Source organism: Scaptodrosophila lebanonensis, unplaced genomic scaffold (genome assembly GCF_003285725.1).
Source record: "Scaptodrosophila lebanonensis strain 11010-0011.00,11010-0021.00 unplaced genomic scaffold, SlebRS2 tig00001410-arrow-pilon, whole genome shotgun sequence".
NCBI classification, from domain to species: Eukaryota; Metazoa; Arthropoda; class Insecta; order Diptera; family Drosophilidae; genus Scaptodrosophila; species Scaptodrosophila lebanonensis.
Window position 1 is genome coordinate 45,867 of NW_022060738.1, and position 72,089 is coordinate 117,955.

The following is a 72,089-nucleotide window of genomic DNA, read 5'->3' on the forward strand; positions in this document are numbered from 1 at the left end:
TTGGCATTAGGGTTTTCATTAATAACTTTATGCAGCAACAACAAATATCAAATAGTTGGGGACATCACATACACACACTCACACATACAACAAGCAACAGTTCGTGTCTATGTGTGCGGTTCTCTACGTACGGTTGAAAAAGTAAAGAGAACATATGTACATACATACATACATATGTATGTATGCCTGTGTATGAATATAGCATGTATGTACATTCGTATTAATGTATAAGTTAACATGACCACTCAGCAACAAAGAAGTTGCCAAATCGACACAGCAGAGCTGGCGTGATAATAGTGCAAGATCAGCAATGTACGCGGATATTGCACACCGAAAACCGTCGTGGCAGAGTGCAACGCTCCGTGATGCAAGCAGCTGATATGAGACACCATGCACGAGGCGCGGTGTCAGCATGTTTGAGGTACAGGGCTAGCTTTAGTTATAAGAAATAATGTTCTTAGCAGTTAGTTGACTTTTGGATATTAAACCGTTCGGAATACACGAGCTCTTGTGTTTTATTAGTGCAACAGTGCACTGTGTTAATTGAATGATAACTCCTTAGTCGGTCGAGCATAATAATCACCAACGTCAGGAACTTCTTAATTGGCGCCCAACCTGAAAAAACCTAAGTCACTCAAATTGCGGCAGCATTAAACGTCACCATCGACGGCAGCGGCAAAAGAAAAAAAATTAAATAATAAATTAATTTGATAAAACTGTTACAACAACAGCAACTGAAGCAGCATACATCGTCAACACCGACGGCAGCATCAAAAAAAAGTTAAATAATAAAGTGTTTAAATAAAATTTGTTGTAACAACAATAACTGAAGCAGCATACAGCGTCAACACCGACGGCAGCGACAGACAAAATTGTTACAGCAACAACAAAGCACAACGTCACCATCGACGGCAGCAACGGAATAAAAGAAAAATTCCACCGGCAACAACAACAATAGCAACAGAAGCGGCAACGGCAACACCGACGGCGGCGGCAACACTAGAATTAAATCTAGATAAGAGCATGTAAGTAGATCGCTCATTGACAATTTACACTCAAAAAAATAAATACAAAAAATATTTCAAATTTTTTTTTTTTTTTTACAAAAAAATCAATTCAAATTTAAAGAGGAATATAATAAAATTTGTTACAAAGTTAAAATACCAATCTTTGTGTAGTGACAGAACTTATGTGTGATAGCGACATAGAAGATTTGCTGGACAAATTTAAAAAACTTGATAGTAAAGTCCGTGTAAAAAACCAAATCGAAAAAGCGTTAGGTATGGCTATGTCTTCAGAGCAGCTACAGACAGTAATAGAAGCGGCAGTCAACAATACACTTGCCGCTCAGAAAAGAAGTTTTGAGGCGCAGATACAAGATCTGAACCAACGTTTAGGCAGTGTCTGTGTTGGGACTCCAGAGGTAGAAAAGTACAAGGACGCGGAAATCCGTGCAATGATTAAGTGCAGTGAAACATTAGACATTGTGAAATCTTTGCCGGACTTCGAAGGAAAACATGAGACGTACGCGGCCCACACCGCTTATAAAACTTACGAAAAGTATGACGGTAGTTCAACGCACTACCAGGCTTTAGGTATTATGAGGAACAAGATCAAGGGACCAGCGGACATGGTGCTAGCATCATTTGACACGCCCCTGAATTTTAAGGCGATTATAAATCGTCTCGACTTTACGTATGCGGACAAACGCCCCATATATTTAATAGAGCAAGAAATGTCAACACTCCAACAGGGAAATTTGACACTCCTACAGTACTACGACGAAGTAGAAAAGAAACTCACCTTATTAACAAATAAAACGATCATGACTTACGACAACACCATAGCTGTCGCACTCAATGAAAAGTATAGGATGGACGCTTTACGAGTGATGAACACTTCAGGAACTAAGAAATCATTGAGCAACGTCCTGTTTTCGGCAGGACCAAAAGATCTTCCTTCCGCTTTGGCTCTGGCCCAAGAGGTTGAATCCAATCACGAACGCTACACGTTCGCCAGTAACTATGCTCGAAGCATAGAGGAAAGGGCCCAAAGGAATGAACATAGGCAACAAGCTAGAGACAGGGTGCCGGCAGGGGAAAACGGTAATAACGCATATTGGAAGAACCCCCACTTTAGTAAACGACAGGCACCTCCTAACGGACCTCCTCAGAGGCAGGAGCAACCTCAGCCAATGGAGGTAGACAATTCATCAAGATTTAGACAGGTCATGCAGTACCAAAACCAGGGTAATATTAACACTCAAGGACAGGCCGACAAAAGACCAAACAGTGGAACTGCAAGGTTTACGGGACCAAAGCACCAAAGAATGAATCATCTGACCCAAGATGACTCTCTGCCGGACACAGACACTTTCGAATACCAGACTGACGCAAACCAGGAGGCAGAGGACATTAATGATGACCTTGTAGTGTACGACCAAGTTAATTTTTTAGGCACAACTCCCTGCTACCGTTTATAGAAAGAACAATTGCAGGGAGAAATGTTAAACTTCTAATAGACACGGGGGCTTCAAAGAATTACATAAAACCATTACAAGAATTAAAGGGAGTCGTACCAGTAGACGAAGCTTTTCGGGTAAAATCAATTCACGGTTTTAATACAGTGAATCAGAAATGCGTATTGCATCTTTTTAACACAAACGCAACCTTTTTTGTACTACACAATCTTACAACATTTGACGGAATAATTGGACTGGACTTACTAAAACAAACAAGCGTAAAACTAGACTTTAAAAACGAAAGATTAATAACTGACGCAGAATCAGAAAAAATACAATTTCTTAAATGTGCAAGCGTCAATTTCACAAAAATTGAAAATATTGAAGTTCCCCAAAATATTACATTAGAATTCCGAGAAATGTTAAAAAACCGAACCGACGTATTTGCAGACCCTAATCAGGCTTTACCCTATAACACAAACATAGTCGGCACTATCCGAACTGAGAATGAGGACCCCATCTATTCTAAATTGTATCCATATCCCATGGGCGTGGCAGACTTTGTAAATTCCGAAATGCGTGACTTGCTCAAGGATGGCATAATCAGGCCATCAAGGTCACCATACAACAACCCCGTATGGGTCGTTGATAAAAAGGAACTGACGAACATGGGAATAGAAAGAAAAGATTAGTGATAGACTTTAGAAAGTTAAACTTAAAAACAATAGATGACAAATACCCTATACCAAATATAACTTCCATTTTGTCAAATTTAGGGAAAGCAAAATATTTCACCACGTTGGATCTGAAATCAGGCTTCCATCAAATCTTACTCGCGGAAAGGGATAGAGAGAAAACAGCTTTTTCAGTGGGAAACGGGAAATACGAATTTTGCAGGCTTCCTTTTGGCTTGAAGAATGCACCAAGCATTTTTCAGAGGGCCATCGACGATGTGCTTAGGGAACAGATCGGGAAATCATGCTATGTTTACGTTGATGACGTCATAATCTTCTCAGAAAACATGAACGATCATGTAAACCACATAGCATGGGTCCTGGACAAGTTGTACCAAGCCAACATGAGGGTTTCGCGAGAAAAATCCAATTTCTTTAAGGACAGTGTAGAATTCTTGGGTTTTGTGGTATCACGTGGTGGTATCACTACATGCCCTAATAAGGTGAAAGCTATCCGTAACTACGAGCAGCCAACCACGCTGTTCAATGTCAGATCCTTTCTTGGACTGGCAAGTTATTACAGATGCTTCATTAAGGACTTCGCATCAATAGCGAGACCTTTGAGTAACATCCTAAAGGGAGAAAATGGAAAAGTTAGCGCTGGCCAGTCAAAGAAAATACCAGTGGATTTCGATCAAAAACAATGTGAGGCATTCAGTAAGCTTAAAGAGGTTCTCGCATCGGAGAACGTAATGCTACTCTATCCCGATTATAAGAAGCCGTTTGACCTAACAACCGACGCTTCGTTCTTTGGTTTGGGGGCAGTCTTGTCTCAGGATGGAAAACCCATAACTATGATATCTAGGACTTTAAAGGATAGGGAGCTGAATTTCGCCACAAATGAAAGGGAGTTGTTGGCTATAGTATGGGCTCTGAAGAACCTCAGAAATTATTTGTACGGAGTGAAGAATCTAAATATTTTTACTGACCACCAGCCCCTGACATTCGCGGTCTCTGACCGCAACCCTAACGCAAAGATTAAGCGATGGAAAGCTTACATTGATGAGCATAATGCTCAAATATTTTACAAGCCAGGGAAAGAGAATTACGTTGCAGATGCACTGTCGAGACAGGGCAACCACGCTTTGGAAGAGGAAGCGCAGTCCGATATTGCAACGATACATAGGGAGTTGTCACTCACCTACACTGTTGAATCAACAGACAAACCAGTCAACTGCTTTCGGAATCAAATAGTGATAGAAGAAAGTGGATATGCCTCAGGTAAGACTGTTATTATGTTTGGTGAAAAAACTCGTCACCTCATACATTTCTCAAGTAGAGAAACGTTAATTCAGAGGGTATGTGACGCGGTCAAGAAGGACGTAGTTAACGCGATTTTCTGTGAACTACCAATACTGGCGTTCATTCAGCATAAACTGATAGAAACTTATCCCACGACGACATTCCGTTATGCAAAACACATGGTAACCGATATTTTGAATAAGGGCGAACAGAAAGAAATAGTTGTCACAGAGCACAATAGAGCTCATAGGGCCGCTCAGGAAAACGTGAAGCAGATTCTCCAGGATTATTTTTTTCCCAAGATGACCCAACTTGCAAACGAGGTGGTTGCAAATTGCAGAATTTGTCAAAGAGAGAAGTATGATCGGCACCCTCAGAAGCAAGTACTTGGAGAGACACCTATTCCGTTGCGTGTGGGCGAGATATTGCACGTTGACATATTTTCAACTGACAAGAAGTACTTCCTTACTTGTATAGACAAGCTTTCAAAGTTTTCGATTGTCCAACCTATCGCCTCCAGAACAATAATAGACATACAACCGGCGATCTTGCAGCTCATGAACTTCTACAAGTACACTAAAACAATATATTGCGATAATGAACTCCATGAACTCCCTCCATAAAATCAGAAACAATAAGATCACTTATAAATAATCGATTTAACGTTCAGGTTGTAAACGCACCACCGCTTCATAGCACTTCGAATGGACAGGTAGAGAGATTCCATAGTACTCTTGTTGAAATCGCAAGATGTCTGAGAGCTGGGAGAAATATTGCCGATACAACCGAACTAATACTTCAGGCAACTATAGAATACAACCGGACAATACATTCAGTTACCGACAAACGACCTATTGATGTGATTCATTCTTCTCCTCCGGAGCTTGACGCAGAAATAAGAGATAAGGTCCTTAAAGCACAGAATATACAGATGCAAAGGTTAAATGAAGTAAGACAAAATAGAAATTTCCAGGTGGGAGACACAGTCCTCGTAAGATCAAATAAGAGACTGGGAAATTAACTAACATCCTTGTACAACGAAGAAACGGTAGAAGCAGACTTGGGGACCACAGTCTTGATTAAAGGGAGGGTGGTTCATAAGGATAAAATAAGGTAACTATAATATGGGTTTCCTTTCTTACTTAGGATCGCGGACTACATACCAATCATGGACGGGGACACGACAATTTGGAAAGATTTCCAATATTTAAAACACTCGACTAATCTGACAATGTACGCGGAAATGATGGGCGAAACAGAGAAGTTGAGGAATCATTTTCCTCAATCACACATGAGACAGATACTAGACTCGGACATACGGCACACGAGAACACTCCTAGCTACAATAGACATTCACCATCGGCATGCCAGAAGCATTAATATGTTAGGCACTGTTTTAAAGGTAGTAGCTGGGACTCCATATTTTGACGACTTTGAAAAATTGAAACTGACGCAACAGGAGCTCATTGAATTTGCAAATAGGCAGGTAAATATTAATACAAAAACGCAACAACAGCTAAACAAGTTAACAGACACAGTAAACATGCTAATAAAGAATTCAAAGAATAGCCATATAAACACGGAACACTTATACGAAACTTTGCTCTCAAGAAATAGAATATTAATTTCGGAACTTGAAACTTTAATGTTATCTGTTACACTCACAAAGATTGGAATTATTAACCCAGCAATATTAGACACTAACGATTTAAATAACATAATCAATGAGCGTTCTACGAACATTACAATTACTTACTTGATGGAAGTGGCACAAATCAGAGTTATGCTAAGTAATGATTTTTTACATTTTCTAATTAAATATCCTAAGCCAAGTTTAATATGTAAGAAGATTCTCTTGTACCCTGTACAACACAATAACACCATCCTTAACATAGCTGACGAAAACATCATAGCTGATTGCGGGAATGAGATATTTCCAATCGGAAACTGCAGCGCTGCGCTCACAACAACTTTCTGTAGAAGATTGCCCTATGCTACGTGCGCTCAACAACTACACTCTGGCGGCACGGCCCATTGCACCACTCGACCCAGCCATCTCGGGCCATTCACGGTCATCGACGACGGCGTCATCATCATCAACGACGAAACAGCGGCTATCACGATTAGTGATAACGAAGTGCAAATTGTAACCGGCACGTTCCTCCTTACCTTCGACGAAGATGTCTTGTTGAATGGTTCTTTATACCGTAACCTCAAGAGTTATGTGAACAAGTCTCCTGGCCCAGCAGCGTCAACGCTGGTCAACATAACGGCCCACCAGGAGATATTAAGCCTACCATACCTGCAAAGGCTGAATCTCGAAAACGCGCATTACATCGGCGAAATCGAGAAGGAATTGATAAAGCAACCTATAATATCTGGATTGACTATGACTGTCCTTTTGGTTTGCTGCTACGCCTCTTTCAAATTTTACAAGAAGCGTCAGGCGTTTCGAAGTCAACAGAACATCCTGGCGGTCATTGATGGTTATAAGAAGTCCGAGGACGTCCTCCACTTAAGTGGGGGAGGAGTTAACACGACCACTCAGCAACAAAGAAGTTGCCAAATCGACACAGCAGAGCTGGCGTGATAATAGTGCAAGATCAGCAATGTACGCGGATATTGCACACCGAAAACCGTCGTGGCAGAGTGCAACGCTCCGTGATGCAAGCAGCGGATATGAGACACCATGCACGAGGCGCGGTGTCAGCATGTTTGAGGTACAGGGCTAGCTTTAGTTATAAGAAATAATGTTCTTAGCAGTTAGTTGACTTTTGGATATTAAACCGTTCGGAATACACGAGCTCTTGTGTTTTATTAGTGCAACAGTGCACTGTGTTAATTGAATGATAACTCCTTAGTCGGTCGAGCATAATAATCACCAACGTCAGGAACTTCTTAATTTATACATTGGGCAATCGAACACAGTTGTTTGATTGTAAAAAAAAATAATGCTCTAAAAACAACAACAACTGCAAGTCATTGGCTCGCTCTTCTTCTTTCGTTTTGACCATTTAATGTTAATTGCAAAGGCAAAACGCCAAAAGTTTACAGTTACCGTCGCTAGGCAACGACTGCGTAAGCGATAGTAAAGCAGAAACCGAATAACGGAGCTACGAATATTCGGCTTCGCATTGCGGGCAGATGTATGTATGTATGTATATGATTTGTTCTTATTGATCTCAATAAATAATTAGATTTTATTATTTAAATATTCTGCTTATTGCATTCCAACTTCGATATTTTGGTGTCTTCAACTATCGAAAGTTTTACTCTAGCAAATTGAGATGAGAATTGTCAGTGCTTTTTATACCCTGTACCCAAAGGGTACAAGGGTATATTAGTTTTGTGCGAGTGCACATGGAACACACAGAAGGAGGCTTGGTAGACCCCACAAAGTATATATATTCTTGATCAGCATGACAAGCCGAGTCGATATAGCCATGTCCGTCTGTCCGTCTGACCGTCTGTCTGTCTGTATGAACGCAAGGATCTCCGAAAGTATAAGAGCTAGAATAACCAAACTTGGTAAACAGATTCTCCTGAGACCGAGAAAGGACGAGTTTGTTCATTTTTTCTGATCCACTCCCCCACTCCCCCCCTATTACCGATTTTCTATAACTCCCGTAATTCTTGGAATTTTGAACTAAAATTTGGTAGTCATATTAGGTTAGTTATTATATAACCGTATACCAATTCTCATTATGATAGAATGATCGGAAAGAAAGTTATAGCCATATAACCAGGCCCAATGCACACATACATACATATGTACAAGTACACAAACACGCATAAGGCACGATTCTGATGTAAATGTAAATGTATGTATGCATGCATGGAATATTTTATATTTAATTTAGTTAATTAATTAAATTAATTTAGTTAATTATTTAAATTAAATTAATTAATTAATTTAAATACTTTTTTATGGGGTGGTACAGGGTATTTAAGAGTTGAGCCTGCTCGACTTTAGCATTCCTTTCTTGTTGATCGTGGCTCATCGCTGCACGGCATTGACACGTGTGCCGTGTTTCATATTCCGAGTTTGTGCGTGACCGTATTGACTCAACATGGTACGAAAAGACTGAAATGTGAATTTAAAATTAGGATATACCCTTATAATTATTCCCCTTTTTTGCACATAGTCTATCTTAAAACGTTGCGTTATCTCTATATATAAAACAGTTTGTCCTGACTAATTGGTGATCAACGCACAGTCCAAACGGTAAAAGATGAAATTTGGACTCAAGTATCCTTTCATAGTATCCATCATAGTGTAGGAGCACACTATGAAAGGCTTTTGGAAAATTCTAGCTCCAAAGGGGGGAAAACGAGCTTTAAAAAATATTAGTTATAGTGGTCATGTTCGTTTAACGAAATAGTTTGGCAAGAACAAAAATGTAACGGACTACTGAACAATTTTTTGTCAAGAACAGAAAATGTTCATTTAAATACCTTAAATGCCTTCCTACTGGTAACTTATAAGGTGAAAACATATGGGTAGGTTATGCACACACAAAATAAATACAATTAGAAACATTATATTGAGCCGGATTAAGACGGGCAATACCTGCTAGTAGTATTATATTCATCCTTTATTATAGCCTGCACCCAAAGGGTAAAAGGCTATACTAGTTTTGTGCGAATGTATGTAACACACAGAAGGAGGCGTGGGAGTTCCCACAAAGTGTATGTATTATTGATCAGGGTGACAAGCCGAGTCGATATAGCCATGTCTTTCCGTCCGTCTGTATGAGCGCAAGGATCTCAGAAGGTACAAGAGCTAGAATAACCAGCTACAGACAGGATTCTGATGTAAATGTATGCTATTGAAACTGTACATGAACATGTCTTTAATTTAATTAAATAATTTAATTAATATAATTATACTCTGTACATGAAATGTACAAGAGTATATTAGGTTTGCGGGAGCTGAAAAATGTAACAGGCAGAAGGAGGCGTGGCAGACCCCACAAAGTATATATATACTTGATCAGCATGACGAGACGAGTCGATCTAGCCCTGTCTGTCTGTCTGTCCGTCCGTATGAACACCTGGATCTCAGAGACTATAAGAGATAGAGACACCACATTTTGCACGAAGATGCGTTATGTGTGTATTCTATACGAGTTTGTTTTATTTTTTTGATTTCCCCCCCCCCACTTCCCCCCTATGGGGGTTTTCACGATTTTCCATTCGTATAATCGCCTATATCTCGGAGACTATAAGACCTAGGAACACCAAATTTTAGTCCCAGATGCCTTATGTGAATACGCAGAAAATGTATATTTTGGAATTTCCCTCCCTCCCCCCTCTCCCCCGCAAATGCGATTTTCTCTAACTTCCGTAATTCTTGGAATTTCGAACTAAAATTTACCCCCAGTTAGTAATTATGTGTCCGAATGCCAAGTTTCCCTATAACAGACCGATTTACCAAGAAGTTATAGCCATAAATATATTTGCTGCTGCAGCGCTGCTGCAGCGCTGCTCAAGCGCTGCCCGCGGCTGTTGTTGATGTTGCTGTTTGGTTGACTGCGAAAATGCTTACACAGACACGAATAGATGCGCATAGGCATACATACACTCACACAGACGCAATTGCTATGTAAATGTGCAATTATACACCCTTTACGTGAGTTCGAATACCGAGAGAGGTAAAATCGATCCAATTTTTTTTTTACTCGTTTATTTTTTTATTTTTTATGATTATTGTAAACATATGTACAGAGTATTTCAAAGTCGGGACACCCGACTTTAGCTTTTTTACTTGTTTTAAATTATTTACGTGAGTTCGAATACCGAGAGAGGTAAAATCGATCCAAATTTTTTTTTACTCGTTTTTTTTTTTATTTTTTATGATTATTGTAAACATATGTACAGAGTATTTCAAAGTCGGGACACTCGTCTTTAGCTTTTTTACTTGTTTTAAATTATTTACAAATTTTTTTTTAATTTTTTCGTTTTTGGTGGGAGGTACAGGGTAGTTAAGAGTTGAGCTTGCTCGACTGTAGCATTATTTTCTTGTTTTTACTTTATATTCCGCAATATACATGTATACTGCTTAAATGCGTTTTCCGAGTCTTTGTTGCTGCTCCAAATGTCAACAATTTCTACGTTCCCAAACACGAGTTTTCCAGAAATAATCGCTATATTTTCGAAAACGGGCAAAAACAGGCAAAAGAGACTTATCTGTGTACTGTTGTTAAGATGTTGACATTTTTAGCTGCTTGCGCAAAAGTATTACTCCACAGAACGCAATTACTTTTGTTTTACATTCCTGTTAAATAGACACACACAAAACACTGGATAACACGAACACACATACAATGATGTCACGATATGGCTTGAAAATGGATTCTACATACATACCTTGATCTTTATTTTCCAAACATATACTTTTATTTTTACTCAAATAGAACAATTTTGATGATAAGGGTAAGTAAGCAAAAAGTTTCCTCCAATTTGCAAACTCCAGGGCTGTCATCGATCAGCTAAGTTAATGAGCGGGTTGCAATAAAACTCAAAAAAGTGTTGTTCTAATTTGAGTGTCTATTTATCGAAATTTTACTTATATTCCAAAAATATTTTCATAAATTTTATGCCGCTGTGGGATTATGGTGCATTGTTCACCTGCTTCTTGACAAGTACTCTTTCCACAGCTGAGGCTATGATGCTTCCATTTGCTACGATACTCAACTTAATAGGACAGTTTGTGTGTATATTTTTCGGCTTGTATGTAGCTGCTTACCATTTCCTCCACTGCTTTCTTGTATTTTTGTTGAACATCAGTTTCAGCATTCGAACTAACTACATTGTAAACTTCACGCTCATTTTCATTCTTGCATACATTTGCTTCAACCTGTGTGAATTTGTAGCCTTCGCTGTTCAAGAGGACACTGAACTTTCGAATAAAATCGTAGCCAATAACAACATAAATGTTGCTTGACATCTGGAACGACAATAAAATTATGTTGTGTATGTAATTCATTTACGCTCACTATGGCTGAGAATTCGCCCAACGCTGCTGTAGTTACGTTGCCCAAACCATACAACTTAGCATAACAAGCGAATTTGTCGAGATAAATCCGTTCGCGCATTAGGTACACGTCGGCACCAGTATCCACTAAGTATGGTACCTGAACATTGTTTTTTCCCATTTGCTTGTTACGGCATTTTGAGATTTTGCTTAAATATTTCGCAGTTCTTGCACACATGCCCGGCGCCGTTGCACTTGAAATATTTGCTTTCCTCCTTACACTCTGCTCTCTTGTGTTGCGTGGATTCACAATTGGAACAATGCTTGCACTCGTTCTCTTTGCTCCCCTTTTCTCCTGCCTCACTATTTTCACGCTGATAACCGCTTTGTTTACATTTGGAAGAATGATTTTTGGTCAACTTTTGAATTAGTTCGTATGCCCTCAACAGCTCCTTATACGTGGCGGTTTATCAAAACAGCATACAAAGATTCGAAGTTAGAAACAGTTATAGTCTCCAGAAATAGTTTTGCTGTTCCCTTCATCTTATTACGTGCATTTACATACTTCTGTTTTGCAATCAATTCGTAAGCGTCTGCATTTTCTATAAAATTTGAACTCCACTGTCGGATCGGAATTGAAACACCATCGTAGTCTGGTACGACCTTTGAAAAACATTGAACTGAAATATTATAACCTCTGGTAGCTTCCTGTTGATTAAGTTTTTCTGCAAACAATTTAACCATATCGCCAACTTCGCTGCTATTGTACGTAGTTTTGTAATATTGTTTTTCGGCATTCTCCTTTTGACCATCCTGTGCACCCTGTGTTGTTGTAGTTTCACTGTTTTCAACAAAAACTACTTTTGACTTTTCTCTACGTTGGCTTGCACTTCGTTTGAGCCTCCATGTAAGATAGTACTACTGTTTATTGGAAAATGCAATTCGATCAAGAATAAAATGAATAGAGCAGTTTAGATAATAGTAAAAGATCAAAGCGACTAATAATTGTGTAAGTGAACAACGGTTATTAAAACTAGATGACGACTGATCGCTGAATTGGTACACGGCTGAAACGACTGACGGATAAAACGGCTGACTACTGTTCTTTGATACTACACGACTGCTGACGACTTTATTTAACGACTTGCTGCGGACGACTTGCTGCTGATGCCTCTTACTGACGACTGCCTTCACTCTGTCCTCCTGCTGTATAGGGACGCCATCCTGCTGTTATAGGTTCCTGGTTGCCACCTGTGAAGTCGACTTTGGCTGCGAAACTTCCCTTTGGTCGACTTGACTCATTCCATTTATCCAATGGAGGCAGCAACACAACACGATCCCCAGTACACCAACAAAACAACCGACGCGGTTAAATTAAAGGTTATTCTTTTTAAAGGACAAGCAAGTCCCTACTCGCGCGCCAATGAAAATTTATATATTTATAAAAGCGCTTGCTTTTTATAACTGCGAAATTTAATGCGAGAACGACAACGACGATGAAAAAGGGCGCGAGGCGACGTCCGCAAAACGGTTGCTCTCGCGCTCTCTTTTTGCTCTAAACTAAAAGCTAAATATTATTCTTAAACTATCCTAATCTAAAGCAGCATCTGCGCCAGGTGTTCATACGGACAGACAAACAGACCGGGTTAGATCGACTCGTCTTTTTATGCTTATCAAGAATATATATACTTTGTGGGGTCTGCCACGCCTCCTTCTGCCTGTTACATTTTCAGCTCCCGCAAACCGTATATTAGGTTTGTACATTTCATTTACAGAGTATAAAAATGTTACAAATAAATATAATTTTTAATAAGCAATATAAGTGGAATTCTTAAATTAAATCAAATGTGCTTCTTAAACATTTATGTTGTATTTTTTCAACAATTAATTGGCGTTTCCGCAAATGCTAATATTAATACAAATGCCATAATTGTTTTATGTTTATGTCAAATGTACTCGTCGACAGTCTGCTGTTGCTGACAGCTGAGTGCGTTACAGGATTTATATACTATAGAATAAGTCAGTCAAATGTAAGCGTTGACAGTCAGCTATGTATCACAGCTGCTTCGGAAGGGAAGTTCGAAAAAATGAAATCTTTCCAAGATCTGTAGCACCGACGTATTTTACGGGAGTTTTCAATAACAAACCGAAAGCCGAAACCACCGTTTTCTGTGGCACCCCTGTATAAAAGCTAGGGACACCAAATTTTATTCCAAGATGCCTTATGTGAATACGCTGAATACGCAGAAAATGTGTATTTTGGAATTCCCCCCCTCCTACGCAATCACTGATTTTTCATAACTCCTGTTTTTCTAAGAATTTTTCATTGAAAATCTAAAATTCGAGCCCGTACGCCAAATATTATAATGATAGGCCGATTTAACAGGAAGTTATAGTCCTATAGGTATATATGACCAATCAGTGCCCGCAGCTGTTGTTGTTGTTACTGCTTTGCACAGGCAATACGCAGACACAGACAAACACACACATACACGCATAATTATTCTACACATATGTATGTACAGATTATTTCAAAGTGGGGACATCCAACTTTAGCTTATCTACTTGTTTTTTTTTTACCCATATGTTTACGTTGTCATGTTTTTGTGTGTTCTTCGCTTTTTGACTTTTGAATAAAATGGATCAAAGGATATGTATTAAATTTTTCGCTAAAAATGGAATAAAGTGCTCCAAGGCACTTGAAATGTTAGCTGTGGCTTTCGGCGAGTCCACTTTGTCTCAAAAAAGTGTTTATAAGTGGTACAAGCGCCTTACAGATAGCCGAGAAGATGTTGATGGCGATGAGCGTCATGGAGCTGCAACCACTTCAACAAACAAAGAAAACATTAAAGTAGTGAAAATTTTGTTTTGGAAAATCGTCGAATCACTATTTGGGAAGTTTCAGAGGATGTTGGCATATCAATCGGCTCATGCCATGAAATTTTATCGACGGTTTTCGGTATGAAACGTGTGGCAGCTAAGTTTGTTCCCAAATTTTGAGCAAAAGCATCGTTGTTGTTCTTAATTTTGTTGCCAAAAATAACACCGTAATCAACCAATGTATTCATTAGATTTGGCTTCTTGCGACTTTTCCTATTCTCAAAACTCAAGAGACCAATAAAAGGAAAGAGTTTTGCCACAATTGATGAGATAAAGTCAGAATCAAAGAAGGAACTGATGGCCATTCCGAATAGCGAATTTTAAAATTTTACAACTGGTAAAAGTAAGCTTCTCAACTTACCTGACGTATTAATTACAAATATTTTGTTATTGACTGATAATTATGTGTGTATGTGTGTGTCTGTGTATGTCTCGTGTGCCTGTGCAAAGCAGTAACAGCAACAACAGCTGCGGGCACTGATTGGTCATATAAAAATATATGGCTATATAGTAAGTCCTGTTAAATAAAATAAAATTAAAAAAAAATTTTTTTACAAAATTTTAATTAATTAAATTAAAATATATATAAAATATTCTGCACATGCATGGGGTTAATGTACAATTTCAATAGAATAAATTTACATCATAATCCTGTCTCTGCGTGTATGTATGTAGCACAAAGTTGAACCAAAGCAGCAACAACAGCTGCGAGCAGAGCTGCGGGCAGAGTTGCAGACGGAGCAAGGGCAGCGATTTTATTTATGGCTATAACTTTCTTCAGAATTAACCAATCATGATGAAACTTGGCACGCGGACACATAAACACTAACTGGATGTATTTAGTTACCGAATGTTAGTTTGAAATACCAAAAAAAAAACGAATTGCGGGGGAGTGGGGGGTTTATCAGAAAAAAAATACGAACTCGTCATTTCTCCGACTTAGGAGAATGTAGTTACCAAATATTCTAGATTTTATACTTTCTGAGATCCTTGCGGACGGTCAGACGGACAGACGGACATGGCTATATCGACTCGGTGTGTCACCCTGATCAAGAATATATATACTTTTTGGGGTCTGCCACGCCTCCTTATGCCTGCACAAAACTAGAATACCCTTTCACACTTTGGGTACAAGGTATATATATATATTTAAAAAAAAATAACACAGTTTTATGATTTTCAAGTTCATTCAGTTTGCTCAAGCGCATCTTTGAATTCAAGTAATATAAATCCTTCTTAAATAAATTGTGTTGATGTTGAATTATAACGCCCCAAGTGCTAAGTCCCTTAGCACGTACTGAAATTCTTCGTGTATCACAAAAATTCAATTTTTAGCAATCAAATCATCGAAAATAATCGAGTTTTATGCGGTTAAAGAATAAAAGAGAATAAAAGCAATGATTTCCGCCACAAATTGACACCAAATAAAACATAAATTTCTCTACTAACAAAGTTAGCAGTCAAAGTTGGTTTTGCTGCAGGCAAAAACGACTTAGCGTGGATTTTTGAAAATCCCATCACGTCGCAATATAAAAGACACTGGTATTGTTGCTGGTGCTACTACCCTTGGTATTCATTTGTCGTTTTTGTCCTTTCCACCAGCAGACAACCAGCGCTGGCAGCAAAGAGGTGGATAAGAGAAGTTGCCGCCAGCAGCAATTTATGTGCCAGATGGAAACTCACTAAAGTGTATGATTTATCATCAATAGTCTTCGATTGCAATTTTAATTTATGACATCAAGAGCAAATTTGGCTTGGCTTGTTAATGGACACTATTGATACAGAATGGATGCGTTTTAAATACAGGAAGAACAATTCTGCTCGTACTTCAAATAATATTGAGTTCAGTGGATACCTATAACACAACGAGAAGGGATGCTAGAACTGATTGGGCTCAACTCTTAATACTCTGTACCCACACCCACAAAAACAACAAGTGCAGAAACTACAGTCGGGTGTCCCGACATTGTAATACTCTGTACATGCGTGTAGAATAATTATAAAAATTAAACAAACAAAAAAAAAAAATGGAAAAAAGTAAAGTAAAGTAAAAAAAAAAGTAAATTCATAATACGTATTACAGACAAGTAAAAAAGCTAAAGTCTTGTGTCCCGACTTTAAAATACTCTGCACGGAATACAGAATCCCGCAAACCTAATATACTCTTGTACATTTTATGTACAGAGTATAATAATAATAATACATTTTATAAAAGCTGGAATAACCAAAGTTGGTATCCAAACTCTCCCCCCCTTTTCCCTTTCTTCGCCCGCTACAGAATTTCGTCAATAGCGTCCACATTTCAAAAGCTTTATTAACCAAACTTTGCACTCATAATTTATACATAATAGTCTTCTTTTTATACTATGTACATAAAATGTACAAGAGTATATTAGGTTTGCGGGAGCTGAAAATGTATCAGGTAGAAGGAGGCGTGGCAGACCCCACAAAGTATATCTCGGAGACTATAAGACCTAGGAACACCAAATTTTAGTCCAAGATGCCTTATGTGAATACGCAGAAAATGTGTATTTTGAAATTTCCCTCTTTCCCCCTCTCCCATGCAAATCGCGATTTTCTCTAACTCCCGTAATTATGTGTCCGTATGCCAAGTTTCATCATGATAGACCGATTTAACAAGAAGTTATAGCCATAAATATATTTTCTGCTGCATACATACACTAACATAGAAGTAATTGCTTTGTATATGTGCAATTATACACCCTTTACGTGAGTACGAATACCAAAAGAAGTAAAGTCGATCCAAATTTTTTTTTTTTTAATTCTCTATTTTTTTTTAAATACTATAATTATTCCAAACATATGTACAGAGTATTTCAATGTCGGGGCACCCGACTTTAGCTTTTTTACTTGTTAATTTTAAATTTAATCTAAATCGGTTAATAGTTACCGCCGAGTTGCGTCTGCATACAAAATGGTATCAGCAGCAGCGGTGCTAGTAATCAGCGGCTCTATACCGATGGATCTAATAGCCACTGAGAGAAGACGACTATAGCTAAACTGTCAAAACGAAGAAGGATCCTTAAAGAAAACACAAGCAAGACAGGACATTACAATGAACCAGTGGAAAACAAGAGAGAACGCTACAGTCGAGCAAGCCCGACAGTAAAATAGCCTGTACCCTCCACAAAAAAGGAAAATTAAACAAAAACAAAATTAACTTATTAAAAATATTAATTAATTAATTAAGTAATTAAAGCAAATTAGAAGACATGTTTTTGTTCAGTTTTAACAGCATACATTTACATCACGTGCCTATTCGTGTTTATATGCGTGTATGTATGCAGCACAAAGTTGAACCAAAGCAGCAACAACAACAAGAGTTGCGGGCAGCGCTGTCAGCAGAGCTGCAGGAAGCGCATGAGCAGCGATTTTATTTATGGCTATAACTTTCTTCACAATTGACCTATCATGATGAAACTTGGCCCACGGCACACTAGCTGGATGTAACTACCAAAATAAATTTCAAAATTTTAAGAATTAAGGAATTTATAAACAAAAACGCGAATTGCGGGGGAGTGGAGGGTGTATCAGAATAAAACAAGTAAAAGAGCTAAAGTCGGGGGTCCCGACTTTGAAATACTCTGTACATATGTTTACAATAATTATAGAACATAAAAAAAATTAAGAAAATTAAAAAAAAAAAAATTGATCGATTTTACCTTTCTCGGTATTCGAACTCACGTAAAGGGGGTATAATTGCACTAATTGCATAGCAATTCCATCTATGTGAGTGTATGTATGTATATGCTCGTATATTCGTGTATGTGTAGACATGTGTGCAGTCAACCAAAGCACCAGCATCAACAACAGCCGCGGGCAGCGGTTGGGCAGCGCTTGAGCAGCGCTGGAGCAGCAAATATATTTATGGCTATAACTTCTTGTTGAATCGGTCTGTTATAGGGAAACTTGGCATTCGGACACATAATAACTAACTAGGGGTATTTGCAAAATTTAGTTTGAAATTCCAAGAATTACGGGAGTTACGATTTTCATGGGAGAGGGGAGAGGGAGGGAAATTCCAAAATACACTTTCTGCGTATTCACATAAGGCATCTGGGACTAAAATTTGGTGTTCCTAGGTCTTATAGTCTCCGACATATATGCGATTATACGAATGGAAAATCGGGAAAACCCCCATAGGGGGGAAGTAAGGGGGAAAATCAAAAAAATAAAACAAACTCGTATAGAATACACACATAACGCATCTTCGTGCAAAATGTGGTGTCTCTATCTCTTATAGTCTCTGAGATCCAGGTGTTCATACGGACGGACAGTCGGACAGATGGACAGACAGACAGGGCTAGATCGACTCGTCTCGTCATGCTGATCAAGAATATATATACTTTGTGGGGTCTGCCACGCCTCCTTCTGCCTGTTACATTTTTCAGCTCCCGCAAACCTAATATACAAGTACTTCTGTACATTTCATGTACAGAGTATAAAAACAAGTAAAAAAGCTAAAGTCGGGTGTCCCGACTTTGAAATACTCTGTACATATGATTACAATAATTATAGAAAATAAAAAAAATTAAGAAAATAAAAAAAAATTTGATCTATTTTACCTCTCTCGGTATTCGAACTCACGTAAAGGGTTTATAATTTCACATTTACATAGCAATTGCGTCTGTGTGAGTGTATGTATGCCTATGCGCATCTATTCGTGTCTGTGTAAGCATTTTCGCAGTCAACCAAACAGCAACATCAACAACAGCCGCAGGCAGCGCTTGAGCAGCGCTGCAGCAACAAATATATTTGGCTATAACTTCTCGTTAAATCGGTCTATCATAGTGAAACTATTAACTATTATACTTGCCCTTCTTTCGGATCTATTCCCGTTATGCAGCGATTTGAGTTCGCCAAGACTCAAAAAATGTGCCTCAATTGCTTGAATGTGGGTCATGTTGTTTCCAGTTGCAAAGCTTCCAAGTGTCGGGTGTGTTCAAAACCACACCACTCGTTGTTGCACAGATACTCTGTAGCTGTGCCAAACTCACCCGTTCTACAAGCGGTCGCACCTCCAGAAGCATATTTAGGTCACGTTTTAAGTGCCGACCAAGTTATTCTTGCCACAGTAATGGTGAATATTAGAGATAGATTCGGCCAATACCATCCTGCACGTGTGTTGCTTGACGGCGGCTCACAGTTGAATCTCATGACTGAGAACCTTGCGCAGCGCTTGCGACTAAAGCGTGAAGACACGGCAGTGAGTATTGCAATGGCAGGTGGGACCACAACTGATAGTAAGCACAAGGTGTGTGCTGCTACTCAATCTCGTTTGAATTCTCACAGCTTTGGCACTGATTTTTGGGTTCTTAAATCCATATCTACTTGTCAGCCTGGTAACTTTGTGCCCACATCGAATTGGAAAATACCCGCAAACCTTGAGTTGGCTGACCCAGAATTCTATAAGCCAGCCAAGGTCGATATTCTCCTAGGCGCTGAACTTTTTTACAAATTCTGTTCGAGCTAAACATGTGCCCTATGCCTTTCGTTACTTCTAAGAGAAAACGCAATTTCGGTAAATGCAATTATTCTTTGATGAATAATATGTTGGCAAGCACTGATTGGTCAGTCTTGGACTTATGCACACATTTGGATGATGCCACAAACTTATTTTACCAAACTTTGTACAGGATTTTTGATGTTTGTGTTCCGAGGCTGCCTTGAAGCCCTTCCCATGCCTCGCCAATTTAAAAAATTCAAAAAATCTGGATCCAATTTAGTCTTTTCTCAATATTCTATCGCTAGGTCCAAATTTAATTTAGTAAACACTGAATGCTATAAAAACTACCTAAATCGTTGCAGATTAAACTTTCGTGATGACCCCCGCCGTTTTTATGATTTCGTTAATTCAAAGCGCAAGACACACTTCTTATCACTTTCTATGTTTTTGAATAGCCGAAAAGCGGATTCTGCTGGTGACATTACCAACCTTTTCGCTACATTTTTTCAAAGCACTTATAGTTCCTCTACCTTTAATATATCAACTCCTTACCCATTCTGTATACCTCATTCTGTGAAGAATTCTTTTTCCACTGGTCCTGATCTAGTACCCAAGTACAAGCTACTGGCGGGAGAAATCTCTTCAGGCAACCTAATTCATCGTATAAGCTCCGTAGTTCCCTCTAGACCATCAAGAAATTTCCGGCCTCTACATCTTCTGCGCTGTACGTCAAATTTCGCCCTCTACTCTCCTTTTCGTGTTCTGTGTTCAAATTATAATGAACTCTACCATTTAATTTCTTTTATACAATCCCCTAGTAACCTAAACAGCAACATCCTTTTTTACTTAACTAATCATCATTAAATACACTTGCACTAATGCAATACTAATCACTCGCTGTGAGTCGGGGCACAGCGGCCTATTTTGGCGACTAAAATACCCATTAAGATTAGTAGTATGTAGTAATATTTTTAATATTAATTTCTGTTTTGGAAAATTCAAGCTCCAAAGGGGGGAAAACGGGCTCCAACGTTTGTATGAAAAATCTACAATTTTCATCTGATTAACTTCAAACTTAGTTTGTATACTCTCAGATTCCAAGAAAATCTGCATACTTGGTGTTTTGCAAATTTTTTGGGTACTGAAATATAGGAATTTTTCTGTAAAAAAAATGGGGCACAAAAGGAAACCGCATCAACAGCCCACAGCTCAAACGGCTAGACCTATGAAGTTGAAATTTGTTCTCAAGGATCCTATCATAGTGAAGTGTGTTTGAAAATTCTGCATTTCTGCACCGACCAACTTTAAATTTGATTTTTATAATCTATAAAAAGAATACAAAGAAAACTGCATACTCTGATTTTCGAAATTTGTGGTGGAGCTTGAATTATTGGGGTTTTTTTTCATTCATTATTTATTCACTATTTCAAATGAAAAGTTTGTGTTATAAATTTTTTCCCATCAATTTCAATTTTGGGGACTGTCATCTACGTAACTAAATCTACAACTTTGCGTTCAAGGATTTTCAAAATATGCATTTTACAAATGCAGGCAGAGCAAACAATACAAAATATCAAACAGTTGGGGACAACTGAGCATACACACACACTTACAAGCAGCTGTTCGTGTAGTTGCGTGTAAATGATTGAAGTAGCCAAAGCAAAATGTGAGACACTAATATGTACACATCTATGTTATTGTACACATCTATGTATAGTATGTATGTATGTTCATTCGTCTTGCACTGACAGAGCAAGAAATATGAATTAATTAAAAATTATTTAAAATTCTTAAAAGTATTTTTTCCTTTGTACTACATTTTGCATTAGGGCAACTAGGCAACTAGGCAACAACAAATTACAAAGAACGCAAATATCAAATAGTTGGGGACATCATATACACACACTCACACACAGAACAAGCAACAGCTCGTGTCTATGTATGAAAAAGTAAAGAGAAACATGCATGCATAGTTACATACATATGTATACATGTATGCCTGTGTACGTACATATATAGCATGCATGTACATTCGTATGTATGTAAGTATGTATACATTGGACAATCGAGAACTGTGGTTTCATTGTAATAAATAATGTTCTATGGTTTTAAGTTAAATTTTTAAAACGAAAAACAACAACAACTGCAAGTCATTGGCTCGCGCTTCTTCTTTCGTTTTGATCATATACGCCTGTTAATTTCAAAGGCAAATGCCTTGCGTAAGCGATAGTAATGCAGAAACCGAAAGCAGACCTACGCATATTCTGCTTCGAGTTGCGGGCAGAGGTACATATGTATGTTTGCATATGATTTGTTCTAATTTATCTCAATAAATTATAAGATGTTATTATTTAAATTTTCTATTAATTGCATTCAAACTTCGATGGAATTATTGATTGTATCGACGGATTCAACTATCGATAGTTTTGATGCTCTAGCACATAGAGCATCCGACACATGCCCATCTCTAGCATCTCAGCTGATCGCATATTTACAGCGACTTACCGTTTCAGTGTTAGCTAACAACGCTACAAATGTATTCTGAACAAATCTAAGAGTCATTTACCGTTAAGCCTTTTTTGTGAGTGTATTCATGCGATTTACAAAAGCCGAAATACACCTTTTACATTCACACCAATCATATTTGGAATTGAAGACACAAATTCGTGTTGAATTAAACAATTTAATACATACTTATATGCATATGTATGTATGTATCTATATAGGCGGATAACGCCTGCATGAAAAATTTAAATGTATGTACTTATCAGCGTTGCCGAACGCTCCAATTTTGGCGGGACGTCCCGATTTATAAATGAAAAATTAAATGTCCCGCGTCGGACTATACGGGGATAACTCGACCGTGCGTACAACGTGCTGAGAAAGCACACAGTTAAGTCAGGAATGGCAGTCCGCCCGGTGCGTAACGAAGATATGTACATATGTATGCATGTACGTATAACCATACATAGTACTTATTGTACTATATTTGCTATTTGGAAAATGAACTCTTAAAAAAACTTTAGAGAGTGTCGAAAGAAGAATATCATATAGTAAATGAACTTATAATTATAAGCACATTTTACTTAGCCCAGCAGAGACGGGCAAGACCTGCTAGCTATGTTATAAGTTTTCTTTTTCCTTTGTTATACAAAATGGCAGTATCATTTGCTATTAACTTTAAAGAAAGAAACGCGAACAGCGACTACGTGGCGCCACTCTGATGTAATGCGAAAGTCGTTCCGGAGTGGAAAATCGGCCAAAGAACGAGGGGGAGTTTTTAGTGGGTGCAAGCCCCACATACAACACTGCGACGGTAGTGCGAGATGCGTCAGGCATTTTCCCCTCCTCAACCCACAAAAAAAAAAACAAGATAGAACGCTACAGTCGAGCAAGCCCGACAGTAAAATAGCCTGTACTCTCCACAAAAAAAGAAAAATAAAAAAATAAAAAAATTAAAAAAAAAATTAAATTATTAAAAAAAATTAATGAATTAATTAATTAAATTAAATTAGAATATATGTTTATGTTTAGTTAGCATACATTTACATCACGTACCTATGCGTGTTTATATGCGTGTATGTATGCAGCACAAAGTTGAACCAAAGCAGCAACAACAACAACAGCTGCGGGCAGCGCTGCCGACAGAGGCAGCGCATGAGCAGCGATTTTACTTATGGCTATAACTTTCTTCAGAATTGACCTATCGTGATGAAATTTGGCACACGGACACATTAGTACTAACTGGATGTACCTACCAAAATTGATTTCAAAATTCCGAGAATTACGGAAGTTATAAGAAAAAACACGAATTGCGGGGGAGTGGGGGGGTGCATCGAAAAAAAAACTCAAACTCGTACTTTCTCGGTCTTAGGAGAATATGGAAACCAAGTTTGGTTATTCTAGCTCTTATACTTTCTGAGATCCTTGCGTTCATACGGACAGACGGACAGACAGACGGACAGACGGACGGACGGACAAGGCTATATCGACTCTGCTTCTCATCCTGATTAAGAATATATATACATTGTGGGGTCTGCCACGCCTCCTTCTGTGTGTTACATACATGCGCACAAAACTAGTATAGCCTTTCACCCTTTGGGTACAGGCTATAATAATTATTATTAATATTATTGTGGTGGTATGGGTGCGACCATACAAGGTAAAACACTGATTGCTATCCACTTGGGGATATCCAGTTTCGCGATCCTTGTCACTGTTCAAACCAAGTTGTCACACGGCCTCCACGAGGCGCCATCGGATAGCTACTCAACATCCGTTGATAGCGAACTAACTGTGTGTACAGCGATATCAAAACCGAGACCAGTAAGGTTTTGATTATGGTATACTGGACCGCGACCCGAAATTGATGAACACGAGCTGACATCTGCAGTATTCTGTTACCTCAGTACACAGGAGTGAAATCCTGTGGAAATGGCTTTCAGGTTAATGCTGCAGGTGCCTCCGTCCCACTAAAACCTAGCAAGCCTCCAAGTACGTTCGCTGTCTCGTCGCCATTAAGTTGGTGGTATAGGCGCAGTTGAGTATACTCCTGCCTAACACCCGCCCTGGCACTGAACACAGAATCCCATAAGGAACTGTGTCAACCCTAGCGTGGCCTCCCTGCATGCAAAGATAACCACGGGGGCATAAAAGGAAACTATACATTCGAACAGCGATAGCGGCCTGGAGTTGGGACCAAACTACAAAGAATGTCCAAAATAAATGATGCATTAGTCGAGAAGAGTGGAGACGTCGAAATGGAAGACGAGGCTAACGTCTTTCAGAAGAAGAGTAGAGTTCAGCGCTCTCCAATTGGCACTGATAAAGAACCTTTCCGGAGGCGGTTAAATGTGCGGCGATCGTCATCAAAGGATGAAAGCATAGGACAAACACAAAAAATAGCACGGAGCAACCCAACCGGCGCCACGCCTGACTCAAGGAGCCTTGACAAGGCCCAGAATGGAAACAAAGAGGAAGAACCCGAAAAGACGCCTAATGCCACGCCGGAAACGCCAATGAACTCCATAAATCAGCAATCGGCGAATAGCTCTCCAAGGATGGAACTTATTTATAATCTGAGGAAGCTTGAGGAGGAGTCTGTTGCTCAATGCAAGGCCATCCTGCGCAAAATGAAGCACGCCACTCTACGTCAGAAGAACATTAACATGGACGTGAAGGATGGTATCTCCGAACTTGCAGAACAACTTGATGTTATAGAACGATACCGCAAAGGCTGGAAATCTGCTGAGGAAGAGAGAAACGCGCAGCTCCAAAAGTCTATGTCTGAGGCAGCTACCGGAACCAACGTTGAAACCCCAGTGACGAGGATGAAGACTACAGCTGCAAGCCCTGCTGAGCAAACGACAGGTACGGGAAAAAAGAAGAAGGAAAATGGGCCCAATCGGTGGCAGACGGTAACGAGAAAGAAACCAAAAAACCTAGCGCCAGGGAAAAAGGTGGAAGAAACTCAAGATGGCACTGAAAAAAGACAGCAAGATAAGCGACAGCGTTTAAAGCGGAAAAGGCCAGAAGCGGTACTCATAAAACCAGTTGATGGATGTAGCTACGCAGAAGTCCTGAAAAACTTGCGAAGTCATACGGGGTTAATGGAAGGAACAAACGTTAAGTGCATCCGGAAAACGCGAAATGGCACACTTCTCCTAGAATTCGACGCGGGGGAAAAGATTCAGCCAGACCTTGTACAGCAGATCAAGAGCACGGTGCAAGAGACTGCATCAATAAGCGAGCTCACACCAGTGGTGACGCTGGAGATACGCGACCTTGACTCCCTCACAGATAATAAGGAAGTTGAAGAAGCGGTAAAAATATCTGTCGGCAGCACAACTGAAGAAGTGCGGGTAAGGCTTACGCCTGCAAACAGCAGAGAGCAAATCCGCGCCTTCGTGACCCTCTCCAATGAAAGTGCGAAAACACTGCTAAAGCTCGGCAAAATAAAAATCGGATGGACTCGAGCTAGAATACGCCTTTGGGAAAACGCAAGAAAATGCTTCCGGTGTTTTGGATCAGGTCATCTCCAGACGAACTGCAAAGGGCCAGACAGGAGGAATCTATGCATGAAGTGCGGCGAGCCAGGCCACAAAATAAAAGAGTGCGTAAACAACGTAAAATGCTGCGCATGCGTAGAAGCTGGACGTGAGCCTGTTAACCACTTAACGGGTTCCAGAAGATGCCCTGAACACGAACCGATGCGCTCATGAACGCCCTGCAAGCAAATATGCACAGGAGTGCAACTGCGTACTCGCTCATTGAGCAGATCGCACTCGAGAGAGAAGCAGATGCTGTCATAATCAGCGAGCAGTATATGCACACGTCCCGCACCAACTGGTTTGAAGACACAACGGGCACCGCAACAATATGGCTGCCTAAAAAAAGCGAATTCGTTGCCACAAATAGCGGGGCTGGTAATGGCTTCTCCTTTGTGCAAACTAAGGTTTGCACCTTGATAAGTTGCCTACCTCACGCCGAGTGACGCAATCGGGGAATTCGGAAATTGGTGGGCCTTTAATCATAGCAGGGGACTTCAATTCCAAAGCAGTAGAATGGGGTATGCCCACCACAAACTCGAGAGGCAGGCGCGTACTGGACATGGCCGCTAGACTGGGTCTTATTGTCGCAAACTCCGGCACCGCCACCACCTTCCGGAGGCCTGGCTGCGACGATACCACCCCAGACATCACACTGGTGTCTGAAAATTTATCGAGCAAACTCAGGGAATGGAAGGTGCTTGAGGAATTTACGGGCAGTGATCACCAATATATCACATTCCGCATCAAGGTGAATAGGCTCGCAAACCAGGGCGAACATAGAAATGGCACGCGCAAGTGGAATGCAGCCAAGCTCCGACCCGAAGCTTTACTAGCCAGCATCGACGAAGCGCCCGAAAGTTACCATATTGACAGTGATGCCGTGGGAACTGTACGTTACACCATGCAGCGAATTAGGCAGAGTTGCAATGCTTCGATGCCCAAAATTTCAAGGGGCCATGGAAAGAAAGCGGTGTACTGGTGGACAGAGGAAATAGCGGAGCTCAGACGGGAGTGCATACAAAAAATGAGAAAGCTAACTAGAGCAAGAAGGCGCGAACCTGCGCTGGTTGAAGCCGCAGAGTACAAACGTGCCAAAAAAACGATCGGGAGAGCCATTGCATCAAGCAAGAAGGAAAAATGGGAAGAACTTCGACTCCTTCTGAACAATGACCCTTGGGGCCTGGGCTACAAGATAGTAATGCAGAAGCTAGGAGCTAGGTCACCAATTCCAGACATGGATGGCGAAGTCGTGTCCAACATAGTTGACTCTCTCTTCCCCACTCACGCGGTACAATTAGCAGAACCATATATCACGGTTGAGGAGCCAATCCCTCTATTCTCAGAAGAAGAACTAAAAACTGCTGCGAAGAGCCTTAAGTGCAACAAGGCCCCAGGTCCTGATGGTATACCAACTGAGGCGCTGAAGTTGATCGCAAACGAGCGACCAAATTTACTTTTGGGCATGTATAACACCTGCTTAAAAGAAGGTACCTTCCCTAAACTGTGGAAAAAACAAAAACTGACTTTGATTAGCAAAGGCAAAGGGGATGTAACGCAACCGTCAGCATACAGGCCACTATGTATTCTTGACAGCGCTGGTAAGCTGCTGGAACGGTTACTCAAAGCACGTCTGAACATAGCAGTGGATAGCGCGGGAGGGCTATCTGACAGGCAACACGGTTTTAGAAAGGGAAGGTCAACTATCGGAGCAATAAGGGACGTAGTAGATAGCATAGAAGCTGCCCAACGCGGAAATCACTACTCAAAGCAGTTAGTTTTGCTGGCAACTTTTGATATTCGCAACGCTTTTAACAGCCTCCGATGGGTTGATATAATGAAGGCTCTAAGGAGAAAATTCGACGTACCCAGGTCTTTGTTGAGGATAGCCCAGAGTTACCTCAAGGACCGCGAGCTCATATATGACACGTGTGCCGGCCAATACACGAAACAGATCACATCGGGCGCAGCACAGGGATCTATTCTTGGCCCGGATCTCTGGAATATCAGCTATGACGACATTCTTCGTATCGAAATGCCAGACGAATCCTTCCTTATTGGCTACGCAGACGACCTTGCGGCTGTGATAGTAGCAAGGACTGTAGACGAAGCAAGAAGAAAGCTGAATCAAGTAATGATGAGGGCGCTATCGTGGCTGGAGGACCATGGTCTTAAACTTGCCGCTGAAAAAACGGAAGTGATCCTTCTAACGAAACGGCACATCCCTTTAGAGGTTGAACTGCAAACCTGTGAGACTTGCCTATTGGGCACAGCTACAACATGCTGCCACTAAAGCGGCAAAAGTGACCGGTATGCTAAGCAGACTGATGGCAAACGTGGGTGGCCCGACGCAATACAAGCGCAGATTATTGATGGCAACAACCAACTCAATTCTGCTCTATGGGTGAGAGATATGGGCAGACGCATTGAGAGCAAAGAGCAAAAGGAAAGCCTTTCTAGCGGTTCAACGGACGGCCGCACTAAGGGTAGCTTCCGCGTATCGCACCGTCTCGGAAGCAGCAGTCCTGGTAGTCAGTGGAGTGATACCCATCGACCTACTAGCACAGGAGCGGAAAAAGCTATGGGAAGCGAAAAGGGATAACAACACGAGGGAGAGCGAAACCGACCTAAGGCGCCGCACTCTCCAACAATGGCAACAAAACTGGAGCTCGGGCAATAGTGGCAGATGGACGGCGAAACTCCTCCCCGATATAACACGATGGATCGAGAGAGATTTTGGCGAGGTGAACTACTTCCTTACGCAACTGCTAACTGGACATGGGTATATCAGGAAATATCTGTCCCGCATGAACAAAGCTGACATGCCGACCTGTATCTATGGTGATGCAGAAACAGACGACGCAGAACATACGTTCTTCCATTGCGAAAGATGGCGGATAGAACGAACATCCGTAGAAATGGCAGTCGGACAGCTCACTATAGAGAACCTTGTGGAGAAAATGCTTCACAGCGAAGAGAACTGGAACGCAATAGCCAGGTTTGCCGAAAGCATCCTAAGAAGCAAGAAAATAGACCTTGATGCTGGTGTAATGAGAGTCACTCGAGAATCCAATGCCTAAGGGAACGACACTGTTCAAGGAACAGGACTGAGACAAGAGACATGGAGAACACAAAAAATTGGGTAGCCTGGACGCAGGTATATTGATGAGAGCGCATAGCGCATAAGGGACCCCACTTTGACGTAATGCGAATGCGTTTCCGAAGTGGAGACAGGTCCAAGATGAGGGCGGGTTTTAGTGGGTGGGAGTCCCACATACCTCTCTGCGACGGCAGATCGAGAGATGCATAAAGCATTTCTCCTCCTAAAACCACAAAAAAAAAAAAAAAAAAAAAATTATTATTATTATTATTAATATTATTGTGGTGGTATGGGTGCGACCATACAAGGTAAAACACTGATTGCTATCCACTTGGGGATATCCAGTTTCGCGATCCTTGTCACTGTTCAAACCAAGTTGTCACACGGCCTCCACGAGGCGCCACTGGATAGCTACTCAACATCCGTTGATAGCGAACTGACTGTGTGTACAGCGACATCAAAACCGAGACCAGTAAGGTTTTGATTATGGTATACTGGACCGCGACCCGAAATTGATGAACACGAGCTGACATCTGCAGTATTCTGTTACCTCAGTACACAGGAGTGAAATCCTGTGGAAATGGCTTTCAGGTTAATGCTGCAGGTGCCTCCGTCCCACTAAAACCTAGCAAGCCTCCAAGTACGTTCGCTGTCTCGTCGCCATTAAGTTGGTGGTATAGGCGCAGTTGAGTATACTCCTGCCTAACACCCGCCCTGGCACTGAACACAGAATCCCATAAGGAACTGTGTCAACCCTAGCGTGGCCTCCCTGCATGCAAAGATAACCACGGGGGCATAAAAGGAAACTATACATTCGAACAGCGATAGCGGCCTGGAGTTGGGACCAAACTACAAAGAATGTCCAAAATAAATGATGCATTAGTCGAGAAGAGTGGAGACGTCGAAATGGAAGACGAGGCTAACGTCTTTCAGAAGAAGAGTAGAGTTCAGCGCTCTCCAATTGACACTGATAGAGAACCTTTCCGGAGGCGGTTAAATGTGCGGCGATCGTCACCAAATGATGAAAGCATAGGACTAGCACAAAAAATAGCACGGAGCAACCCAACCGGCGCCACGCCTGACTCAAGGAGCCTTGACAAGGCCCAGAATGGAAACAAAGAGGAAGAACCCGAGAAGACGCCTAATGCCACGCCGGAAACGCCAATGAACTCCATAAATCAGCAATCGGCGAATAGCTCTCCAAGGATGGAACTTATTTATAAACTGAGGAAGCTGGAGGAGGAGTCTGTTGCTCAATGCAAGGCCATCCTGCGCAAAATGAAGCACGCCACTCTACGTCAGAAGAACATTAACATGGACGTGAAGGATGGTATCTCCGAACTTGCAGAACAACTTGATGTTATAGAGCGATACCGCAAAGGCTGGAAATCTGCTGAGGAAGAGAGAAACGCGCAGCTCCAAAAGTCTACGTCTGAGGCAGCTGCCGGAACCAACGTTGAAACCCCAGTGACGAGGATGAAGAGGACAGCTGCAAGCCCTGCTGAGCAAACGACAGGTACGGGCAAAAAGAAGAAGGAAAATGGGCCCAATCGGTGGCAGACGGTAACGAGAAAGAAACCAAAAAACCTAGCGCCAGGGAAAAAGGTGGAAGAAACTCAAGATGGCACTGAAAAAAGACAGCAAGATAAGCGACAGCGTTTAAAGCGGAAAAGGCCAGAAGCGGTACTCATCAAACCAGTTGATGGATGTAGCTACGCAGAAGTCCTGAAAAACTTGCGAAGTCATACGGGGTTAATGGAAGGAACAAACGTTAAGTGCATCCGGAAAACGCGAAATGGCGCACTTCTCCTAGAACTTCGACGCGGGGGAAAAGATTCAGCCAGACCTTGTACAGCAGATCAAGAGCACGGTGCAAGAGACTGCATCAATAAGCGAGCTCAAACCAGTGGTGACGCTGGAGATACGCGACCTTGACTCCCTCACAGATAATAAGGAAGTTGAAGAAGCGGTAAAAATATCTGTCGGCAGCACAACGGAAGAAGTGCGGGTAAGGCTTACGCCTGCAAACAGCAGAGAGCAAATCCGGGCCTTCGTGACCCTCTCCAATGAAAGTGCGGAAACACTGCTAAAGCTCGGCAAAATAAAAATCGGATGGACTCGAGCTAGAATACGCCTTTGGGAAAACGCAAGAAAATGCTTCCGGTGTTTTGGATCAGGTCATCTCCAGACGAACTGCAAAGGGCCAGACAGGAGGAATCTATGCATGAAGTGCGGCGAGCCAGGCCATAAAATAAAAGAGTGCGTAAACGACGTCAAATGCTGCGCATGCGTAGAAGCTGGACGTGAACCTGTTAACCACTTAACGGGTTCCAGAAGATGCCCTGAACACGAACCGATGCGCTCATGAACGTCCTGCAAGCAAATATGCACAGGAGTGCAACTGCGGACTCGCTCATTGAGCAGATCGCACTCGAGAGAGAAGCAGATGCTGTCATAATCAGCGAGCAGTATAGGCACACATCCCGCACCAATTGGTTTGAAGACACAACGGGCACCGCAACAATATGGCTGCCTAAAAAAAGCAAATTCGTTGCCACAAATAGCGGGGCTGGTAATGGCTTCTCCTTTGTGCAAACTAAGGTTTGCACCTTGATAAGTTGCTACCTCACGCCGAGTGACGCAATCGGGGAATTCGAAAAAAAGCTAGGAGATATCGAAGATAAAGCCCTAGAAATTGGTGGACCTTTAATCATAGCAGGGGACTTCAATTCTAAAGCAGTAGAATGGGGTATGCCCACCACAAACTCGAGAGGCAGGCGCGTACTGGACATGGCCGCTAGACTGGGTCTTATTGTCGCAAACTCCGGCACCGCCACCACCTTCCGGAGGCCTGGCTGCGACGATACCACCCCAGACATCACACTGGTGTCTGAAAATTTATCGAGCAAACTCAGGGAATGGAAGGTGCTTGAGGAATTTACGGGCAGTGATCACCAATATATCACATTCCGCATCAAGGTGAATAGGCTCGCAAACCAGGGCGAACATAGAAATGGCACGCGCAAGTGGAATGCAGCCAAGCTCCGACCCGAAGCTTTACTAGCCAGCATCGACGAAGCGCCCGAAAGTTACCATATTGACAGTGATGCCGTGGAAACTGTACGTTACACCATGCAGCGAATTAGGCAGAGTTGCAATGCTTCGATGCCCAAAATTTCAAGGGGCCATGGAAAGAAAGCGGTGTACTGGTGGACAGAGGAAATAGCGGAGCTCAGACGGGAGTGCATACAAAAAAGGAGAAAGCTAACTAGAGCAAGAAGGCGCGGACCTGCGCTGGTTGAAGCCGCAGAGTACAAACGTGCCAAAAAAACGATCGGGAGAGCCATTGCATCAAGCAAGAAGGAAAAATGGGAAGAACTTCGACTCCTTCTGAACAATGACCCTTGGGGCCTGGGCTACAAGATAGTAATGCAGAAGCTAGGAGCTAGGTCACCAATTCCAGACATGGATGGCGAAGTCGTGTCCAACATAGTTGACTCTCTCTTCCCCACTCACGCGGTACAATTAGCAGAACCATATATCACGGTTGAGGAGCCAATCCCTCTATTCTCAGAAGAAGAACTAAAAACTGCTGCGAAGAGCCTTAAGTGCAACAAGGCCCTAGGTCCTGATGGTATACCAACTGAGGCGCTGAAGTTGATCGCAAACGAGCGACCAAATTTACTTTTGGGCATGTATAACACCTGCTTAAAAGAAGGTATCTTCCCTAAACTGTGGAAAAAACAAAAACTGACTTTGATTAGCAAAGGCAAAGGGGATGTAACGCAACCGTCAGCATACAGGCCACTATGTATTCTTGACAGCGCTGGTAAGCTGCTGGAACGGTTACTCAAAGCACGTCTGAACATAGCAGTGGATAGCGCGGGAGGGCTATCTGACAGGCAACACGGTTTTAGAAAGGGAAGGTCAACTATCGGAGCAATAAGGGACGTAGTAGATAGCATAGAAGCTGCCCAACGCGGAAATCACTACTCAAAGCAGTTAGTTTTGCTGGCAACTTTTGATATTCGCAACGCTTTTAACAGCCTCCGATGGGTTGATATAATGAAGGCTCTAAGGAGAAAATTCGACGTACCCAGGTATTTGTTGAGGATAGCCCAGAGTTACCTCAAGGACCGCGAGCTCATATATGACACGTGTGCCGGCCAATACACGAAACAGATCACATCGGGCGCAGCACAGGGATCTATTCTTGGCCCGGATCTCTGGAATATCAGCTATGACGACATTCTTCGTATCGAAATGCCAGACGAATCCTTCCTTATTGGCTACGCAGACGACCTTGCGGCTGTGATAGTAGCAAGGACTGTAGACGAAGCAAGAAGAAAGCTGAATCAAGTAATGATGAGGGCGCTATCGTGGCTGGAGGACCATGGTCTTAAACTTGCCGCTGAAAAAACGGAAGTGATCCTTCTAACGAAACGGCACATCCCTTTAGAGGTTGAACTGCAAACCTGTGAGACTTGCCTATTGGGCACAGCTACAACATGCTGCCACTAAAGCGGCAAAAGTGACCGGTATGCTAAGCAGACTGATGGCAAACGTGGGTGGCCCGACGCAATACAAGCGCAGATTATTGATGGCAACAACCAACTCAATTCTGCTCTATGGGTGAGAGATATGGGCAGACGCATTGAGAGCAAAGAGCAAAAGGAAAGCCTTTCTAGCGGTTCAACGGACGGCCGCACTAAGGGTAGCTTCCGCGTATCGCACCGTCTCGGAAGCAGCAGTCCTGGTAGTCAGTGGAGTGATACCCATCGACCTACTAGCACAGGAGCGGAAAAAGCTATGGGAAGCGAAAAGGGATAACAACACGAGGGAGAGCGAAACCGACCTAAGGCGCCGCACTCTCCAACAATGGCAACAAAACTGGAGCTCGGGCAATAGTGGCAGATGGACGGCGAAACTCCTCCCCGATATAACACGATGGATCGAGAGAGATTTTGGCGAGGTGAACTACTACCTTACGCAACTGCTAACTGGACATGGGTATATCAGGAAATATCTGTCCCGCATGAACAAAGCTGACATGCCGACCTGTATCTATGGTGATGCAGAAACAGACGACGCAGAACATACGTTCTTCCATTGCGAAAGATGGCGGATAGAACGAACATCCGTAGAAATGGCAGTCGGACAGCTCACTATAGAGAACCTTGTGGAGAAAATGCTTCACAGCGAAGAGAACTGGAACGCAATAGCCAGGTTTGCCGAAAGCATCCTAAGAAGCAAGAAAATAGACCTTGATGCTGGTGTAATGAGAGTCACTCGAGAATCCAATGCCTAAGGGAACGACACTGTTCAAGGAACAGGACTGAGACAAGAGACATGGAGAACACAAAAAATTGGGTAGCCTGGACGCAGGTATATTGATGAGAGCGCATAGCGCATAAGGGACCCCACTTTGACGTAATGCGAATGCGTTTCCGAAGTGGAGACAGGTCCAAGATGAGGGCGGGTTTTAGTGGGTGGGAGTCCCACATACCTCTCTGCGACGGCAGATCGAGAGATGCATAAAGCATTTCCCCTCCTAAAACCACAAAAAAAAAAAAAAAAAAAAAAATTATTATTATTATTATTAATATTATTGTGGTGGTATGGGTGCGACCATACAAGGTAAAACACTGATTGCTATCCACTTGGGGATATCCAGTTTCGCGATCCTTGTCACTGTTCAAACCAAGTTGTCACACGGCCTCCACGAGGCGCCACTGGATAGCTACTCAACATCCGTTGATAGCGAACTAACTGTGTGTACAGCGATATCAAAACCGAGACCAGTAAGGTTTTGATAATGGTATACTGGACCGCGACCCGAAATTGATGAACACGAGCTGACATCTGCAGTATTCTGTTACCTCAGTACACAGGAGTGAAATTCTGTGGAAATGGCTTTCAGGTTAATGCTGCAGGAGACTCCGTCCCACTAAAACCTAGCAAGCCTCCAAATACGTTCGCTGTCTCGTCGCCATTAAGTTGGTGGTATAGGCGCAGTTGAGTATACTCCTGCCTAACACCCGCCCAGGCACTGAACACAGAATCCCATAAGGAACTGTGTCAACCCTAGCGTGGCCTCCCTGCATGCAAAGATAACCACGGGGGCATAAAAGGAAACTATACATTCGAACAGCGATAGCGGCCTGGAGTTGGGACCAAACTACAAAGAATGTCCAAAATAAATGATGCATTAGTCGAGAAGAGTGGAGACGTCGAAATGGAAGACGAGGCTAACGTCTTTCAGAAGAAGAGTAGAGTTCAGCGCTCTCCAATTGGCACTGATAGAGAACCTTTCCGGAGGCGGTTAAATGTGCGGCGATCGTCATCAAAGGATGAAAGCATAGGACAAACACAAAAAATAGCACGGAGCAACCCAACCGGCGCCACGCCTGACTCAAGGAGCCTTGACAAGGCCCAGAATGGAAACAAAGAGGAAGAACCCGAAAAGACGCCTAATGCCACGCCGGAAACGCCAATGAACTCCATAAATCAGCAATCGGCGAATAGCTCTCCAAGGATGGAACTTATTTATAATCTGAGGAAGCTTGAGGAGGAGTCTGTTGCTCAATGCAAGGCCATCCTGCGCAAAATGAAGCACGCCACTCTACGTCAGAAGAACATTAACATGGACGTGAAGGATGGTATCTCCGAACTTGCAGAACAACTTGATGTTATAGAGCGATACCGCAAAGGCTGGAAATCTGCTGAGGAAGAGAGAAACGCGCAGCTCCAAAAGTCTATGTCTGAGGCAGCTACCGGAACCAACGTTGAAACCCCAGTGACGAGGATGAAGAGGACAGCTGCAAGCCCTGCTGAGCAAACGACAGGTACGGGAAAAAAGAAGAAGGAAAATGGGCCCAATCGGTGGCAGACGGTAACGAGAAAGAAACCAAAAAACCTAGCGCCAGGGAAAAAGGTGGAAGAAACTCAAGATGGCACTGAAAAAAGACAGCAAGATAAGCGACAGCGTTTAAAGCGGAAAAGGCCAGAAGCGGTACTCATAAAACCAGTTGATGGATGTAGCTACGCAGAAGTCCTGAAAAACTTGCGAAGTCATACGGGGTTAATGGAAGAAACAAACGTTAAGTGCATCCGGAAAACGCGAAATGGCACACTTCTCCTAGAACTCGACGCGGGGGAAAAGATTCAGCCAGACCTTGTACAGCAGATCAAGAGCACGGTGCAAGAGACTGCATCAATAAGCGAGCTCACACCAGTGGTGACGCTGGAGATACGCGACCTTGACTCCCTCACAGATAATAAGGAAGTTGAAGAAGCGGTAAAAATATCTGTCGGCAGCACAACTGAAGAAGTGCGGGTAAGGCTTACGCCTGCAAACAGCAGAGAGCAAATCCGCGCCTTCGTGACCCTCTCCAATGAAAGTGCGAAAACACTGCTAAAGCTCGGCAAAATAAAAATCGGATGGACTCGAGCTAGAATACGCCTTTGGGAAAACGCAAGAAAATGCTTCCGGTGTTTTGGATCAGATCATCTCCAGACGAACTGCAAAGGGCCAGACAGGAGGAATCTATGCATGAAGTGCGGCGAGCCAGGCCACAAAATAAAAGAGTGCGTAAACAACGTAAAATGCTGCGCATGCGTAGAAGCTGGACGTGAGCCTGTTAACGACTTAACGGGTTCCAGAAGATACCCTGAACACGAACCGATGCGCTCATGAACGTTCTGCAAGCAAATATGCACAGGAGTGCAACTGCGAACTCGCTCATTGAGCAGAGGGGACTTCAATTCTAAAGCAGTATAATGGGGTATGCCCACCACAAACTCGAGAGGAAGGCGCGTACTGGACATGGCCGCTAGACTGGGTCTTATTGTCGCAAACTCCGGCACCGCCACCACCTTCCGGAGGCCTGGCTGCGACGATACCACCCCAGACATCACACTGGTGTCTGAAAATTTATCGAGCAAACTCAGGGAATGGAAGGTGCTTGAGGAATTTACGGGCAGTGATCACCAATATATCACATTCCGCATCAAGGTGAATAGGCTCGCAAACCAGGGCGAACATAGAAATGGCACGCGCAAGTGGAATGCAGCCAAGCTCCGACCCGAAGCTTTACTAGCCAGCATCGACGAAGCGCCCGAAAGTTACCATATTGACAGTGATGCCGTGGGAACTGTACGTTACACCATGCAGCGAATTAGGCAGAGTTGCAATGCTTCGATGCCCAAAATTTCAAGGGGCCATGGAAAGAAAGCGGTGTACTGGTGGACAGAGGAAATAGCGGAGCTCAGACGGGAGTGCATACAAAAAAGGAGAAAGCTAACTAGAGCAAGAAGGCGCGAACCTGCGCTGGTTGAAGCCGCAGAGTACAAACGTGCCAAAAAAACGATCGGGAGAGCCATTGCATCAAGCAAGAAGGAAAAATGGGAAGAACTTCGACTCCTTCTGAACAATGACCCTTGGGGCCTGGGCTACAAGATAGTAATGCAGAAGCTAGGAGCTAGGTCACCAATTCCAGACATGGATGGCGAAGTCGTGTCCAACATAGTTGACTCTCTCTTCCCCACTCACGCGGTACAATTAGCAGAACCATATATCACGGTTGAGGAGCCAATCCCTCTATTCTCAGAAGAAGAACTAAAAACTGCTGCGAAGAGCCTTAAGTGCAACAAGGCCCCAGGTCCTGATGGTATACCAACTGAGGCGCTGAAGTTGATCGCAAACGAGCGACCAAATTTACTTTTGGGCATGTATAACACCTGCTTAAAAGAAGGTACCTTCCCTAAACTGTGGAAAAAACAAAAACTGACTTTGATTAGCAAAGGCAAAGGGGATGTAACGCAACCGTCAGCATACAGGCCACTATGTATTCTTGACAGCGCTGGTAAGCTGCTGGAACGGTTACTCAAAGCACGTCTGAACATAGCAGTGGATAGCGCGGGAGGGCTATCTGACAGGCAACACGGTTTTAGAAAGGGAAGGTCAACTATCGGAGCAATAAGGGACGTAGTAGATAGCATAGAAGCTGCCCAACGCGGAAATCACTACTCAAAGCAGTTAGTTTTGCTGGCAACTTTTGATATTCGCAACGCTTTTAACAGCCTCCGATGGGTTGATATAATGAAGGCTCTAAGGAGAAAATTCGACGTACCCAGGTATTTGTTGAGGATAGCCCAGAGTTACCTCAAGGACCGCGAGCTCATATATGACACGTGTGCCAGCCAATACACGAAACAGATCACATCGGGCGCAGCACAGGGATCTATTCTTGGCCCGGATCTCTGGAATATCAGCTATGACGACATTCTTCGTATCGAAATGCCAGACGAATCCTTCCTTATTGGCTACGCAGACGACCTTGCGGCTGTGATAGTAGCAAGGACTGTAGACGAAGCAAGAAGAAAGCTGAATCAAGTAATGATGAGGGCGCTATCGTGGCTGGAGGACCATGGTCTTAAACTTGCCGCTGAAAAAACGGAAGTGATCCTTCTAACGAAACGGCACATCCCTTTAGAGGTTGAACTGCAAACCTGTGAGACTTGCCTATTGGGCACAGCTACAACATGCTGCCACTAAAGCGGCAAAAGTGACCGGTATGCTAAGCAGACTGATGGCAAACGTGGGTGGCCCGACGCAATACAAGCGCAGATTATTGATGGCAACAACCAACTCAATTCTGCTCTATGGGTGCGAGATATGGGCAGACGCATTGAGAGCAAAGAGCAAAAGGAAAGCCTTTCTAGCGGTTCAACGGACGGCCGCACTAAGGGTAGCTTCCGCGTATCGCACCGTCTCGGAAGCAGCAGTCCTGGTAGTCAGTGGAGTGATACCCATCGACCTACTAGCACAGGAGCGGAAAAAGCTATGGGAAGCGAAAAGGGATAACAACACGAGGGAGAGCGAAACCGACCTAAGGCGCCGCACTCTCCAACAATGGCAACAAAACTGGAGCTCGGGCAATAGTGGCAGATGGACGGCGAAACTCCTCCCCGATATAACACGATGGACCGAGAGAGATTTTGGCGAGGTGAACTACTACCTTACGCAACTGCTAACTGGACATGGGTATATCAGGAAATATCTGTACCGCATGAACAAAGCTGACATGCCGACCTGTATCTATGGTGATGCAGAAACAGACGACGCAGAACATACGTTCTTCCATTGCGAAAGATGCCGGATAGAACGAACATCCGTAGAAATGGCAGTCGGACAGCTCACTATAGAGAACCTTGTGGAGAAAATGCTTCACAGCGAAGAGAACTGGAACGCAATAGCCAGGTTTGCCGAAAGCATCCTAAGAAGCAAGAAAATAGACCTTGATGCTGGTGTAATGAGAGTCACTCGAGAATCCAATGCCTAAGGGAACGACACTGTTCAAGGAACAGGACTGAGACAAGAGACATGGAGAACACAAAAAATTGGGTAGCCTGGACGCAGGTATATTGATGAGAGCGTATAGCGCATAAGGGACCCCACTTTGACGTAATGCGAATGCGTCTCCGTAGTGGAGACAGGTCCAAGATGAGGGGGGTTTTAGTGGGTGGGAGTCCCACATACCTCTCTGCGACGGCAGATCGAGAGATGCATAAAGCATTTCCCCTCCTCAACCCACAAAAAAAAAAAAAAAAAAAAAAAAATTATTATTATTTTTTTTTTTTTGAGAACACAAAAAATTGGGTAGCCTGGACGCAGGTATATTGATGAGAGCGCATAGCGCATAAGGGACCCCACTTTGACGTAATGCGAATACGTTTCCGAAGTGGAGACAGGTCCAAGATGAGGGGGGGTTTTAGTGGGTGGGAGTCCCACATACCTCTCTGCGACGGCAGATCGAGAGATGCATAAAGCATTTCCCCTCCTCAACCCACAAAAAAAAAAAAAAAAATTATTATTATTATTATTAATATTATTGTGGTGGTATGGGTGCGACCATACAAGGTAAAACACTGATTGCTATCCACTTGGGGATATCCAGTTTCGCGATCCTTGTCACTGTTCAAACCAAGTTGTCACACGGCCTCCACGAGGCGCCATCGGATAGCTACTCAACATCCGTTGATAGCGAACTAACTGTGTGTACAGCGATATCAAAACCGAGACCAGTAAGGTTTTGATTATGGTATACTGGACCGCTACCCGAAATTGAGGAACACGAGCTGACATCTGCAGTATTCTGTTACCTCAGTACACAGGAGTGAAATCCTGTGGAACTGGCTCTCAGGCTAATGCTGCAGGTGCCTCCGTCCCACTAAAACCTAGCAAGCCTTCAAGTACGTTCGATGTCTCGTCGCCATTAAGTTGGTGGTATAGGCGCAGTTGAGTATACTCCTGCCTAACACCCACCCAGGCACTGAACACAGAATCCCATAAGGAACTGTGTCAACCCTAGCGTGGCCTCCCTGCATGCAAAGATAACCACGGGGGCATAAAAGGAAACTATACATTCGAACAGCGATAGCGGCCTGGAGTTGGGACCAAACTACAAAGAATGTCCAAAATAAATGATGCATTAGTCGAGAAGAGTGGAGACGTCGAAATGGGAGACGAGGCTAACGTCTTTCAGAAGAAGAGTAGAGTTCAGCGCTCTCCAATTGGCACTGATAGAGAACCTTTCCGGAGGCGGTTAAATGTGCGGCGATCGTCATCAAAGGATGAAAGCATAGGACAAGCACAAAAAATAGCACGGAGCAACCCAACCGGCGCCACGCCTGACTCAAGGAGCCTTGACAAGGCCCAGAATGGAAACAAAGAGGAAGAACCCGAAAAGACGCCTAATGCCACGCCGGAAACGCCAATGAACTCCATGAATCAGCAATCGGCGAATAGCTCTCCAAGGATGGAACTTATTTATAATCTGAGGAAGCTTGAGGAGGAGTCTGTTGCTCAATGCAAGGCCATCCTGCGCAAAATGAAGCACGCCACTCTACGTCAGAAGAACATTAACATGGACGTGAAGGATGGTATCTCCGAACTTGCAGAACAACTTGATGTTATAGAGCGATACCGCAAAGGCTGGAAATCTGCTGAGGAAGAGAGAAACGCGCAGCTCCAAAAGTCTACGTCTGAGGCAGCTGCCGGAACCAACGTTGAAACCCCAGTGACGAGGATGAAGAGGACAGCTGCAAGCCCTGCTGAGCAAACGACAGGTACGGGCAAAAAGAAGAAGGAAAATGGGCCCAATCGGTGGCAGACGGTAACGAGAAAGAAACCAAAAAACCTAGCGCCAGGGAAAAAGGTGGAAGAAACTCAAGATGGCACAGAAAAAAGACAGCAAGATAAGCGACAGCGTTTAAAGCGGAAAAGGCCAGAAGCGGTACTCATCAAACCAGTTGATGGATGTAGCTACGCAGAAGTCCTGAAAAACTTGCGAAGTCATACGGGGTTAATGGAAGAAACAAACGTTAAGTGCATCCGGAAAACGCGAAATGGCACACTTCTCCTAGAACTCGACGCGGGGGAAAAGATTCAGCCAGACCTTGTACAGCAGATCAAGAGCACGGTGCAAGAGACTGCATCAATAAGCGAGCTCACACCAGTGGTGACGCTGGAGATACGCGACCTTGACTCCCTCACAGATAATAAGGAAGTTGAAGAAGCGGTAAAAATATCTGTCGGCAGCACAACGGAAGAAGTGCGGGTAAGGCTTACGCCTGCAAACAGCAGAGAGCAAATCCGCGCCTTCGTGACCCTCTCCAATGAAAGTGCGAAAACACTGCTAAAGCTCGGCAAAATAAAAATCGGATGGACTCGAGCTAGAATACGCCTTTGGGAAAACGCAAGAAAATGCTTCCGGTGTTTTGGATCAGATCATCTCCAGACGAACTGCAAAGGGCCAGACAGGAGGAATCTATGCATGAAGTGCGGCGAGCCAGGCCACAAAATAAAAGAGTGCGTAAACAACGTAAAATGCTGCGCATGCGTAGAAGCTGGACGTGAGCCTGTTAACCACTTAACGGGTTCCAGAAGATGCCCTGAACACGAACCGATGCGCTCATGAACGTCCTGCAAGCAAATATGCACAGGAGTGCAACTGCGAACTCGCTCATTGAGCAGAGGGGACTTCAATTCTAAAGCAGTATAATGGGGTATGCCCACCACAAACTCGAGAGGCAGGCGCGTACTGGACATGGCCGCTAGACTGGGTCTTATTGTCGCAAACTCCGGCACCGCCACCACCTTCCGGAGGCCTGGCTGCGACGATACCACCCCAGACATCACACTGGTGTCTGAAAATTTATCGAGCAAACTCAGGGAATGGAAGGTGCTTGAGGAATTTACGGGCAGTGATCACCAATATATCACATTCCGCATCAAGGTGAATAGGCTCGCAAACCAGGGCGAACATAGAAATGGCACGCGCAAGTGGAATGCAGCCAAGCTCCGACCCGAAGCTTTACTAGCCAGCATCGACGAAGCGCCCGAAAGTTACCATATTGACAGTGATGCCGTGGGAACTGTACGTTACACCATGCAGCGAATTAGGCAGAGTTGCAATGCTTCGATGCCCAAAATTTCAAGGGGCCATGGAAAGAAAGCGGTGTACTGGTGGACAGAGGAAATAGCGGAGCTCAGACGGGAGTGCATACAAAAAAGGAGAAAGCTAACTAGAGCAAGAAGGCGCGAACCTGCGCTGGTTGAAGCCGCAGAGTACAAACGTGCCAAAAAAACGATCGGGAGAGCCATTGCATCAAGCAAGAAGGAAAAATGGGAAGAACTTCGACTCCTTCTGAACAATGACCCTTGGGGCCTGGGCTACAAGATAGTAATGCAGAAGCTAGGAGCTAGGTCACCAATTCCAGACATGGATGGCGAAGTCGTGTCCAACATAGTTGACTCTCTCTTCCCCACTCACGCGGTACAATTAGCAGAACCATATATCACGGTTGAGGAGCCAATCCCTCTATTCTCAGAAGAAGAACTAAAAACTGCTGCGAAGAGCCTTAAGTGCAACAAGGCCCCAGGTCCTGATGGTATACCAACTGAGGCGCTGAAGTTGATCGCAAACGAGCGACCAAATTTACTTTTGGGCATGTATAACACCTGCTTAAAAGAAGGTATCTTCCCTAAACTGTGGAAAAAACAAAAACTGACTTTGATTAGCAAAGGCAAAGGGGATGTAACGCAACCGTCAGCATACAGGCCACTATGTATTCTTGACAGCGCTGGTAAGCTGCTGGAACGGTTACTCAAAGCACGTCTGAACATAGCAGTGGATAGCGCGGAAGGGCTATCTGACAGGCAACACGGTTTTAGAAAGGGAAGGTCAACTATCGGAGCAATAAGGGACGTAGTAGATAGCATAGAAGCTGCCCAACGCGGAAATCACTACTCAAAGCAGTTAGTTTTGCTGGCAACTTTTGATATTCGCAACGCTTTTAACAGCCTCCGATGGGTTGATATAATGAAGGCTCTAAGGAGAAAATTCGACGTACCCAGGTATTTGTTGAGGATAGCCCAGAGTTACCTCAAGGACCGCGAGCTCATATATGACACGTGTGCCGGCCAATACACGAAACAGATCACATCGGGCGCAGCACAGGGATCTATTCTTGGCCCGGATCTCTGGAATATCAGCTATGACGACATTCTTCGTATCGAAATGCCAGACGAATCCTTCCTTATTGGCTACGCAGACGACCTTGCGGCTGTGATAGTAGCAAGGACTGTAGACGAAGCAAGAAGAAAGCTGAATCAAGTAATGATGAGGGCGCTATCGTGGCTGGAGGACCATGGTCTTAAACTTGCCGCTGAAAAAACGGAAGTGATCCTTCTAACGAAACGGCACATCCCTTTAGAGGTTGAACTGCAAACCTGTGAGACTTGCCTATTGGGCACAGCTACAACATGCTGCCACTAAAGCGGCAAAAGTGACCGGTATGCTAAGCAGACTGATGGCAAACGTGGGTGGCCCGACGCAATACAAGCGCAGATTATTGATGGCAACAACCAACTCAATTCTGCTCTATGGGTGCGAGATATGGGCAGACGCATTGAGAGCAAAGAGCAAAAGGAAAGCCTTTCTAGCGGTTCAACGGACGGCCGCACTAAGGGTAGCTTCCGCGTATCGCACCGTCTCGGAAGCAGCAGTCCTGGTAGTCAGTGGAGTGATACCCATCGACCTACTAGCACAGGAGCGGAAAAAGCTATGGGAAGCGAAAAGGGATAACAACACGAGGGAGAGCGAAACCGACCTAAGGCGCCGCACTCTCCAACAATGGCAACAAAACTGGAGCTCGGGCAATAGTGGCAGATGGACGGCGAAACTCCTCCCCGATATAACACGATGGACCGAGAGAGATTTTGGCGAGGTGAACTACTACCTTACGCAACTGCTAACTGGACATGGGTATATCAGGAAATATCTGTACCGCATGAACAAAGCTGACATGCCGACCTGTATCTATGGTGATGCAGAAACAGACGACGCAGAACATACGTTCTTCCATTGCGAAAGATGGCGGATAGAACGAACATCCGTAGAAATGGCAGTCGGACAGCTCACTATAGAGAACCTTGTGGAGAAAATGCTTCACAGCGAAGAGAACTGGAACGCAATAGCCAGGTTTGCCGAAAGCATCCTAAGAAGCAAGAAAATAGACCTTGATGCTGGTGTAATGAGAGTCACTCGAGAATCCAATGCCTAAGGGAACGACACTGTTCAAGGAACAGGACTGAGACAAGAGACATGGAGAACACAAAAAATTGGGTAGCCTGGACGCAGGTATATTGATGAGAGCGCATAGCGCATAAGGGACCCCACTTTGACGTAATGCGAATGCGTTTCCGTAGTGGAGACAGGTCCAAGATGAGGGGGGTTTTAGTGGGTGGGAGTCCCACATACCTCTCTGCGACGGCAGATCGAGAGATGCATAAAGCATTTCCCCTCCTCAACCCACAAAAAAAAAAAACAAAAAAAAAAAAATTATTATTATTTTTTTTTTTTTGAGAACACAAAAAATTGGGTAGCCTGGACGCAGGTATATTGATGAGAGCGCATAGCGCATAAGGGACCCCACTTTGACGTAATGCGAATACGTTTCCGAAGTGGAGACAGGTCCAAGATGAGGGGGGGTTTTAGTGGGTGGGAGTCCCACATACCTCTCTGCGACGGCAGATCGAGAGATGCATAAAGCATTTCCCCTCCTCAACCCACAAAAAAAAAAAAAAAAATTATTATTATTATTATTAATATTATTGTGGTGGTATGGGTGCGACCATACAAGGTAAAACACTGATTGCTATCCACTTGGGGATATCCAGTTTCGCGATCCTTGTCACTGTTCAAACCAAGTTGTCACACGGCCTCCACGAGGCGCCATCGGATAGCTACTCAACATCCGTTGATAGCGAACTAACTGTGTGTACAGCGATATCAAAACCGAGACCAGTAAGGTTTTGATTATGGTATACTGGACCGCTACCCGAAATTGAGGAACACGAGCTGACATCTGCAGTATTCTGTTACCTCAGTACACAGGAGTGAAATCCTGTGGAACTGGCTCTCAGGCTAATGCTGCAGGTGCCTCCGTCCCACTAAAACCTAGCAAGCCTTCAAGTACGTTCGATGTCTCGTCGCCATTAAGTTGGTGGTATAGGCGCAGTTGAGTATACTCCTGCCTAACACCCACCCAGGCACTGAACACAGAATCCCATAAGGAACTGTGTCAACCCTAGCGTGGCCTCCCTGCATGCAAAGATAACCACGGGGGCATAAAAGGAAACTATACATTCGAACAGCGATAGCGGCCTGGAGTTGGGACCAAACTACAAAGAATGTCCAAAATAAATGATGCATTAGTCGAGAAGAGTGGAGACGTCGAAATGGGAGACGAGGCTAACGTCTTTCAGAAGAAGAGTAGAGTTCAGCGCTCTCCAATTGGCACTGATAGAGAACCTTTCCGGAGGCGGTTAAATGTGCGGCGATCGTCATCAAAGGATGAAAGCATAGGACAAGCACAAAAAATAGCACGGAGCAACCCAACCGGCGCCACGCCTGACTCAAGGAGCCTTGACAAGGCCCAGAATGGAAACAAAGAGGAAGAACCCGAAAAGACGCCTAATGCCACGCCGGAAACGCCAATGAACTCCATGAATCAGCAATCGGCGAATAGCTCTCCAAGGATGGAACTTATTTATAATCTGAGGAAGCTTGAGGAGGAGTCTGTTGCTCAATGCAAGGCCATCCTGCGCAAAATGAAGCACGCCACTCTACGTCAGAAGAACATTAACATGGACGTGAAGGATGGTATCTCCGAACTTGCAGAACAACTTGATGTTATAGAGCGATACCGCAAAGGCTGGAAATCTGCTGAGGAAGAGAGAAACGCGCAGCTCCAAAAGTCTACGTCTGAGGCAGCTGCCGGAACCAACGTTGAAACCCCAGTGACGAGGATGAAGAGGACAGCTGCAAGCCCTGCTGAGCAAACGACAGGTACGGGCAAAAAGAAGAAGGAAAATGGGCCCAATCGGTGGCAGACGGTAACGAGAAAGAAACCAAAAAACCTAGCGCCAGGGAAAAAGGTGGAAGAAACTCAAGATGGCACTGAAAAAAGACAGCAAGATAAGCGACAGCGTTTAAAGCGGAAAAGGCCAGAAGCGGTACTCATCAAACCAGTTGATGGATGTAGCTACGCAGAAGTCCTGAAAAACTTGCGAAGTCATACGGGGTTAATGGAAGAAACAAACGTTAAGTGCATCCGGAAAACGCGAAATGGCACACTTCTCCTAGAACTCGACGCGGGGGAAAAGATTCAGCCAGACCTTGTACAGCAGATCAAGAGCACGGTGCAAGAGACTGCATCAATAAGCGAGCTCACACCAGTGGTGACGCTGGAGATACGCGACCTTGACTCCCTCACAGATAATAAGGAAGTTGAAGAAGCGGTAAAAATATCTGTCGGCAGCACAACTGAAGAAGTGCGGGTAAGGCTTACGCCTGCAAACAGCAGAGAGCAAATCCGGGCCTTCGTGACCCTCTCCAATGAAAGTGCGGAAACACTGCTAAAGCTCGGCAAAATAAAAATCGGATGGACTCGAGCTAGAATACGCCTTTGGGAAAACGCAAGAAAATGCTTCCGGTGTTTTGGATCAGATCATCTCCAGACGAACTGCAAAGGGCCAGACAGGAGGAATCTATGCATGAAGTGCGGCGAGCCAGGCCACAAAATAAAAGAGTGCGTAAACAACGTAAAATGCTGCGCATGCGTAGAAGCTGGACGTGAGCCTGTTAACCACTTAACGGGTTCCAGAAGATGCCCTGAACACGAACCGATGCGCTCATGAACGTCCTGCAAGCAAATATGCACAGGAGTGCAACTGCGAACTCGCTCATTGAGCAGAGGGGACTTCAATTCTAAAGCAGTATAATGGGGTATGCCCACCACAAACTCGAGAGGCAGGCGCGTACTGGACATGGCCGCTAGACTGGGTCTTATTGTCGCAAACTCCGGCACCGCCACCACCTTCCGGAGGCCTGGCTGCGACGATACCACCCCAGACATCACACTGGTGTCTGAAAATTTATCGAGCAAACTCAGGGAATGGAAGGTGCTTGAGGAATTTACGGGCAGTGATCACCAATATATCACATTCCGCATCAAGGTGAATAGGCTCGCAAACCAGGGCGAACATAGAAATGGCACGCGCAAGTGGAATGCAGCCAAGCTCCGACCCGAAGCTTTACTAGCCAGCATCGACGAAGCGCCCGAAAGTTACCATATTGACAGTGATGCCGTGGGAACTGTACGTTACACCATGCAGCGAATTAGGCAGAGTTGCAATGCTTCGATGCCCAAAATTTCAAGGGGCCATGGAAAGAAAGCGGTGTACTGGTGGACAGAGGAAATAGCGGAGCTCAGACGGGAGTGCATACAAAAAAGGAGAAAGCTAACTAGAGCAAGAAGGCGCGAACCTGCGCTGGTTGAAGCCGCAGAGTACAAACGTGCCAAAAAAACGATCGGGAGAGCCATTGCATCAAGCAAGAAGGAAAAATGGGAAGAACTTCGACTCCTTCTGAACAATGACCCTTGGGGCCTGGGCTACAAGATAGTAATGCAGAAGCTAGGAGCTAGGTCACCAATTCCAGACATGGATGGCGAAGTCGTGTCCAACATAGTTGACTCTCTCTTCCCCACTCACGCGGTACAATTAGCAGAACCATATATCACGGTTGAGGAGCCAATCCCTCTATTCTCAGAAGAAGAACTAAAAACTGCTGCGAAGAGCCTTAAGTGCAACAAGGCCCCAGGTCCTGATGGTATACCAACTGAGGCGCTGAAGTTGATCGCAAACGAGCGACCAAATTTACTTTTGGGCATGTATAACACCTGCTTAAAAGAAGGTATCTTCCCTAAACTGTGGAAAAAACAAAAACTGACTTTGATTAGCAAAGGCAAAGGGGATGTAACGCAACCGTCAGCATACAGGCCACTATGTATTCTTGACAGCGCTGGTAAGCTGCTGGAACGGTTACTCAAAGCACGTCTGAACATAGCAGTGGATAGCGCGGAAGGGCTATCTGACAGGCAACACGGTTTTAGAAAGGGAAGGTCAACTATCGGAGCAATAAGGGACGTAGTAGATAGCATAGAAGCTGCCCAACGCGGAAATCACTACTCAAAGCAGTTAGTTTTGCTGGCAACTTTTGATATTCGCAACGCTTTTAACAGCCTCCGATGGGTTGATATAATGAAGGCTCTAAGGAGAAAATTCGACGTACCCAGGTATTTGTTGAGGATAGCCCAGAGTTACCTCAAGGACCGCGAGCTCATATATGACACGTGTGCCGGCCAATACACGAAACAGATCACATCGGGCGCAGCACAGGGATCTATTCTTGGCCCGGATCTCTGGAATATCAGCTATGACGACATTCTTCGTATCGAAATGCCAGACGAATCCTTCCTTATTGGCTACGCAGACGACCTTGCGGCTGTGATAGTAGCAAGGACTGTAGACGAAGCAAGAAGAAAGCTGAATCAAGTAATGATGAGGGCGCTATCGTGGCTGGAGGACCATGGTCTTAAACTTGCCGCTGAAAAAACGGAAGTGATCCTTCTAACGAAACGGCACATCCCTTTAGAGGTTGAACTGCAAACCTGTGAGACTTGCCTATTGGGCACAGCTACAACATGCTGCCACTAAAGCGGCAAAAGTGACCGGTATGCTAAGCAGACTGATGGCAAACATGGGTGGCCCGACGCAATACAAGCGCAGATTATTGATGGCAACAACCAACTCAATTCTGCTCTATGGGTGCGAGATATGGGCAGACGCATTGAGAGCAAAGAGCAAAAGGAAAGCCTTTCTAGCGGTTCAACGGACGGCCGCACTAAGGGTAGCTTCCGCGTATCGCACCGTCTCGGAAGCAGCAGTCCTGGTAGTCAGTGGAGTGATACCCATCGACCTACTAGCACAGGAGCGGAAAAAGCTATGGGAAGCGAAAAGGGATAACAACACGAGGGAGAGCGAAACGGACCTAAGGCGCCGCACTCTCCAACAATGGCAACAAAACTGGAGCTCGGGCAATAGTGGCAGATGGACGGCGAAACTCCTCCCCGATATAACACGATGGACCGAGAGAGATTTTGGCGAGGTGAACTACTACCTTACGCAACTGCTAACTGGACATGGGTATATCAGGAAATATCTGTACCGCATGAACAAAGCTGACATGCCGACCTGTATCTATGGTGATGCAGAAACAGACGACGCAGAACATACGTTCTTCCATTGCGAAAGATGGCGGATAGAACGAACATCCGTAGAAATGGCAGTCGGACAGCTCACTATAGAGAACCTTGTGGAGAAAATGCTTCACAGCGAAGAGAACTGGAACGCAATAGCCAGGTTTGCCGAAAGCATCCTAAGAAGCAAGAAAATAGACCTTGATGCTGGTGTAATGAGAGTCACTCGAGAATCCAATGCCTAAGGGAACGACACTGTTCAAGGAACAGGACTGAGACAAGAGACATGGAGAACACAAAAAATTGGGTAGCCTGGACGCAGGTATATTGATGAGAGCGCATAGCGCATAAGGGACCCCACTTTGACGTAATGCGAATGCGTTTCCGAAGTGGAGACAGGTCCAAGATGAGGGGGGTTTTAGTGGGTTGGAGTCCCACATACCTCTCTGCGACGGCAGATCGAGAGATGCATAAAACACCCACAAAAAAAAAAAAAAAAAAATTATTATTATTATTAATATTATTGTGGTGGTATGGGTGCGACCATACAAGGTAAAACACTGATTGCTATCCACTTGGGGATATCCAGTTTCGCGATCCTTGTCACTGTTCAAACCAAGTTGTCACACGGCCTCCACGAGGCGCCACTGGATAGCTACTCAACATCCGTTGATAGCGAACTAACTGTGTGTACAGCGATATCAAAACCGAGACCAGTAAGGTTTTGATAATGGTATACTGGACCGCGACCCGAAATTGATGAACACGAGCTGACATCTGCAGTATTCTGTTACCTCAGTACACAGGAGTGAAATTCTGTGGAAATGGCTTTCAGGTTAATGCTGCAGGAGACTCCGTCCCACTAAAACCTAGCAAGCCTCCAAATACGTTCGCTGTCTCGTCGCCATTAAGTTGGTGGTATAGGCGCAGTTGAGTATACTCCTGCCTAACACCCGCCCAGGCACTGAACACAGAATCCCATAAGGAACTGTGTCAACCCTAGCGTGGCCTCCCTGCATGCAAAGATAACCACGGGGGCATAAAAGGAAACTATACATTCGAACAGCGATAGCGGCCTGGAGTTGGGACCAAACTACAAAGAATGTCCAAAATAAATGATGCATTAGTCGAGAAGAGTGGAGACGTCGAAATGGAAGACGAGGCTAACGTCTTTCAGAAGAAGAGTAGAGTTCAGCGCTCTCCAATTGGCACTGATAGAGAACCTTTCCGGAGGCGGTTAAATGTGCGGCGATCGTCATCAAAGGATGAAAGCATAGGACAAGCACAAAAAATAGCACGGAGCAACCCAACCGGCGCCACGCCTGACTCAAGGAGCCTTGACAAGGCCCAGAATGGAAACAAAGAGGAAGAACCCGAAAAGACGCCTAATGCCACGCCGGAAACGCCAATGAACTCCATAAATCAGCAATCGGCGAATAGCTCTCCAAGGATGGAACTTATTTACTTATTTATAATCTGAGGAAGCTTGAGGAGGAGTCTGTTGCTCAATGCAAGGCCATCCTGCGCAAAATGAAGCACGCCACTCTACGTCAGAAGAACATTAACATGGACGTGAAGGATGGTATCTCCGAACTTGCAGAACAACTTGATGTTATAGAGCGATACCGCAAAGGCTGGAAATCTGCTGAGGAAGAGAGAAACGCGCAGCTCCAAAAGTCTACGTCTGAGGCAGCTGCCGGAACCAACGTTGAAACCCCAGTGACGAGGATGAAGAGGACAGCTGCAAGCCCTGCTGAGCAAACGACAGGTACGGGAAAAAAGAAGAAGGAAAATGGGCCCAATCGGTGGCAGACGGTAACGAGAAAGAAACCAAAAAACCTAGCGCCAGGGAAAAAGGTGGAAGAAACTCAAGATGGCACTGAAAAAAGACAGCAAGATAAGCGACAGCGTTTAAAGCGGAAAAGGCCAGAAGCGGTACTCATAAAACCAGTTGATGGATGTAGCTACGCAGAAGTCCTGAAAAACTTGCGAAGTCATACGGGGTTAATGGAAGAAACAAACGTTAAGTGCATCCGGAAAACGCGAAATGGCACACTTCTCCTAGAACTCGACGCGGGGGAAAAGATTCAGCCAGACCTTGTACAGCAGATCAAGAGCACGGTGCAAGAGACTGCATCAATAAGCGAGCTCACACCAGTGGTGACGCTGGAGATACGCGACCTTGACTCCCTCACAGATAATAAGGAAGTTGAAGAAGCGGTAAAAATATCTGTCGGCAGCACAACTGAAGAAGTGCGGGTAAGGCTTACGCCTGCAAACAGCAGAGAGCAAATCCGCGCCTTCGTGACCCTCTCCAATGAAAGTGCGAAAACACTGCTAAAGCTCGGCAAAATAAAAATCGGATGGACTCGAGCTAGAATACGCCTTTGGGAAAACGCAAGAAAATGCTTCCGGTGTTTTGGATCAGATCATCTCCAGACGAACTGCAAAGGGCCAGACAGGAGGAATCTATGCATGAAGTGCGGCGAGCCAGGCCACAAAATAAAAGAGTGCGTAAACAACGTAAAATGCTGCGCATGCGTAGAAGCTGGACGTGAGCCTGTTAACCACTTAACGGGTTCCAGAAGATGCCCTGAACACGAAGCGATGCGCTCATGAACGTCCTGCAAGCAAATATGCACAGGAGTGCAACTGCGAACTCGCTCATTGAGCAGAGGGGACTTCAATTCTAAAGCAGTATAATGGGGTATGCCCACCACAAACTCGAGAGGCAGGCGCGTACTGGACATGGCCGCTAGACTGGGTCTTATTGTCGCAAACTCCGGCACCGCCACCACCTTCCGGAGGCCTGGCTGCGACGATACCACCCCAGACATCACACTGGTGTCTGAAAATTTATCGAGCAAACTCAGGGAATGGAAGGTGCTTGAGGAATTTACGGGCAGTGATCACCAATATATCACATTCCGCATCAAGGTGAATAGGCTCGCAAACCAGGGCGAACATAGAAATGGCACGCGCAAGTGGAATGCAGCCAAGCTCCGACCCGAAGCTTTACTAGCCAGCATCGACGAAGCGCCCGAAAGTTACCATATTGACAGTGATGCCGTGGGAACTGTACGTTACACCATGCAGCGAATTAGGCAGAGTTGCAATGCTTCGATGCCCAAAATTTCAAGGGGCCATGGAAAGAAAGCGGTGTACTGGTGGACAGAGGAAATAGCGGAGCTCAGACGGGAGTGCATACAAAAAAGGAGAAAGCTAACTAGAGCAAGAAGGCGCGAACCTGCGCTGGTTGAAGCCGCAGAGTACAAACGTGCCAAAAAACGATCGGGAGAGCCATTGCATCAAGCAAGAAGGAAAAATGGGAAGAACTTCGACTCCTTCTGAACAATGACCCTTGGGGCCTGGGCTACAAGATAGTAATGCAGAAGCTAGGAGCTAGGTCACCAATTCCAGACATGGATGGCGAAGTCGTGTCCAACATAGTTGACTCTCTCTTCCCCACTCACGCGGTACAATTAGCAGAACCATATATCACGGTTGAGGAGCCAATCCCTCTATTCTCAGAAGAAGAACTAAAAACTGCTGCGAAGAGCCTTAAGTGCAACAAGGCCCCAGGTCCTGATGGTATACCAACTGAGGCGCTGAAGTTGATCGCAAACGAGCGACCAAATTTACTTTTGGGCATGTATAACACCTGCTTAAAAGAAGGTACCTTCCCTAAACTGTGGAAAAAACAAAAACTGACTTTGATTAGCAAAGGCAAAGGGGATGTAACGCAACCGTCAGCATACAGGCCACTATGTATTCTTGACAGCGCTGGTAAGCTGCTGGAACGGTTACTCAAAGCACGTCTGAACATAGCAGTGGATAGCGCGGGAGGGCTATCTGACAGGCAACACGGTTTTAGAAAGGGAAGGTCAACTATCGGAGCAATAAGGGACGTAGTAGATAGCATAGAAGCTGCCCAACGCGGAAATCACTACTCAAAGCAGTTAGTTTTGCTGGCAACTTTTGATATTCGCAACGCTTTTAACAGCCTCCGATGGGTTGATATAATGAAGGCTCTAAGGAGAAAATTCGACGTACCCAGGTATTTGTTGAGGATAGCCCAGAGTTACCTCAAGGACCGCGAGCTCATATATGACACGTGTGCCGGCCAATACACGAAACAGATCACATCGGGCGCAGCACAGGGATCTATTCTTGGCCCGGATCTCTGGAATATCAGCTATGACGACATTCTTCGTATCGAAATGCCAGACGAATCCTTCCTTATTGGCTACGCAGACGACCTTGCGGCTGTGATAGTAGCAAGGACTGTAGACGAAGCAAGAAGAAAGCTGAATCAAGTAATGATGAGGGCGCTATCGTGGCTGGAGGACCATGGTCTTAAACTTGCCGCTGAAAAAACGGAAGTGATCCTTCTAACGAAACGGGATGCCTTTAGAGGTTGAACTGCAAACCTGTGAGACTTGCCTATTGGGCACAGCTACAACATGCTGCCACTAAAGCGGCAAAAGTGACCGGTATGCTAAGCAGACTGATGGCAAACATGGGTGGCCCGACGCAATACAAGCGCAGATTATTGATGGCAACAACCAACTCAATTCTGCTCTATGGGTGCGAGATATGGGCAGACGCATTGAGAGCAAAGAGCAAAAGGAAAGCCTTTCTAGCGGTTCAACGGACGGCCGCACTAAGGGTAGCTTCCGCGTATCGCACCGTCTCGGAAGCAGCAGTCCTGGTAGTCAGTGGAGTGATACCCATCGACCTACTAGCACAGGAGCGGAAAAAGCTATGGGAAGCGAAAAGGGATAACAACACGAGGGAGAGCGAAACCGACCTAAGGCGCCGCACTCTCCAACAATGGCAACAAAACTGGAGCTCGGGCAATAGTGGCAGATGGACGGCGAAACTCCTCCCCGATATAACACGATGGACCGAGAGAGATTTTGGCGAGGTGAACTACTACCTTACGCAACTGCTAACTGGACATGGGTATATCAGGAAATATCTGTACCGCATGAACAAAGCTGACATGCCGACCTGTATCTATGGTGATGCAGAAACAGACGACGCAGAACATACGTTCTTCCATTGCGAAAGATGGCGGATAGAACGAACATCCGTAGAAATGGCAGTCGGACAGCTCACTATAGAGAACCTTGTGGAGAAAATGCTTCACAGCGAAGAGAACTGGAACGCAATAGCCAGGTTTGCCGAAAGCATCCTAAGAAGCAAGAAAATAGACCTTGATGCTGGTGTAATGAGAGTCACTCGAGAATCCAATGCCTAAGGGAACGACACTGTTCAAGGAACAGGACTGAGACAAGAGACATGGAGAACACAAAAAATTGGGTAGCCTGGACGCAGGTATATTGATGAGAGCGCATAGCGCATAAGGGACCCCACTTTGACGTAATGCGAATGCGTTTCCGAAGTGGAGACAGGTCCAAGATGAGGGGGGTTTTAGTGGGTTGGAGTCCCACATACCTCTCTGCGACGGCAGATCGAGAGATGCATAAAACACCCACAAAAAAAAAAAAAAAAAAAATTATTATTATTATTAATATTATTGTGGTGGTATGGGTGCGACCATACAAGGTAAAACACTGATTGCTATCCACTTGGGGATATCCAGTTTCGCGATCCTTGTCACTGTTCAAACCAAGTTGTCACACGGCCTCCACGAGGCGCCATCGGATAGCTACTCAACATCCGTTGATAGCGAACTAACTGTGTGTACAGCGATATCAAAACCGATACCAGTAAGGTTTTGATTATGGTATACTGGACCGCTACCCGAAATTGACGAACACGAGCTGACATCTGCAGTATTCTGTTACCTCAGTACACAGGAGTGAAATCCTGTGGAACTGGCTCTCAGGCTAATGCTGCAGGTGCCTCCGTCCCACTAAAACCTAGCAAGCCTTCAAGTACGTTCGATGTCTCGTCGCCATTAAGTTGGTGGTATAGGCGCAGTTGAGTATACTCCTGCCTAACACCCACCCCGGCACTGAACACAGAATCCCATAAGGACCTGTGTCAACCCTAGCGTGGCCTCCCTGCATGCATAGATAACCACGGGGGCATAAAAGAGAACTATACTTTCGAACATCGATAGCAGGTAGAAGTTGGGACCAAATTGAAAAGATGACCACAAAAACCATTGATGCACCAGCCGAGAAGACGGGAGATATTGGGATGGAAGACGAGGCTAGCGTCTTCCAGAAAAAGAGCAAAATACTCCGATCGCCAATTAACACGAGCATTCAAGATGCAGCCAACACACCTTCGATTACACCCGTATTCGCTGTAGCAGGTGGGTCACAGCCTCAAAAATCGGTTGGATCCCCTAGCCTACAATTTATTTCCAAGATGAGAGGAAAGGAAGAAGAGGCTATTGCTAATATTAAAATAGTACTTCGTACAATAAAAGCGGCAATGCAAAAACAGAGGAACATTAATATAAATGTAAAAGATGGAGTGCAGGAAATAGATGAGCTACTGTGTATTGCTGATACGAGCAGATCCAGCTGGATGAAAGCAGAAAACGAAAGACAGAGCAAAGCACCCATCCACAGAGCCCCCAATAACGATGAAACTTTCAATACCAAAAGGCCAAATAATTTAGATTCTGAAAGCAATGCGACGCCGGTTTCAACTATCCATAAAAGGATTGCTACAAGTCCTGCGGTGCAAGACTCGAACAAGAAGCAAAGAAGTAAGGAACCGGAAGCCGAGTTTCAGACTGTATCCCGAAGAAGAGGAAAGCCGAAAAAGGAAAAAGAAGGCAAATTAACCCAAAAAAACGAAGCTGGTCCACACAAAGGAACAGATGCCAGAAGACGAACACGAACTCGTCCAGATGCAGTCTTGGTCAAGCCAGCCGAAGGCAAAACTTATGCGGAAGTGCTAAAAGACCTACGTAAAAATATCAAACCAGAGGAAGCTGAAATCGCCATCCGCTCAGTTAGCAAGACCAAAGCTGGAGACATGCTTCTAGAACTGGCAAAAGGAAGCAAAACCCAAAAACTGTGCGATACCATCCAAGGTATGTTGAAAGAGACAGCTGCTGTCAAGGCTCTTAAACCCGTAGCAAAAATAGAGATACGAGACCTAGATAGCCTCACTGAAGAAGGGGAAGTCGAGTCCGCCATCAGAAAGATAATTGACGATACTGACCAAGACATCTGGGTGCGCATGACTGGTGTGAACAGCTCAGAACAAAGACGCGTTTTTGTCACTCTATCGACGGAGAATGTAGCCAAAATCCTAAGGGAGCAGAGGATAAAAGTTGGGTGGACGCGATGCCGCGTTAAACCATGTATTGATATCCTCCGGTGCTTTAAATGCTTTGGTATTGGTCATTTTCAAAGGGATTGTGAAGGACCGGATCGTAAAGACCTATGCATGAAATGCGGAGAGAGTGGACACAAAGCTAGGGATTGCCCAAAACAGGCAAGATGCTGTTTGTGTGCGCATAAAAACTACAAGGAGCTGAACCATTTTCCTGGAGCGAGCAATTGCGCCGCAAGTTCGAAAAAGGATAAAACATGAAGATACTTCAAGCAAATATGCACAGAAGCCTAGTAACTGACGCGCTTTTATCCCAGATTGATGTCGAGCAAGAAGTTGATCTGGTCATAGTTAGCGAGCAGTACAAGAAGAAAGACGATGGCTTGTGGCTTGAGGACGACACCAAAACTGCGGCAATATGGGTGACAGGTACAAGAGATATTCGATACCAAAATGACACCCGGGGAAACGGTTTTGTCCACGCCCGTGTTGGAGAATATACAATATTCAGTTGTTACTTAACACCTACAGATCGGATAAACCTCTTTGATAGCAAGCTTGAAGCCATAGAAGTTGCCGCATCGCAAATACATGGAAAGCTTATCATAGCGGGGGACTTTAATTCGAAAGCAGAAGAGTGGGGAATGCCAGTTACAAATTCTAAAGGCCGAAGAGTTTTAGACATGACTGCCAGATTGGGCCTCGTAGTGGCAAACGTTGGCTCAGTCCCGACATTCAGACGTGACAGATGTGAGGGCACGATCCCGGACATAACTCTAGTGTCCGAAACGGCGGCGCATAAAATCGCTGACTGGAAAGTTTTAGACATATTCAACGGTAGTGACCACGAGTATATTACTTTCGTTCTGGAGGATAACATCGGTACCAAAGCTACTACACTACATATTCAACGGTAGTGACCACGAGTATATTACTTTCGTTCTGGAGGATAACATCGGTACCAAAGCTGTTGCACAACGAAGTCAGAAATGGAATGTCAACCGTGTGAACAAAACCATTCTGATAAGGGATATCGACAGGAGAGCAGTCAGAGCACAACACACTGGAAACGACGAAACAAAAGTAAACAGAACTATGTCAGCCATAAGGAAGGCTTTCAATGCTGCAAAAATGGGTAACAGGCATAGACAAGGACAAGAAGCGTACTGGTGGACAGACGAAATCAAAACGATGAGGGAAGCATGTATAAGACGCAGGCGACTTCTCACCAGAGCAAGACGACGAGCAAACTTTGAATTCGAAGACCAGCAATACAGAAAAGCCAAGAAAGAACTAAATACTGCGATTCGTAAGAGTAAGATCGAGAAATGGAAAGACCTCTGTAGCGATGTAAATATTGACCCCTGGGGCCTAGGATACAAAATCGTAATGAAGAAGCTGAGGAAACATAACGCGTTACCAAATCTAGACGAAGAACAAATGGACAATCTGCACACCCAATAAGACCCCGAGATGTTACGCGGCCGACAGAGGTCAACCCAGATGAACTATTTACAGAGAGTGAACTGGTAAAGGCTGCAAGAACCCTAAAAAATAGGAAAGCACCAGGTCCGGACAAGATTCCTGCGGAAGTTTTGAAAGAGATTGCTGCAAGCCGACCAAATGTACTGCTCGATATGTACAACGCGTGCATCCAAAGCGGAACATTTCCTGACTGTTGGAAAACACAGCGACTGGTCCTCATAAGCAAGGGTAAAGGGGACCCGGCAACCCCATCAGCTTATAGACCCCTATGTATGCTAAACACAGCAGGAAAACTGTTAGAAAAAATGATCAAGCCAAGGTTAGCAATCGCTATAGAAGATGCTGGTGGCCTCTCCCCCCGCCAATACGGATTCAGACTTGGAAGATCCACGATCGGCGCAATACAAGAAGTGGCGCACGCAGCTATGGTATGCCAACAAGGCAATCATTACTCGCGCCCACTGGTACTATTAGAAACTCTGGACATAAAGAACGCATTTAACAGCGTGAAATGGAGCAACATGATCGACTCTCTGGAAAATCGATTCCGTATTCCCGAGTATTTGATGAGGATGATTCGCAGCTATCTTGAAAACCGAAAGCTACTTTATCAAACGGAAAACGGTGAAAAATGCACCCAAATAACTGCGGGAGCCGCTCAGGGCTCAATACTAGGACCTGAGCTCTGGAACATAAGCTACGACGAAATTCTTAGAATTGAAATGCCCGATGATTCATTCCTAGTTGGATACGCGGACGACATTGTTGCAGTCATCACCGCGCGAACTCTCGAGCATGCACAGAGAAAATTGAACCAGGTAATGCTTCGTGCTAAATGCTGGCTGGATTCTCATGGACTCGAGTTGGCAATGCAGAAAACAGAGCTACTGATTGTCACAAGGCGACAGGTACCAATAGAAGTAGACATCAAGATCAACGAGGATATTTTAAAGACGCAAAAAGCTATAAAATATCTAGGAGTTTGGCTAGACACTAAGCTGACATTCGGTCCGCATCTCCAACATGCGAAAACCAGAGCAGCAAATGCAACACAATCGATATGTAGGCTAATGGCGAATGTCGGTGGTCCACTACAGTGCAGACGCAAACTACTGATGGAAATAGTAAACGTTATTCTGCTATACGGCTGCGAGGTCTGGGACTGAGACACATTAAGCGTAGAATGCAGGGCAAAACCACTACTGAGAATCAAAAGAACTGCGGCGTTAAGAATAATTAGCGCTTATCGAACCGTCTCCAAGTCAGCAGCACTTGTTATAGCAGGTGTCAAACCAATTGACCTACTAGCTAGAGAGCGGAAGGATATTTATGAGCTGCGACATGCAGGGCAAGCCGATAGACAAGCAATAGAATGGTGCAAAGAAGAAACGTTAAGAACCTGGCAAGATCGATGGACAAACGAGGATAAGGGAAGATGGACAGCTAGACTCATCCCTGAAATAAAACCCTGGGTCCAGAGAAAACACGGAGATGTTGACTACTTCAGCTCTTTCCTCCATGCCGTGGGAAAGAGCCGACAAAGTAGCTGCGTGTATAACGACGCCGAGTACGATACCGTAGAACACACAGTATTTCACAGAAAGACGAAATCAACTGTCAGAAAGTGTTGGACAAATTTCGCCTGAAAATATAGTTGGCAAAATGACGCAGAGCGTGGAAAACTGGCCCCAAATATCAAGATATGTAAGGGACCTGCTTATCCTTAAAAAAAAATGAGTTAGACGAGAGACAATGAAAGTGGAATCTTGGGCAGCCTGGACGCAGGTATAACGATGTGAGCGCATGACGCTTAAGGGACCCCACTTTGAAGTAATGCGAAAGCGCTTCCAAAGTGGAGATAGGTCCGCGATGAGGGGGGGTTTTAGTGGGTGGGTGTCCCACATACCTCTCTGCGACGGCAGATCGAGAGATGCATAAGGCATTTCCCCTCCTCAGCCCAAAAAAAAAAATTATTATTATTATTATTATTATTCCGTGCGGAGTTCCCGTTTCTCCCATCAGACGCGTCCCCAGGTGGTGGATAGAGGAAAGCCAGGTAGTTAGCCAGGTACTTGGGAAATCAAATACCACCCGCGGACCAAAAAACGGACAGGAAAAATCCAGAAGCGACTGCGCCAGAGTGGCCGGCTCCCTGGTCGGCGTCTGCTCAGAATGGGCGGCCGGACATTGAGTCTTTTCTCGGATCGGAAGATTAAAAAGAAGTTCTGAGTAGCTGGTAGCTGTGGCATTCTGACACCTGAGTACCCAGATTGAAACCCTGGCGAAATGGCTGCCGGGCTAATGCCAAAGCCGCCTCCGTCCCGTTCGAACCTGGCAAATCTCCAGGTACGTTCTTGGTTTGCAAACCGTCCACCCCAGGTGCCAGTTGAGATGACTCCTGGCTTTGCATGTCCGGCTCTGAGCGCAATTTCCCATAAGGAGTAGCGCCAACCTTCCGAGAACCTCACTCCATGGAAAGGGACCCTCTGGGACACTTAAGTGGACTGCGCAAGCTCAGATAGCGGCCTTCAGTTGGGACCCAACAGAAATGACACCAAACAATCAAATAACACAGAATAGCATAGAAGAGATTTTCGGAAGAAGCAAAAAGATCGTTCGATCTCCAACAAGAGTGGGGCCTGCTCCCCAGATGTCTACAACGGCAGTAACTGGCGAAGGACAGGAATCAACGCCTCTCACAATTCGGCAGAGTGTGGACACAACGTCGTCACCCCGCCAGGAGTTCATCCTGAAGATGAGAAAAGAAGAAGAAGCCGCACTTCTAGAATGTCGGAGAGTACTCCAATACATGAGGAACCACTCGAATGGGAAACAGTCAGAAAGAAGAGGGTGCGAAAGGAGAGGACAGATCAGAAAGGCCCGCATGAAAGAGACTCCGCAACAAAAGATTCGAGGGGAAAACAGGAAGCAAAAACGAAATCCAGAGGTCCGGAAAACGAAGCTGTTCTTATCAGGCCAACCGAGGGGCATAGCTATGCTGAGATTCTAAAATGTCTCCGGACCAAAGTTGCGCCTGACGATACTGGCCCGAAGATCCGCGCAGTTCGAAAAACCAAAGCGGGAGATCTGTTACTGGGGCTTGACAGAGGGGCAAAAATTAGCTCGGAGTTCTGCGAGAAAATAAAGAACTCGTTACAACAGACAGCAGAGGTGGCAGGACTAAAACCAATGTCCACAGTAGAGATAAGAGATCTTGACGCCCTCATGACTGCTGATGAGGTCGAAGTAGCTATCAGGAAAATTTTCACGGACGCAGCAGAGCAAATAAAAGTTACAGTCACGGTGCCAAACAGTCGAGGAACAGTGCGCGCTTTCGTGAGCATGCCCACAAGCGCGGCACAAACACTCCTTGGTGTCTGCATTCGTTGTGGCGAAACCGGCCATAAGATGAAGGAATGCAAAAGGGCTCCCAAATGTTGCTTGTGTACTGACGCTGGGCTAAAAACAGTTGATCACATTCCTGCCTCTGGTAAGTGTGCGTCGCTAAAGTCTCGTCTATGATAAAAATTCTCCAAGCCAACATGCACCGAAGTAAAAAAGCAGAAGCACTCCTCGGAGATCCTCCTAGGCAGCGGATCTGGAAACGGCTTCGTATGGGCCCGCAAATACCAGTACACGGTACTGAGTTGTTACCCTTCTCCATGTATTTATTTATTTATTGTTAATTACTTCCTAGCGCAACAAGTAGAGTTACTTATATGTTATAGCACTAGTCACATAAAAAGTTTTACATATGTATTAAACTAGTTAGTTTATAATGAGTTTATATTAAAATTTGAGACAGAGAATTAAAATAAGTTTAATAAAATTTATATTTTTCTTAAAACTAAATTACATTGTAAAATGATTGTATATGTCATGCTTGTTATCGTGACAGTTTATTAATGCTAATTTTGAAGATATTTTTTTTAGATTACTTCGAAATTAAGTAGCGTTTCTGATGTTTTTATGTGTGTTGGTAGTCCATTCCAAATGCGAACAGCATATATGAAAAATTGTCTGTCGGATAAAAAAAGCCTGTGGCGCTGACATACTAAGTTATGAGTTCTTAGAGATGTGGAAAATTTAATTCTTTGATACAGGTATGCTGGTTCCTTAGTATTTATCAATTTTTGTAAGCATAATAAAACTCGAAAGTTTATCCAAGACATGATACTTAAGTTCAAAAGTTGGTATGCATAGCTGGTGACATGATCAGAGCGTCTTAGACCGAAAACATAACGAGCGACACTATTGTAAGCGACTTTTAGTTTTCGGAATGAAATTGCGTCACAATTTGCATATACCTCAACACCATAGGATAGTATTGGAAGTATGAATGTTTTCGCTATCATCATTCGCAGATTTACAGGTAGGAATTGCTGAGTCAAGTTCAGAAGTCTTACCAACAGCCTTATTTATATGATTGTTCCATGTCAAGTTCCTGTTGAAGCAGAAGCCTAAGTTATTAGCTTGATCGACATATTCAATCGGAGTGTCTCCAATCACAAGGGAGTTGAAGTTTGAAGTGTTTAATTGGTTTTTATAGATTACTAGGCATTTAGATTTAGTGGGATTGAGTTTTAACCCATTGTTTTTAGCCCAGTCAGAGATTTTCCCTAGTTCACCATTACTAACACTTATACACTCATTTAATTTAGTAACAGGACGACTAACATACATTTGAACATCATCAGCATACAGGTGGACTTTACTGTTAGACAAGACATAAGGGAGGTCATTCACGTACAAGGTGAACAATAGTGGACCAAGAACAGATCCCTGTGGAACACCGCGACTAACAGGTAACAACGAAGAATGATCAGACGATATTACAACAGCTTGACGCCTATTGGAAAAATAAGAATGTATGAAAGTTGTTGCCGTTTTTGAGAAGTAATACATTCTATTAAGTTTAGTGCACATTATTTCATGATTAACACAATCAAATGCCTTACTGAAGTCGAGTAAGCTTAAAAAAGTAACACAGCCAGTATCCATTTGACTGCGAATATCCTCAACCACATTTAGGACAGCTGTGGTACAACTTCTGTGCTTTCTGAAACCAGATTGGTCATCGCATAAGAGAAGGTTTATGTTTAGAAAGTCACTAATCTGGTTTGCTATTAGATTCTCGAAAACTTTTGAGAGATAAGGAAGAATAGCAATAGGACGGTATTGCGGCGAGGTCGATAAATGCAGCCAATTAAGATGTTTCGGCAGTTTTTTAGGTGATATAGTGAGATAAAAAGGTATTCTATTGCACACCCCTCAGGTTGTTTGCATATAATTCTGGCTTTGATTTTCTTACTTACATATATTGCAACTCCACCCGCATGGCCTGCACGATCAGAGCGGAAAACATTAAATCCATCACAATTAATCAACGAACTTCAGACACACATATAACATCATCCTTGGAATTTACAAACATATACCTAAATTCTTCTATCTTGTTCGTTAGGCTTTGCGCATTGATATGACAAATATGTAAGCCTGGCTTTCGGTTGCAAAGAACTTTTAGCATTGTATGGCTGCTCGCATTTAAACTACTATTACTAATTTGCATATTTAAGTATTTGAAGTTGTTTCAGAAACGCACTCGAAGTATACGATGTAAAATATAAATAGAAAAAATAGATTAATTTAAAACAAGCATGACAGTTACTACTACAAATAGCTATGTTAAAATTAAAGCATAACAGAAGTTTCTTAAGTGCGAAAGTTACTATTGCTAAGGTGTTCCCCTAAAGCTCCAACGCCGTCCGTCTCAGCCGATAGCTCGGCAAGGGGGGTTAAAGCTTTTATGCAGTTATTCTGCAGTGCCAAGAGCGTTTGCATGCCCTCAACACGAACAACTGTATCGCAAGTAGGTGTTTTAACATGCACAAATGCGCGGCGAGTAAATACTGATAAGAGCAACTTCTGTCTCTTCATTTTCATTGCCTCTTTAAAAATATCATAATTTCGTTTGCTTAGTTGCTCATTTATGTAAATTGGGGTTGGCGAGTCAAAACCTAGGAGCAGCAAGTTTAGTTGTTGTTGAGTTTCTCGCCGGTATGTGCCAATTGCCCGCAAAAGTGAAGTTTTATCGCGCATATGTTCGAGTCTAATTATTATCACCGGATCAACAATGGAATTATTGGTCCTGCTTTGCTTGACCCGATAGATTTCTTTCAACTTGGGTGCCGGAGTTACTCCTAAGGCGAAGCAGAGAGAGTTGAAAATCGCCTTAAGATTTTCATTTTCTACATACGGGACACCGTGGAAACGCAAGTTATTTGCTATATCTGCGTTTTCCTGCTTAGAAAGCTGATGTTCTAATCTGGATTTCAGGTCACCCACCTGTACACGCAAGTCGCAAGCGGCATTGGCGGCATCGAGCTGCGCAGCGAGCTTCGTCTCAAGCACACCCACCCGCTCAAACTCGCAGCGCGCACATTAAAGAGAAACAAAGCCCCCGGACCAGATGGGGTACCAGCGGAAGTACTCAAGATAATAGCAGATGATCGCCCGCAATACCTGCTAGAGATGTTCAATGCGTGTCTTCTGCGAGGAATCTTTCCCGAAGTCTGGAAGAAACAGCAGCTGACCCTGATAAGTAAAGGAAAAGGTGATCCTGAAACCCCGAGTGCATATCGGCCACTCTGCATGCTTGACACTTCGGGCAAGCTACTGCTAAAACCTCGTCTGGCAGCAGCAATCGAAAACGGCGGAGGCCTTTCAAGTAGACAACACGGTTTTCGCCCCAAGAGATCCACTATCGGTGCCATAGAAGAAGTGATGAGTACAGTAAGGGAGACACAGAGAGGTAACCACTACTCTAGACGCCTGGTGCTTTTGGCAACATTGGATGTCAGGAATGCCTTAGCATTGGGTTGATGTAATAGATGCCTTGGAAAGACGATTCCAAATACCAGCGTATTTAGCCCAGAGGATTCGAAGCTATTTGAGCGATAAGATCTTCTCTGTTCAGATGCCAGAGGGAGCACATTTAACCGGCTTTGCAGACGACGTTTCGGCTATCATACAGGCAAGGGATATGATAGAAGCACAAAGACTCCTAAACCACGTGATGATCCGCACCGGCGCTTCGCTTGAATCCCATGGTTTGAAGCTGGCAGTAGAGAAGACTGAACTGACTATCCTAACCTGGCAACACATTCCACTAGAGGTACCAATGAATGTGGGGGGGTCTTCCATTGTCACGAAAACAGCTGTGAACTATCTGGGCCTGCTTCTCGACTCAAGACTGACATTCTGGGCACAGATAAAACATGCAGTGGAAAAAGCATCGAAAGCGCAAAGCCATCTGAGCAAACTAATGGCAAATGTTGGTGGCCCAATTGCGAGCAAACGGCAACTTTTGATGTCCACAGCAAACGCGGTGCTGCTTTATGGCTCCGAAATATGGGCAGATGCCGTTAAGTCGAAACAAAAAGCTAAGGCCCTCACTGCTTCTCAAAGAACGGCTGCACTCAAAGTTGCGTCTGCATACAGAACGGTATCAGCAGCAGCCGTGCTAGTAATCAGCGGCCCTATACCGATGGATCTAATAGCCAGTGAGAGAAGACGACTATGGCTAAACTCTCAAAACGAAGAAGGATCCTTAAACAAAACACAGGCAAGACAGGACACAATGAACCAGTGGAAAAATAGGTGGACCGCAGAAGCCAGTGGAAGATGGACAGCCAGACTGATCCCCGATGTGCATATATGGTGCAACAGGAAATTCGGTGAAACGAACTACTACGTCACACAGCTGCTCTCTGGACACGGATACTTTCGTAAATACCTTGCAATGGGAAAGACCGTGGACGCCTGCTATATATACGGAGATGCTAGCATGGATGACGCCGAGCACACCTTCTTCGCATGCCGTAAATTCGACCGCGAAAGGGAAAGGTTAGAGGCATTAGTTGGCGCCTGCTCATCTGAAAGCATAGTTGGGAAAATGTTGTTTAGCTAGGAAAGCTGGGCTGCGGTGGCGCAATTCGCCGAAAGCATCCTGCGCGCTAAAAAAAAACGTGACTTAGATGCAGAGGCGGGACTTAACTCGTAGAAACAGATGCAAACCATGGGCAGAGGGACCTCCTCACCCCACAAAAAAAAAAAAAAATTATTATTAGAATTACACCGGCAAACTGAGGCATCAAATTCGATCTTCTTCTTTTTGCTTCCGCATATAACTCAGGTTACAGGGTTTTTCAATGTCGGACGTGTTTGACTGTAGCGTTCTCTCTTGTGTGTCTCTTGTCTGTTTTTCCTAACGCCGCACTTTGGGGCCTAAGGCCGAAACAGCTTTCCAAAATCAAAATTTTCATTAACGCTTTGGTGATTCTGAAAAAGCGTGTCTAATAGTAAATTCCAGCAATTAAGAAAATCGTACTCTCAAAATCAGGAATGTGGCTTAGGATATATATGCACTCAAAGTTGACCCTTTTTTAGTTCGGAACAATAAATTCCATTTTATGCAAATACTTCATTTTTCAGGTAGAATATTAGCTAATGAGACGAATCAATGACGTTTTGATTCATTATGCATTTTTAAATAAAAAATTGTACCTTCTGCAATTGTACTTGTAGGTCCTTAGAAAACCTTGTTTCCCAAACTACCTATTATTAGGGTATTTTTCAACTTAGGTGGACAATTAAAAAAATATCCAAATATTTTCTCTCCCAAATAGCGTTCTTTACCTAACCCTAAAATCTTTCATCCACCAGAATCCGCCGGTGTGCACCAGAGCAAAAATAGTGCCGCAACTTCGGAAAAAATCAGCGAAATAAGCGTTACCGCCGGTATATACCTAACGCATCTAAACATTATTCAATACTGTTCAACCCAAATAATGCGCAACATTAATCAGAGGTAGTGTAATTTAAAATATGAGGTGAAGGGCTTGCAATATTCTTCCATTCCCTTCTAGAATTATATTTTTTATAGCCTGTACCCAAAGGGTAAAAGGCTATATTAGTTTTGTGCGAATGTATGTAACACACAGAAGAAGGCGTGGCAGACCCCACAAAGTATATATATTATTGAGCAGGATGACAAGTCGAGTCGATATAGCCATTTCCGTCTGTCCCTCCGTCTGTATGAACGCAAGGATCTCAGAAAGTATAAGATCAAACTTGGTATCTATACTCCCTACGTCCGAGAAAGGACAAGTTTGTTAATTTGTTCCGATGCCACCATATCTCCCATAACATCCAGTGATTGTGTGTCCATATGTCAATGATAGATCGATTATGAAGAAAGTTATAGCCATAAATGTAACTTCTGCCGAAGCTCTGTCCCCAGCTGTTGTTGTTGCTGCTTGTAATGCACACATACATATGTACAAGTACACAAACACGCATAGGCACGATTCTGATGTAAATGTATGCTGTTGAAATTGTACAAAAACAATTATGTAGTATGTATACATGTGTTGAATATTTTATATTTAATTTAATTAATTAAATATTTATACCTTTTACCCGTAGGGTAAAAAGGGTATATTAGGTTTGTGCAAAGTATGTAACATGCAGAATGAAGCATTTCCGACCCCATAAAGTATATATATTCTGAATCAGCAGTGGAAACAACTGTTAACTGTTTTTCCCTTTACGGTCTACTCACGAACATAACCGAAAAAAACATGCATGCTTGCTCTCGTTCTGAGCAGAACACTTCGTTTGGCTTCGTTTTTTTTTTCGGTTGAGTGTTTTGTGAACAGAGCTGTTTGTTTTACGCTTGTTTAATGACAACTTACAGAGAGCAATCCGATTGACAGTTCATATTTTGAGAATCAGTATGTAAAGAAGTTATTTTTCCAGCTGGGGTAATGGCTTAGCTGTCCAGGATTCCTTACAAGAAATTTTTAAGTTGCGAGACCTTGCGACCGTTTTACAACTGCGGTTAATGGCCCAACAACTGTAAAACGTCGCCAGTCTGATCCGCCGATATCATGGTTTTGGTGTTGTATTTGCCTGTTAGTGGCCCAGCAAATATAACTACCAAGACTCAGCTCAGAGGGCTACAGTTTATCTACCACGACTAATGTAGACAGCGGACATTAAACTGTACTCACGCAGAGGAGAAATAATTCAAGAAATAAATCAATGCGCGCCGAAATATTTCGCACACTGCCTTTTATTTATAATATAAACACTGTTGGCCCTACGCTGCACCACGATTGTTGCATGATTACTTAGACTTACTTAGATTAGTTAACTTAGGTTAACTCCTGTACTCGGTTGCTGGATGCTGTGTCGAAGTACGTCTGCCTTGCTTGATGGTTCGCCGGAGCTTCCGTTTTCGCTCGCCATTCTAGTCTTTGTTTGTGTGACCCTATTCTCCTCTTCTAAAATGCCTATGCAAGCGTGGGCGGTGATGCCGGCCCGTTTATTCTCCCTCTATTCAAAAGATCGCTGCTTCGTAACTCTAATTGGCAAATAAAGGAACTTTTGTATGCGATATTAAAAGTGCAGTACGGTAAAAAAAAAAATGTGCAATATTCAACTGTGCACTAGAAAATCTTAAATCTAGTAATATAATAATAGTAAAATCTTAAGGCTAATAACAAAATGTGCAATATTCAAAATTGTGCAATATAAAAATAGGAAAACTTAAATCTAGTTATTCAATATATTCATAATAGTTTGGGGCGCAGAATTTAACTGCGTCACAAGTAGATGAACCACGCTTCAAGTTGAATTAATTAAGTAATTAAGTCAGCCAACGCTTAGAAAGACTTGAAAATATGCTATTTGAAATGGCCAGTAAAATTAAGTAATGGACTGGGGATAGTTATATTCTCCAAGCCCAGAACAACGCTTCATCATCAAAATGAATTCACTAAGGATTCTAATCTGGAATGTCAACGGCATTTCAGGAAAAGCCAAAGAAGTTGAACTCTTTGTGCACAACAACAATATTGACATTCTCCTTCTAACGGAGATCAGGCTCAACCGTGGGCAAACAATCAAAATATACGGATATGCCTTCTATCCTGCGTACAAGCCATCGCGCAATAATCACAGCGGCGGTGGAGCAGCTGTATTGGTGAGGAGCTCTCTTCGTAATTTCCCTCAAAAAGTCATTGAGACGCGAACTATCCAAATGTCAACAATTAAGGTTGGAACAGATATAGGAGTCCTGGTATGCAGCGCCATCTACTGCCCCCCCAAGAAACAGTATTGAAGAAAGACACTTTATTGACGAACTCCGTGCCTGCGGCCAAAGGTACATAGTTGGTGGTGACTGGAATGCGCGACACTGGCTGTGGGGAGATACATATAAATCACCCAGAGGACGAGAACTAGCAGAAGCCTTTTCTGTCAGCGGGGCTAAAATTCTTGCCACAGGATCCCCAACACGATATCCATATGTGCTTAATCATACGCCTACATGTATTGACTTCGCAGTTTATCATGGAATACCGGATTCTCAAACCAGTATAAGTCAGAGCTGGGATCTAGACTCCGACCATCTGGCCCTTATCGTTACCAACAGATGGGGTGAACACCAGTCCAAGTCCTCGACTCATCACCAAGCGCACTGACTTAATTGCGTTTAAGCAACATCTAGAGAGATCTGTTCATTTAAACACAGTCCTGAACTCTGGTGAAGATATTGATATGGCAGTAGATATATTAACAGATAATATACATAGGGCTGCTGCTGCTTCGTGCATCGTGCTCACAAGGGAGGCCAGAGAACTTCTTGCAACAAAAAGGCGTCTTCGAAGAAGGGCAATTCGATCTCAAGACCCCTGGGACCGAATTCTGTGGAACCGGGCAGCAAAACAGCTGCGAAACCTGCTAAAGGAACTCAGAAGCGATTTCTTCGAACAAAAACTGGCTTCCATGGACTACACCATTGATGCCAACTACTCCCTGTGGAAATGCACTAAGTCGCTCAAAAGACAACCCTTTAGGCAGGTTCCTGTTCGCTGTCCTGGAGGTGCCCTTGCTACGAATGAGGTAGAGCAGGCTAATGCATTCGCACAGCCCTGCTCTGTCCCTGCAGATGTCCCTTCTCATTAGGCCAATCCGCATTGAAGAGTTATCCGAGGTAATCAAGAACTTACCAAAAAATAAAGCGCCTGGTATCGACAGGGTTTGTAATGCCACACTGAAGGCGCTGCCAACTAGGGCGCTTCTTTACGTAGCGTTAATTTTTAACGCTATACTCAGAGTCCAAGCCTTCTCGAAGCAGTGGAAGATGGCAGGAATTCTTATGATCCATAAACCAGGCAAACCAGAAACCGATCCAGAGTCTTATCGTCCAATAAGGGTCCTGCCTTCCTTATCTAAGGTATGGAAGAGGCTTGTTGCGAAATCTTACCGGACCATCAGTTTGGCTTCCGAATGGAACATGGAACCGTGGAACAGGTTCACAGATTGGCGTTGCACATCCAGCAGGCCTTTGACAAGCTTGAGTACTGCAATGTAGTATTTATTAATATGCAACAAGCGTTTGATAGGGTCTGGCATGACGGTCTTCTGTGCAAGATAAAGAAACTTCTACCCGCGCCCTATTATGGTCTCCTAAGATCATACTTGGATGGAAGGCAGTTTAAGGTCTGTGTCAGGGGCACCTACTCAGCCCCCTGCCAGATGAGGGCTGGTGTTCCGCAAGGCAGTGTGCTTGGCCCACTGCTCTACTCGCTGTATACTGCTGATTTACCTAGACCCAATGAAGAACATATGGAGGACCCCTCGAAGGCTTTAATTGCAACATATGCGGACGACATTGCGGTTTTTTTTAACTCGAAAAATCACCGAGAAGCAGCAGATGGACTACAGAGCTATCTCAATACACTGGCAGCTTGGTGCACTAGATGGAATTTAAAGGTCAATCCCATGAAAACCTCTAACCCCTGCTTCACGCAGGAAATGCTAATTCCCTGCACGCCTCCTATTCAGCTTGAGGGAGTAACCCTAGAACAGCCAGCGCAAGCTAAATACCTTGGCATTACCCTAGATAAGCGTCTCACTTTTCGGCAACATCTGAAAGCTGCGGTAAAAAAATGTGGCCAGTTGCGATGGCTACTAAATAGAAGGAGCACTTTGCCACTTAGAGCAAAAAGAGCTGTCTATGCCCACTGCATAGCTCCGATATGGCTGTACGGTATTCAAATTTGGGGGATCGCCGCAAAATCTAATTATAAGCGCATCCTGGTCCTGCAAAACCGTGCATCGCGCAAATTACCAACTGCCCCTGATACGTGCGCGGTTCGACCCTTCACCGAGACCTAAACCTGTTCACCGTGGAGGAGCAGATTGAAAGGCATACAAGTAGATACAGTGACAGGCTTTTGAGTTACCGCAGTTTGCTTGCAAGAGGACTCCTTCCTGCTAGACCTTTGCGAAGACTGAAACGATTAGGTTTTTTCAAAACACTTAGATAAGCATAAGCCACCACTTACTTATTAATCCTCGCGTGGAAGTGCTCGAGGTTGGGCTATTTTATATTTGTAAAAATGTATTGTTAAGGTGCTAATCTGAATGCACAGCTTCAATGCTTTGATTAAACAGAAAAAAAAGAAAAAAAAAATTATTAATAATAGTGAAATAATAAAAGTAATGTATCAATGGGATAATAATTATTTATTATTTATTCTGCGTTGAGCTTAACAACAATAGCAAATAATGGTCCAGGCCCTTTTTCGCGACAATATAATGAACAATCCAAAGTCACAGAAAAAAGAAAATCAAGTGACAAGAACAAATAAGTCATACACTTACTGGGTGGGGTGAAAAGCAACCTCCTTGACC